Source organism: Ursus arctos, unplaced genomic scaffold (assembly GCF_023065955.2).
Source record: "Ursus arctos isolate Adak ecotype North America unplaced genomic scaffold, UrsArc2.0 scaffold_8, whole genome shotgun sequence".
In the NCBI taxonomy this organism is placed as follows: Eukaryota; Metazoa; Chordata; class Mammalia; order Carnivora; family Ursidae; genus Ursus; species Ursus arctos.
This window is the reverse complement of record NW_026623100.1, coordinates 30963651-31034820: the sequence shown is the minus strand read 5'-3', so window position 1 is coordinate 31034820 and position 71170 is coordinate 30963651. Positions and strand designations below refer to the sequence as shown.

Genomic DNA, 71170 nt, shown 5'->3' with positions numbered 1-71170 from the left:
CTCCAATAGGCCACCCTAACCCTGGGGTCCATCATTCTCATGCTCATCTTGGAGGATATATTTATGAATTCAACTTCTCCGGACTTTCTGGGTGGGGACTAAATAAGATTCTTCCAACTACAGTCTTTCCTGCAACACTGCAAACCCACCCTCCCATTGTCAGAAGCAACCATTTCAAAATTTTTCCACTCCTCATTCTTCCAACCCAATCACCTTTTGCCTCACTCCCTCAGATGCCAGATCTACTTCACAGCAGGCACAGAAGCCCTCAGTGAACTTCTTCAAGTTCTGATGACCCAACCTACAAACCCACCTGCTTCCACACCCACCTGCCTTTCTCCATCGCCTGCCATTTCACCAAAAGAGACGTTCGCCATACTATCTCCAACTGTACCCCTCACCCGTGCCTGGGATTTCCCTCCTGCTCCTGCCTCAGGGACCTCTACCTATCAATGAACCTCCCTCCTAGCAAACTTCTCCCTCTCTACTGGCATCTTGAGATATCTTTTCTTATCTTCAATCTAAAAACCATATTTCCTCAATACTACAGGCCCTTCGGTATCTACCTTGCCCTTCACAGTGAAACATCCTGAGAAAGTCATCTAACTCATTTCTTTCTTCACCTCCCACTGCACTATTCTTTTTCCATTTGATGTCTCTGAGCATTTAACACTATGAACCATACCACATTCTTCTTTCTTTTTTTTGGTTCACCCATTTAAAGTGTACGATTCAATGGTGTTTAGTACATGCACAATTTTGAGACATTTTCATCACCTCACAAAAACCTTGTACCCCTTAGCTGTCACTCCCCTTTCACCTCATTGTCCCCTACCATCCCTAAGCAACCATTAATCTACCTTCTGTCTCTATGGATTTGCCTGTTCTAGACTTTCATATGAATAAAATCACGTAAAATGTGGATTTTTGTGATTGGCTCCCTTCACTTAGCATAATGTTTTCAAGGTTCATCCAAGTTACACATGTATTGGTACTTCATTCCTTTTTATGTATGAATAACTTCCCATTGTATGGATATACCACAGTTTGTTTATCCATTCATCAGTTGATAAGCATTTGGGTTGTGTCTACCTTTTTTCACCATGATTAAAAAAAAAAAGATCTGTTTATTTATTTTAGAGAGAGAGGGAGAGAGAAAGCGAGAGCGAGTGTGGGGGAGGGGCAGAGGGCGAGAGAATCTCAAACAGACTCCCCACTGAGAGTGGAACTCTATCCTAGGACCCTGAGATCATGACCTGAGCTGTAACCAAGCAGTCACCCTCTTTGCCTTATTTCCAAGTTTTGGGCAATTTTTTTAAAAAGATTTTATTTATATATTTATTTATTTATTTAGAGAGAGCACAGGCTCACAAGCAGGGGAAGAGGCAGGGGGAGAGAGAGAGAGAATCTCAAGGAGACTCCCCACTGAGTGCAGAGCTGGATGTGGGGCTTGATCTCATGACCCTGAGATCATGACCTGAGCCAAAATCAAGAGTTGGACGCTTAACTGACTGAGCCACACAGGTGCCCCTGGACAATTTTTCTTAATACTAATTGTCCTCTCTAGCTCCTCCTTTTCAATCTTCTTTGTAGACTTCTTTTCCTTTACCTTCCCTTGAATAATGGTGTTCTCCAAGGTTTTACCATCAGGGCTTGTTCCAGTGTCTCTCCCTTTTCACTCCTCCCCATATTTTTCCTTTACTGCCTGATTAACTACTATTCATCCTTCAACCCGTCTCTCAGATAAGCGTTCCCAGACTCCCCGAGTAATGTCAGCTTTTCCTCTTTCAGAGCACTCACCACCATTCTAATAAACAACTCATTGTGTAGTTGTTTAACGTTTACCTCTTCCACTAGACCATAAGCTCCATGACAGCAGGGAACATGACTGTCTTTCTCATTTCTATAATTCTCAGGCCTAAATAATTATTTGTTGAATAAATGAATGCGTGAGTACATGAATGGAAAAGTGCGCAGATGGTTACATGATCTCATCAGCCGTTTCCGCGGTCTCGGTTTTCAGCGTATTTGTGAGTGAAAAATTGTATATTACCAATTCTCTTTCTCTTTTGAAACTCAATAGGAAAATGGTATTCAGGGGAAGTCTCTGGTGTATTCTAAACAAGTGCCAGAACATCAGAATTCCATGTAGATGTTTTGAAAATGCCAAATGTCAACAACTGGAACATACAATTCAGCTATTGCTCGATCTTGGATGTAGCCTTTACTGCCCACGAAGTGTTGGGTGACAATCCTCCATGTGTCTCTCGTGTTTCTTCAGGTCTTGTGAGCAGAGGCACCAACCGTCTTTTGTTCTGTACTATCTTTTCAGGACAGTATAGCCTGGGAAGATGGAGACAGTGTTTTTCTCCAGAGCAGAAGGTAGGTTTGTTTGCTATGCAGCGCAATAAAGATAATGTCTCCCTCTGGAGCAAAGGTTGAGCCATGGGTTTGCTTCCTGTCCATTATACAAAACTGAAGTTTCCTAATCTTGGGGTTCCTCTCCTGGAATCAATTAGCTGGCACCACCTGGCGCTCATTCAGTCACCTGTAGAAACTGGAGTCAGGGAACTAATGCAAGAAAATACTAGTTCTCTGGCTACTGCTATTGCTGTGAGTAATAAACTGTTCTTTGTCAGCAACCCAGATTTGTCTTTGGTCAGCATCCACAAAACTGTGGCAGACTAACCTGTTAGCTTGCAAGTGGGGGAAAGATGTCAAATCCTTCATGGTTCTTGACACGAAGCAGTGACTTATACACATTCATATTCATTGGTTGGTGATCAGGTCACAAATGTTTTAAGCATTTTGCAACCCAATATAGCTGATTATCACTTATATATAGGTGCTTTACAGTGTTTTAGTTAGGACTTAGAAACTTGATCGGGAGTCTGGGGTTGATATGTAACTGGTTATACTTTTCTCCCTTTAAATTACACAAAATAAGCTCCCAGTTGGGTTTTCACATTCAGAAGAGCTTTTCTGATGTTGCGTGGGAGGTGCCTGTGCATTTGTCCTTACTCACTGGTATGTGGTTTTGGAAGTGCCTTCACGTATTCCCTCACGTGTGAGTTTAGCATTGCCACGTACAAACTCAAAGACAAGAGTCATGCTTGTTACCCTTTTGTATCCTTCTCCTCCTTGTAAGACTTGGTACAAGTTTCTGGCCCAAATATTCTCACTATTCCAATATGATCGATGATATTTTCCAAACATTGCTGTGATATCTCCCCCCCCTCCCGCATTGCTCTTGTGCAAGGTTAACTTGTCACTCCCTCATCAAGAGGTGGCGTCTATTTTTGCATCCCCTTAAATCTGGGAAGGCCCTGTGACTGCTCTGACTAGTAGAATGTGGCAGAAGGAACACGGGAAGTCCTAGCTTCGTCCTCTACTGTCCCAGCAGCTTCTGCTCCTGCTTCTTGGAATACCTGGACTTCGGCTGCTTCCTATCATAACTCGGCCTTCATGTTGAGAGAAGCAGGGGCCACGTGGAGAAACCACATGCAGGTGTGCTGTGTGACAGCCTCAGCTGTGCTCCTGACCAACATTTAGCATCAACTGCCAGCCAGGTAAGCGAGCCATCTTGGATGTCTCTCCCCTCATTGAGCCTTCAGATGACCACAGTCCCAGGTAACTTCTGACTGCAATTGCATGAGACACATCAAGCAAAAACTGCTGAGTTGAACACAGTCAAGCCATGGCGGGTAACAGCAAATTGTTGTACGCAGCCATAGAGAAAAAGAGCAAAGTGGCCCTGAATAAAGAATTTCATTTGGTCATGTGGTTCTAAACCCATCCCCAACTGCTTAGAATCCTAAAAACCAGAAAGCAAGTTCCACTCAAGATTTAGTGTAGCGGCTTGTATCGCATAGACATTATTGAAGTATTCCTATGAATTAATGAAGGATTGTATATAAAACAAAAATCACTATAAAGCAGAAGTCTTAATCCCAGGGCTTTTTTTTTTTTTTTAACATTGATTTACTCACTTATAAATTAAATACTTGGAAAAAACTCTTCTTCCTTAATTTAAATTTATCTGACCTCCTGGGCATGGCCAAATCTCCAGACCAGAATCAAGATAACCTGGTTTTTTTTTTTTTTTTTAAAGATTTTATTTATTTATTCAACAGAGATAGAGACAGCCAGCGAGAGAGGGAACACAAGCAGGGGGAGTGGGAGAGGAAGAAGCAGGCTCATAGCGGAGGAGCCTGATGTGGGGCTCGATCCCATAACGCCAGGATCACGCCCTGAGCCGAAGGCAGACGCTTAACCGTTGTGCCACCCAGGCGCCCCAAGATAACCTGTTTGATCACAAGTCTGAGCCCAAGTAGGAGGATTATTTTAGAACTGGTTTTGCTGTTGTTGGGCAACAATTTGACTCTGACGTTGTTGTGGTAGACTACCATGGAGGCTCATTCATCACTCTTCTTAAAACTTTGAGAATGTTAGATTTTGATTCTGGGGATATTGTCTTCAGATCTCAGAGCATTAAGTGTTTTTTTGTCTCAAAAATAAAAAGTCACTCTGAAGCATAGCAGTGGACAGCAATCTCTTGCCCACTCCCAGCCAATTGGCCTACTCTGTGTGCCTCTTTCCTCTCATTCCTGTGTTCCAGCCTTGCTAATCTTTCATACTGCCTATTCCTTCCCACCACTGGACCTTTGCACAAGCTATCTTGTCCCCCTACCCCCTCCTCTACACTTCTTCATCTTGCTGAATTCATCATTTTGCCCCAGTTCAAGCACAAGTTTCTCAAAGATGCTTTTTCTGACCTCTGCAGAGTAGGTGAGGTATCCCGGTTATACGCTCCCATAATACCCTGTATTTATCCATCAGAGCACATTTTGCAATTATAATTACGTATTTTTAGTTGTGTAATTACTTTATTTCTTTGAAGGGGCATATTTTTCACATGTTGATGGCACCATCTAAGTAGCTTAGTCTCTACATCAACATGACTTTGCCATTCCAGGCAACTCTTTACCAGGAAGATAAAAGTTACAAGTGACTTTATTGTTGATTCCAGGACCTGCTTGAAAGACACATCTACTCTTCAAAACAAAGCATCAAATGATAATTTTTATTTCAAGACTCTCTGAGTCCCTCGCCTTGATTGCTGTGTCTATCAACCCTAAACTATTATATCGTGACCCTTATCCAATGCTAACCGAGACTTCCCTCTCCCCCCAATGAAATACCCACCTTAAACCAGACTTTTGAGTTGGTCCTTGGGAATATGTAGGATTCTGAGAGGAGAATATGTAGAAGATATCACTAGCTTCTGGCAACTTTCAGAGAGCACTGTTGGGAGTACCAGAGAGTAACTATTGAGCGGAGTAGAGTCTTATTTTGGTTTTCATTCATCTGTTGTGTTAAAAAGATGGTTGGATTTGATGAGGCAATTCTCTCTCTTTAGTGCTCTGTGACACTTCCTCTCCAGTGGTCTGAGCAAATAATCTTAAGGGCAATGGAAAGAGAACTAAACTGGGAGTCGGGAGACATGGGTTCTATTCCTGCTGTGTCATTAACTCACACACTGGCTGAGTTGGTTTGTTGTTGTTGCTGTTGTTATTGTTTTGTTTTGTCTAAAAAAGATCAAGGGTTCTTTAGTATGTTCCAGGTTTCTGTCCTGTCCCAGCGTTCTCCAAGGATGGTGCAGTCCAATGTCACCCAACTTAAAATCTTGCCCAGGGTAGAGAATGGAGTCGTGGCAGGTGGAGTGTGGGAGGTATAGGGAGGCAAGAGTCTACATCTTCTACACCCTCCTGTTTTGGAGGAAGAAAGGAGAGGTGAAGGAGTGGAAACCTCCCCTCTAAAGTATCTCTCACCCCTAAGGCAATAGGGGTCTTCCATAGGTTGGGAAAGGTGGGAAAAGGTGGAATCGAAGAAGGGAACACCTTAAACTGAAGTGGGGATGAGTTTAACGCGTATTGGGAGTATATATTTGAGGTAAGGTTGGGTATGGGGAGGGGGCGTCTGGAGGGAAAGGGTGGTGATAACTGGCAAGTACAAGTCCTGGAAACATTTTCCAACTTGACAATTTCCCTTAAGATTTTTCGCCATTCCTGCCTACCATTCCCACAGATCAAATGTGGTACTTTAGAGTCATTGACATAAAGGGCTATTTCTTACACAATCACTGGACATCTTAAATTCAGGGCTCTGTCTTGATGAAGACTCTCTTTGACCAAACTCTAGGCAGCCTCCTTTGAGGCCTCTTCTCAAGCAGGCCTCAACCTTGGCTTATAAATCTACAGACTCTCAGCATTAATGATTTTGTCCATCCACATACACTAAGAGATTTGAATAGACACCAGTATAGTTTCTAACCACTCAAGGCCTCATCCTTGGGACAACCCAGGCCCCCCTTCATGCCTGCCTGAGAAACCCCCTTCAGTGCTGCCTAGAGAATGTATTGTTTGTTCTAGCCAAAATATGGTGGCAGGCAGAGAGATCCTCAAACCCCCTCTTAGAGTAGTCACTTTAGAAAGCTTGCAATTGTAAATCCTTCCCGGCTTCCTCTCTCCTTGAAATGCAAACATTCGAGGAGTTAACTCTCATTCCCAGCCCAGTGGCACTGGGCACCTTGCTCTAATTTGCACTGCTGCTTCCTATCATAAAGATGCAAAAAGTCTGTTTTCTAGATAAGTGTCAGTGAACAAACCCAGATGGCCTAGACACATGGACCAACGTGGTTAACACCTCTAAATGCCTTTTCCTCAGCACATGCCAGTTCTAAAAAGTCTATCTTTCATTTCAGTGATGGTGAGTTCAGTTCACTCTGGGCCTTCCTCTCTATTGCCATGGTGGTTACTGAGTGGAGTCTATTCTTCTTACCACTTTAACTAGTGTCTGGTTTTGTCATTTCTTTTTTAAGTCTATACATTACTCCATGCTCATGATGATAAGTGTACTCTTTAATCCTTATCACCTATTTCACCTATCCCCTCACCTGCCTCCCCTCTGGTAGCCATCTGTTTGTTCTCTAGATTTAAGAGTCTGTTTCTTGGTTTCAATCTCTGTCTCTTCCCTTTGCTCATTTGTTTTGTTTCTTAAATTTCATATATGAGGGAAATCATATGGTATCTGTCTTTCTCTGACTGAGTGACTTTGCTTAGCATTATACTTTCTAGCTCCATCCATGTTGCGAATGGCAAGATTTCATTCTTTTTCACGGCTGAATAATATTCCATTGTATATTTGTTCCACCTCTTCTTTATCTATTCATCTATCAATGAACCACTTGGGCTGCTTCCATAGTTTGACTATTGTAAATGATGCTGCAATAAACATGGGGTGCATGTATTCCTTTGAATTAGTGTTTTTGTATTTTGGGGGTAAATACCCAGTAGTGGAATTACTGGATCATATGGTAGTTCTATTTTTACTTGTTTGAGGAACCTCCATACTGTTTTCCACAGTGACTACACCAGTTTGCTGTCCCACCAACAGTGCAAGAGGGTTCCTTTTTCTCCACATCCTTGCCAATACTTACTGTTTTTTGTGTTTTTGATTTTAGCCATTCTGACAGGTGTGAGGTGATATCTCATTGTGGTTTTGATTTGCATTTCCCTGATGCTGAGTGATGTTGAGCATCTTTTCATGTGTCTGTTGGCCATCTGGATGTCTTTCTGGAGAAACGTCTATTCATGTCTTCTATCCATTTTTTAATTGGATTATTTGTTCTTTTGGGTGTTGAGTTGTATCAGTTCTTTATATATTTTGGATACTAACACTTTATAGGATATATCATTTGCAAATGTCTTCTCCCATTCCGTAGGTTGTCTATTAGTTTTGTTGAGTGCTTCCCTTGCTGTGAAGAAGCTTTTTATTTTGATGTAGTCCCAAAAGTTTATTTTTGCTTTTGTTTCCCTTGCCTCAGGAGACCTATCTAGAAAAATGTTGCTTACAGCCAATGTCAGAGAAATTACTGCCTGTGCTCTCTTCTAAGATTTTTATAGTTTCAGTTCTCATTTAGGTCCTTAATCCGTTTTGAGTTTATTTTTGTGTATGGTGAAAGAGAGTGGTCCAGTTCCATTTTGTTTGCATGTAGCTGTCCAGTTTTCCCAACACCATTTTTGAAGAGACTGTCTTTTTCCCATTGTATATTCATTCCTCCTTTGTTGAAGATTAATTGACCATATAACTGTGGGTTTATTTCTGGATTTTCTATTCTTTTCCATTGATCTATGTGTTTCTGTTTATGCCAGAGCCATACTGTTTTAATTACTACCACTTTGCGGGGTACCTTGCTGGCTCAGTCAGAACAGTATGCAACTGTCGATCTCAGAGTTGTATGTTTGAGCCCTACATTGAGTATAAAGATTACTTAAGGGGCACCTGGGTGGCACAGCGGTTAAGCGTCTGCCTTCGGCTCAGGGCGTGATCCTGGCATTGTGGGATCGAGCCCCACATCAGGCTCCTCCGCTATGAGCCTGCTTCTTCCTCTCCCACTCCCCCTGCTTGTGTTCCCTCTCTCGCTGGCTGTCTCTCTCTCTCTGTCAAATAAATAAATAAAATCTTTAAAAAAAAGATTACTTAAAAATAAAGTCTTTAAAAAATTTACTACAGCTTTGTAATATAACTTGAAGTCTGAAATTTTTGTGATACCTCCAGCTTTGTCTTTCTTTTTCAAGATTGCTTTGGCTATTCGGGGTCTTCTGTGGTTTCATACAAATTTAGGACTGTTTTAGTTATGTGAAAAATGCTGTTGATATTTTAATAGGGATTGTATTAAATCCGAAGATAGCTTTGGTTAGTATAGACATTTTAACGATATTTGTTCTTCCAACCCACGAACATGGAATGTCTTTACCTTTCTTTGTGTCATCTTGAATTTCATTCATCAGTGTTTTATGGTTTTCAGAATATAGATCTTTCACCTCTTTGGTTAAGTTTATTCCTAGATATTTTACTGTTTTTGTTGCAATTGTAAAAGGGATTCTTTTCTTAATTTCACTTTCTGCTGCTTCATCATTGGTGTATAGGAATGCAACAGATTTCTGTAGGTTGATTTTGGGACCTGCCACTTCGCTGAATTCATTTCTTAGCTCAAAGAACTTTGGCGTTTTCTGGATTTGTCTTTGACAATCTTCTGTGTGTGTGTGTGTATGTGTGTGTGTGTGTGTATGTGTGTATGTGTGTGTGTGTGTGTGCCTGATTCAGAAAGGGGACAATTTCTGGTTGTTCTAGTACGTGCACACTAGGGCAACTTTAACTCTGCCCTCAGACTGCACGGTCTTCCACCTGTACCCCTCTCCAAGGCCTTTCTCCTCTGTTCTTTAACTTTAATTGGGGACTTGGTTTCCATGCTGGCAGGTAAACTGGATGCCTGTGGGTCACTTTCAGTTCCTTCCCCACCACCACCACCCTCCACACCTTCTGCTTCCACATCCTACTCTCTAGAATCTCCCCTCCTTTCCATTCTGGATGCAACTACCCTACATCAGGACATATTGTCTCCTGCCTAAGTGAATCTAATTACCTTTTAACTAATCTCCCTACCTCCAGTCTCCATAGAACTCCAAAGTGCTTCTTTTAAAACACTGACATGACATAAATTAAACACTGAGCTGATCACCTCACTTTCCTTCTCAGAACTTTTCTTGGCTCTCTCCATGACCTACTGAGCAAAGCTGAAACTCCTTAGAAGGCATTTGGGGCCCCCCTTACCTTACCTTAACCTAAGCATCTCCTACCTCATCTACCATGGAAACTGTGATCTCTGTTCCTTAAATATATGTGTATCCACAGTTCTAGGGATATGCTCACATTATTTTGTCATTCTGGGATATAAGTCTCCCTTTTCCCCATTTCTGTCAATGACCAATATTTTATTTTTTTTAAGGCCTAATTCAAATATTGCCTCCTTCATGACAGCATTCCTAATAGTTTGAATTAGAATTGTTTCCTTCCTCTGTATCAGCTCATATGATTTTTTGAAAGTCAGTTTCATAACTGAGGTATAATTTATACACAGCAAAATTCACCCCTTTCAGGTGGATAGTTCTGTGAGTTTTGACAAGCAAAATTATAGTTGAGTAACTAACCATCAGCACAATGAAGTTATAGAATATTTTAGTGAAACCAAAAAGTTCCCTTGTGTCTCTTTGTAGACAATTCCCTCCTCCCATTCCTAGTTCCTGGCAATCACCGATCTGATTTTTGTCCCTGTATACCTGCTATCATTTAAATGTATTTTTGCATTTTCCCCTACAGGGTTTGCAGACAGAGAGCTGTAATCACTCACCTTTGTATTGCTCATGGTTCCAAGCCCAAATTCCAAACACGCTTATTATGTACCAGGTCATAAATATTTGATAAACGAAAAAAGGAAGAAAAGGAAGAAAGGCAGACCAAAAGAAAGGAAAGAAGGAAAGAAAAAAGAAAGGAAGAAAAGAATGAGCCAAAGAATAACTGGACAAATAACCTGAGGAGAATTCTGATTTGGCAATGGGGCAGCTGAAGGAATGCATGCTAGTTTAATGAATTATTCTGAGTTAGTAGTCTGAACTACAAAAGCAGTTACTCTTAAACACCTAAACATAAAACATATTGAAGTTTCAATCAGCAAAACTGACACTCAAAGTTTGGGAAGGAAATCTTAATGTAAATGACATAAGTTGTACTAGCAGGTAGGAAAGGACCACTCACCACTCCCAGGCTAAGCTGCTTCTCATCTCCTCACATATCACACCACCATAACTAAGATATGAAATGTTCTGTTCTCGGTATATAGCTCATGCACGTAAAAGTCCCAGGGGAGTTAAGGGAAGGAGAAAGGTAATGTTAAGTGCCCCAAAGTCATGTTATATGCTTTGCACCGTTTTAATTCTTTTTTTTTTTTTAAGATTTTATTTATTTATTCGACAGAGATAGAGACAGCCAGCGAGAGAGGGAACACAAGCAGGGGGAGTGGGAGAGGAAGAAGCAGTCTCATAGCGGAGTAGCCTGATGTGGGGCTCGATCCCAGAACGCTGGGATCGAGCCTGATGTGGGGCTCGATCCCAGAACACTGGGATCACGCCCTGAGCCGAAGGCAGACGCTTAACCGCTGTGCCACCCAGGCGCCCCCGTTTTATTTAATTCTTAACCACTACTCTCTCACTGAAGTTAAAAGTAATTAGGAGGTAACTCTTTGTTGGGAAAGGAAATAGATAATTAAAGGAAGTTTAGGGGTGTACTTCCTAAGGGGAGAGACAAGTTACAAACTATTTTTTAGTTCTTTGGAGATTTTGAGTTTTTCTTCTGTGAAATCACAGTAAGCAAGAAGGGACAAGAGTCCAGAGTAATAAACTTGTTTTTTTTTTTTTTTTTTGGATGTCCATCATTGATCCATTCAGGGTACTTCTGGTGTGGTGACTGTGTTCATTTCAGAAGCCAATAGGATGTGAAGGAACTCTAGTGTGCTGTTTGATGAGGTTGTCAGCAAAGGCACATGGCACAATTTGGGGGTTAAGGAGTGTAGTTAGTAAGTGGGTAATAATAACTGCCTTCTTTCTATATTATGGTGTCATGGGAATTTAAAGTGATTTTGCAATCGCTCTTGGAAGATAATTTTCTTGGTTCTTAGAACAAGCTGGAAGATAAACTTTGGACAATGTATTATACTATGCCCTTTGCAATTAAATAACGCAAGATAATGTGTTAAAGTTTAGTGGAGATTTAAATTCCTGAGCTGATTAAAGAGAGTTAAGACTATTAGGTTTTAGAAATGTTGTTAATACTACTCCTGGAGTTTCTAGGCACTGTGTAGTGATGAATTGCATGTTTCCCTTATTATTTTTCGATCTTGCGGAAGAGCTCAGCGTTCAATAACGAAAATTGCAGTTCAACTTGAAGCCTGGGACCAGGGCAGGAAGACTTTGAATTTCTGGCTGACTTTGGGCTGCGTCGCGTCCACCAAAAGTGGAGCCATTGAAAACTGTGGGTTCATGATGGAAGTGCTTTTTCAGGAAGATAAATCTGGCTATGTGTGCAAATGGTCTGGGGCAGAGAAGAGAGAGGCAGCCTCCTTTCGGAGGCTCCCGTAATATCCAGGCTGAGGTGATCGGAGCCGAGCTCCGGAAAGGAAATGGTAAAAAATGGAAAAAAAAAAAAAAAAAGGTAGTGTCTGCGGCCAACACTGGACGATGACCAGATCCAGTGGAGTTGGATGAGTACGGAAGAGAACTGAAACAACGGGTTCGTGCTCTCCAGAGACCCGAAGTTCTCAACAGAGGCCCCTTGACTCCCCTTCCGTCGTTAGTGCGGACATCCCGGGATCAGCTGGAAAGCTCAAGCCTCAGACTGGTCAGGCCAGCAAAGAGCTTACAGGCGGAAGGATCGGCCAGGCGTATACTCCCGCCTGCCTTCCTTCCCCGCCTCCGCTCTCAGGCAGTCCCTCTAATTCCTACCCCTCTCTCCTCACCCGTCGGAGTCTCCAGATCACTTCCCCCCCGCCCCCAGCCATTCTCAGTCCGCGGCCGACACCGCCCTCTGTCCCTCCCCTCCCCCTCCCCCTTGGGGCACTGACTCGCCCGGCTGCCACGTCTCACTGATGACATCACCAGGGCCGCTCGGTTTTAGCCAATCCGCTAGGGGGAGTCCGAGCGAAGTCCTAGCCAGCGAGTCAGCGGGGCGGGGAGCAGGGAGGGGCAAGAGGGGGAGGTGAGAGAGTGGGGAATGGGGCGGGCGACAAGCTCTCAAATACGCATGCACCAGAGGCGCGGGGCTTGGCGGGAAGCTGAGTCCTGGCTGCCGCGCCGCACCGTAGGTCTTCAGCGCCCACTGCGGTGTTCGAACTCTCTTTCCCGGCGTGCCGCGCGGTGCGGCCGCCCTCTGGGCTGTGTAAAGACCCCTCGGTCTAAGGCTTTCCTATTTCCTGGTTCGCCGGCGGCCATTTTGGGTGGAAGCGATAGCTGAGTGGCGGCGGCTGCTGATTGTGTTCTAAGGGGACGGAGTGGGGGAAGACGTTTGCTCTGCCGGAACAGCCTGTCTCATTCCTCTCCCTCGATTACCCGTGGCGTGAAGAGTTTGGGCGGCGGCTGCAGCAGCAAGGGCGGCGGTGGCGGCGGCGGCAGCTGCAGTGACATGTCCAGCATGAATCCCGAATAGTGAGTGCAGGAGAGCACCGGTCGGCTGGGTCCGTGGGCCAGCTTGGAAAAGCTTAAGGGGGGCGAGGAGGGCTGGGGCAGGGGTGGGGGGCTCGGCCGCGGTGAGGTGAGGGTGGTGGGGCAGGAGATGCTGGCGGCCGGGAGTCGGGCCCCATTGTCTGACGGAGGAGGGGCGGCCGGGGGGAGGGGTCGGGCCGGAGGGGTGAGCCGCCCGGGCCTGGACAGGTCAGGGTAGAGGCCTTGCGTGCCGGGCCGGTGCGGAGAAACAGTCTTTTGAGGGGGTTGGGGCGTTTGGGAGTCGGTGGTGGGGCGGTGGGAAGGGGTAGCTTCACGCGGAGGCAGTGACTTTTGAAGGAAGACTTGTTTTTAAGGGGAGAGGCTAGGGTGGGAGAGCTGTCCTAGAGGGCACTGTCAGACCCTGCGCCCGCACTCTGCGGAGCTGTCAGAATCATCAGGGTGGAAATCAAGCTTTACTTGTGAATCTTGAGCTTGTTGGCTCTATTCTTTCACCCTCCCGGCTAGGTTGCAGGTAAATGGATGCTTTTCAGGACTACGTGGAATTGAGGGGAATGAGTAGATGGTGAGAAGAGATTTTAAATTTTTAGTGTTTTTTAAGTTATTTCCTGGAGTTCTTCAAGAACTCAGGGGGCCCATTGCCTTCCTGAAAACCTGGGCATTTGTGAGAATTGTTTTTGGAGGACACTAAAGTCATTTTGTCTCCTGTAGGTCGAGAAAAAAAAAAATAAACAGAACTAAGACGTAGGAACATTTTTCTGATATTATCAAATTAAAGGAAGACTGCTGTCAATTTGAAAGAGAAGCGAATGGGCTCTATGATCTGTAGGTTTTGGGTTACCTGCTTGAATGCTCGAAGATAGGGATTGAGGTTCCATGACGTGTCATGAAAAGTTAATGCATTTCTTTTTCTTGCTTACTCAAGAAGTCACCACAGCATATGTGACACACCTGACACCTTTCCTGGGAACTGGTGTTCACTTTCTTTGGAAGACTTCGTTGGGCTCTCCTTAATGACCCTTTAAAATCCTCCTTGAGTTTACGTATATAAATTAATGAATAATTGGAGGAGATTTAATTGGTGTTCCTCTTCAGAAGGCTTTGGGGGAGAGAGGGAATTGTGTGTGTGTGGTTTTTTGTTTGTTTGTTTTTTAAGCAAAAGTCAGTATTTTAAAAGCTGAGTATATTTTAAAAGCTGAGTATATTTGTTGCTTTGGTCAATTACTGCTAACCATTTCCCCTAAAAGGTCCACCCATCAGTTTAGCTGACTGTCATGTGTGTGTCACATGGCTCTTGCAAAATGCATTCTGACTTCAAGTTTTGTAATACGGTGGTTTGATGCTGAAATGTCCCCTTTTGCACTGAACAGAAGCCACTGTATTTCATTAAAATTTTATATACTTTAAGAAGTTGAGAATAGTGTTCTCATAGTGCCATATTTGCTATGTTGGCATTTTAAATTTCTTTATCAAGGACTCCGGGGACAAAGTTGGTTTTGCATAGTTAGGGAGAGTTGAACTCGAGGTTCCTAATATGGTGGTTTTCCTGGCAACAGTGAAGTCCATGAATTTGCCACTTATGGAGACCTGTAAACCTCCTCTTTTCAGGGAGTTTCTTATATTTGCTACATGTATTTAGTACTATAAATAGATCTTTACCATTAGTTGAACAGAACCATGACAAATTATTTAGCTTCTGAATTTGTTTCTCCTTTTGTAAAATAGTATCGTAGGAATCATTATTTCTATCAGAGTAGTTGTGAGATTCCAGTGTATGTAAAAGAAAACAGAAGAGCACTCTAGGTGGTGTATGTCATTATCATGTATGACATTCTAATGGTGCTAGGATTTAGGAATATGACCCTTACCCTCAAGGAGTTTATAATGGGATATAGAAAATAGATTGTTGTATATGTCAAATACCAGTAGATCTAATTTGTTCCACATGTGCAGGATGGATAAGAGCAACAAGATTCCAAAGGAGCGAGGAGGACTGTGGTTGGCTAGTTGGGTTCAGGAAAAATTTATAGAAAAGAAACTTCTAAGGGAATTATTAGCAGTAGATTTAGAGAAGTAGTAGGGAATGAGGACGATTTTTCAAGGGGGAAGAAGGAAGAATGGTTAGTAAATGGCAGTGATAGCAATTCTTAAGTAAATACAATGCCAAACCCTCAGATTAATGACCTTAGAATCAAACCCAGAAATCATTTTTATACTTTTCCTGCCATCGACTATGCCAGTACCAAGTCTACTATATTTATATTCTAGACCGTGTCTATAAAATAGGAGTTTGGGAAAACCTTTGGAAGAGGGTCACTGAAAATTACTTGGAGAGGAGGTGATGGATGTTTTATTAGGGAAGATCACAAGGGCAGACAGCAGGCAGATTTTTAACAATGTGACCAGCAGTTTTTTCGTTTTGTCTTTAATGAAGTTTGTTACCAAATTGGAAAATAGAGAAAAGAAGGGAAGAAATTCTTAGGGTTTTATTACCGAATACTTTGTTCTACTTTAATACCTTGTTCTAAGCTTTAAAATCTTACATTTTTTCTAAAATTAAAACTTTTAATGAGTGAGTGCCTTTCATGATTCCATGATGTTTCTTAATAGCATTTATAGCTGTGTGTGTGTGTGTGTGTGTTAGGTATATTATACATTATAATACATGTGTATTACAGCATACTCATGCTGATGTGAAAGGGGGGTAGTAGTATACTAGATAATGTTTAAAAGTGCAGTCTAAATGTTCCTTGATTTTGGTTTATCATCTACTAATTTATCTTTTTTTAGAAACATTTAAAACTGCTTAATGGATGCCACTGAATTTGGTAATGAAAATGGGCTCTTGACAAAAGAGGTCTGGTCCTCTCAGAAGGAACAGGATTTTAGATTATTGGTTGACGTAGGATTACCTGTTGGTAGCTTTTATATTGAATGCTTTTACTTTATTATCTTTAAATTGTAAGTTTGGTTTGGGAGTGAGGAGAATAAGAAATGTATCAGTCAAAGGTTAAATTTAAATTGTAAGCTGTCCCTTTGACTACTTTCTTTCTTACTTGGCTAATATGGGAGAAATGACAACCCTGGGTTATCTCTATGGTAGAAATTAAGGGTAATGACTGAGTTTTCTGAATTTCAAGTACAAACAAAAGGAAAAAACAACTGGAAGTGGAATCTGGATAGTGGAAAATGTAGATGGAAAAGATCAGAGCTTTCTTTTTTCTGGAGATCTGAAGAAAGATTTTGATTTTCTGAGCTAGGTGGTGAAGCAGGCAGTGATTATTTCAGCACACTGGTTAAGAAATGCTTAACATTATTCTCATACCAGAAACATTTTTTTCTAATCCATTAGCTTTTAGTGGATTTTTCAGTGTCAAGGAAATCATTTTGGCTACTTCATCTATAAGGAATGTGTTAATAAAGTATGTGTACCTATTATGGATATACTAGTTAACTGTAATAGGAAGGATTATAGTCTACTTGGATCAACTGTAGTTCTTCAATGCAGAAAAATTTTATAGTAAATGCCTGTTTTTGTTTTGTTTTGTTTTTTAATATGCCTCCGGAGTGATGTTTAAGATTATGGTTTAAGATTTAATCCGTCTTTTAAACTTTGCTCTTCTGTCACAGTAGACTTAAGGAACATTCGACTTTTTTTTTTTTTTTTTGCCAGCACTGTGCTTTGAATTAATCTGTCTTTTAATATAAGGGTTTGAATGTAAAAGCAACTTAGTCATTTTGTTATCTCTGTCAGTATAATTTCATTAATAAGTATGTCATAATTGGCTTTCATATAATTTTTATTTAGAATTTTTTTTATTAGAAAAGAAGCATAAATCAACTAAGAGTAAGTTGCCTTTTTGTTGTCTTGATGACTTTTTGGTGGTGTTGGTAGTGGTTTGAAAAATTCAGAAAATTTTAAAGCAGAGTAATAACCAGTATTCTCACCATTGGGTGTATGATTTCTTAATGTCTGTAGAGAATCAGCAGATGAGATTCTGTACCCAGTGTAAGTTTCTAGGAGCTGTATAGAATCTCCGCAGAATGAATGGTAAGAGTTTTGTGTGAATAGACGATCTTGTAAGATCATTTGAAGATAACTGAAATTTTGCATTTAAAATTTCTTTTTCATAATTAAGTTAAAACGAGAGTAATTGACAGTTTCTTATGTATTCCAAATAAAATTTTTAAAGTTTAAAAAATAGTGTTAAAGATGGAAGAGCTTCAGAATCAAATGTTCTCTTGACAACTCTTTAATTGACTTTTGAAGAGAATTTTGCTTTATAAGTAATTTTATTTCTTGGATAGTTCAGTCTTTTTTATTCTGGAAACAATCTTAGTAATTTGTGGTCTAACATTTTGTTATATTCACATCCTATTAGCAATCCCTTGTGTACATGTGTTTTCTTGGCCACTTTTGACTATACGTTTATGATAGTTTTACTATTTGCGGTTGTAGTAGTTTCGTTTTTAGTAATTAAGAATAGATTCCTTTTGCTAATGTTATCTACTTTTGTCTCTTCCTAATATACGAAAATATTTAAGGTTGAGTAAAATCCTTTTTAAAGTTTTTGAGATTTTTTTTTAAGGTTTTCTAAAAAAATACTTTGATTAAGGTGAAAATAAACCAAAAATGGGTACAGGATGCCAGTGCATGAGATATTTTAGATATGTCACTTATCGGTATTTTTTTTTTAATTTTTTTATTATGTTATGTTAGCACGTATCAGTTTTTTATCACTGAACTCAATTTTGGAATTTTAGTAAAAGAGTTAGGCAAAATGCCTTTTTTTGTTTTTTAATCTTAACAGGGAGAAGGGAGTGGTCAGACTATTCCACTGTTTTCCTGTAGAAGGTGGAGCTGATACAGCTCCTTTGATGTCTAGAATAGAATTCAGGGAAGAACACCTAGGTCTTGGCTTTTCTTTGGAACTGCTGTGTGAGTGTTTCAGATTATAAAAGGGTAATGGTGGGGTGATATTTGAAAAAAAAAAATAGTCTTGAACAAGAGAACAAGTGTTGGTTTGTTGACTGACTTTAATAATTAAAGAAACGGGGTACAAAAGAGAAGTAGGAAACGAAGCTTTCCTTGGTAGTTTTGTGGCTGGTTGGCTCAGGTGGCCAGAACACTCAGCTTTGTTAAATCCAAGGTTGTGATAGGTCCTGATTAAGTTTACTCTGTTCCCTGTTTGTAGATTCCTAATTCTGACAAGTAGTGTTACATGTAAGTGCGTTTGCTCACAAGAGGGACCATTCTTTGGAAACCTCATTTTTTAATAGTAGCTAGTATTTAATGAGTGCTTAGTCTGTGCTAGCTGCTTGGCATAAGGTCTTTACACAGGGCATTTTATCCAGTCTGCCCTTCAAACTAGTGAGCTTTACAAATGAAGTTGAATAAATTATGTAATTGAAGTTTCCCAAGAACAGTGATGGATTCAACTTGTCTGAATGTATTTCCTTTGAATAATAATAGTACCTAAATGGAATTATTCTTTGTCTTTTCCACTGTGCCTATAGATATTTTCCAACAACTTGATTGAGGGCAATTACTCTTTTTTTTTTTTTTAAAGATTTTATTTATTTATTTGACAGAGACAGCCAGCGAGAGAGGGAACACAAGCAGGGGGAGTGGGAGAGGAAGAAGAAGGCTCCCAGCGGAGGAGCCCGACGTGGGGCTCAATCCCAGAACACTGGGATCACGCCCTGAGCCTAAGGCAGCCGCTACCGACTGAGCCACCCAGGCGCCCCTCTTTTTTTTTTTTTTAAGTTTTTATTTTAATTCCGGTTAACAGTGTTATATTAGTTTCAGGCGTACAGTATGGTAATTCAGCACTTCCACACATCACCTGGTGCTCATCACAACAAATTCACTCCTTAATCCCCATCACCTGTCTCACCATTCCCCCACTCCCCTCCCCTCCCCTCCCCTCCCCTCCCCTCCCCTCCCCTCCCCTCCCCTCCCCTCCGGTAACCATCAGTTTGTTTTCTATATTTAAAAACCCATTTCTTGATTTGTCTTTCTTATTTTTTCCCCTTTGCTTGTTTGTTTTGTTTCTTACATTCCACATATGAGTGAAATCATATGGTATTTGTCGTTCTCTGATTGACTTATTTTGCTTAGCATTATACTCTAGCTCTATCCATGTTGTTGCAAATGGCAAGGTTTCATTCTTTTTTATGGCTGAATAATATTCCATCATATAAAAATATATATTATTTACATCTTTTGTCTATTCGTCAATCGATGGACACTTGGGCTGCTTCCATAACTTGGCTGTTGTAAATAATGCTGCTATAAGCATAGGGGTGCGTGTATCCCTTTGAATTAGTGTTCTTGTATTCTTTGGGTATATAGGGCAGTTATTCTTAACCCATTTATGGTCATGTACCCCTAGGAACATTTGATGAACTCTGTGGACCTGCTTCTTTTGTGCATACATGCTCATAACATTTTGTATAAAAGTGCATGCTTTTATACGACTTGAGCCTATTCATGAACTTTAAGAATGCCTGATATAGGAGATTGAAAACAGAAAAGAGAATGTTTACTACCATTCTTTCAAAATGTGAAAACCTGAAAATGACAGTTTAATTTAAAATCTGGTATCCTGAACTAATTAGTTTTAAAATGTGAGATGTGTTTGGGTATGCTTTATTTTCATGACCTGTTATCTTTCTTTTTTTAAAATGCTACCTTTCTGTTTCTCATTAAGTTTTTAATATATGAATTGTTTCCAAGAGCCTTGGAACAGGCATACTAAATTCACAGAACATTAGCGTTCCCATTAAGAGCGATAGGTCATCTCTGTAGTATCTTTACTACCTCAGAATCCATATGGATGTAGTTAGGATAAATGTCTAGCCAAGTTTAATATAGTCTTAAGAGTTTGGTGATACTTATAAAAATAGTTGAATAGCTAGGTTTACAAAAGGACATTGAAGCAGCTTTGTGAAATACACACTGTGGATAATTAGTGCTTTATTTGTAGATGGGTAACGAGCACCTGTCTTCTAAAGAGCAGTTGGGTTCATCACTTATTAAAAGCTAATGAAGTCTGAACTCTAAATGGTTTACCATGCTTTTTGACCTGAGCTAACTTATTCTTTACTAACGCAGACGTTCTAAGTTAATTTAAATAGTGAATCAGACTTTTCTTTATATTTGGTCAGGTCCTGTGTGCTACTTCATAGATGGTTTGATTCATTCTGATAGGTTTTATAAGGTTTTATGTGGATGACTTAAATTACTGATCTTTTTATCACGAGTATATAAAATATTATCATTGAAGGAATGTGGTGTGATAAAAAACAGCATTTGGGAGTTAACAAACCCTAGGTTTAAGTTTAGACTGCCACTTACCTCTGCAAGTTATTTATGAGTTTTGAGCCTGTTTCTGTATTCATAAAATTGATTAGTACCATCTCAGTTCTGAGTCTTCAGAGTAAACTGTACCATACTATGCAGATGTTATTTGACAGGTATGTTCTGGATGTTAGAATATATGTAAATGGTGAGTCCTTTCAATTTTAAAGCTTTTCTTACCCATGATTAATCATCACACAATTATATCTGTTTTTGTCTGCATTAACAATTTTTTAAATGCAGATTTTTAAAAAAATCTTCCAGTAAATGCATACATACATGTGTATGTATACACATGCACACACTCAGAGTTAATTTAACCTTAGAAGAAAGCTTGGTAAAGAAAACAGCCAGCCCTTTCTCTGTCACCAGTAAAGATTATGGTAGGGGTTGGGGAGGGGTTGTTGTTGTTGTTGTTGTTGTTGTTGTTTATTATGAAACATGGACTCTGCTCCCAGGTCCTTACCAGTTAGTTAAAGAAATGACTCATCCTCAAACAAGTGTAGTCAGTATCATAGTATTAGCAAAGATTAAATCTTGTGATACTTTCAAAGAGTAGAATGGCAAAATCGCACAAAAGATTTAGAGAAAAGGCCTGTGGTTTCTATCATTAAAAGAAAGTTACTTATGTTTGGTTTAGCTGGAGAGTAGCAGCACTGAGGAGGACTTTTCAGAATGCATGGTGTTAGTAGTGGGATGTGGTCAACAACTAACAGTTTGAGTTGTTACCACCAGCCAGAGATTTTGTGTATGTATGTTCTTTCTCTGAATTCTGTGAAGAAATAGTGTCTTAGTTTTACAGATGGGGAAACAGAGGCAGAGAAAAGTTTAGGCTTGCCTAAGAGAGTTCAGAGTAAGTAGCAGAATTGGATTTTTTTTTTAAAGATTTTATTTATTTATTCGACAGAGATAGAGACAGCCAGCGAGAGAGGGAACACAAGCAGGGGGAGTGGGAGAGGAAGAAGCAGGCTCATAGCGGAGGAGCCTGATGTGGGGCTCGATCTCATAACGCCGGGATCATGCCCTGAGCCGAAGGCAGACGCTTAACCTAACCGCTGTGCAGAATTGGAATTTTAACTCAAGGGCCTGTGATTTCACAGCCCTAGTATGCCATTTCTAATTTACTGTGTCTGGTTAACTCTAGGAATTTAAAATTTGAGCCAGTTAATTAAGTGACTAACATTTCTGTGATCAGTTTGTTTTAAAATTCATGTTTAGAGGGGTCTTTTTAGAAATGTTAAGGGTTTGTGAAGTGCATGTTATGAGGTACATATTATGGTCTTTGACTTTCTCCTTCACATCTTGTGTTGGGTTGATATTTAAAGCTTCTTTAGGCTTAAAGTTAATTATTGCATCCATTCTCAGTTTTTCTACCCTCCTGACTATTCTTGAATATTTATACTTGGGGCCTTAGGAGGTCATGAGAACTGTCTTTTTTTTGCTGGAGAGGGCACAGTTGCTGCAGACCATGTTAACTGTTTTGTGTTACTAGGCTTTAGGAGTTGTGACTAGTGTGATCATACTTACATTATGTGTGAAAATACTTAAAACTGTTAGTTGGGTAATTTTTAAACTTTTGCTTTAGATTACAATATAATAGTAAACTCCTGTGATATTTTGTCAGCTATCTTGAGCAGAAGCTTTGGATAAAGAGCTTCAAAGTTTTTGTCAAAGCTCTTGAAGGTCTTCATCAAGTTACAGTTTGGAGAGAGGAAGGAAGAATAATAGTAATAGCCACTTCTTGTGCTCCTGTCATGTGCCAGATACTGTGCTACAGGTTGTAGAGGCATTATTTCTAATCCTGACAAGAAGCTTAATTGGGTGATAGAGGGTGCTAATGGAATCTCTTACAGATGAGGAAATTGAGGCTCATGGTGGTGAGTGAGTACCTTGCCTCAAGATCTGACAGCTAGTATGTGATGGAGTCTGGATTACGATGCAGGTCTTTCCAGCTCAAAAACCCATACAAGGCTTTGAAAGGTAGAAGAGGTAGAGGGTAGGGGCACCTGGGTGGCTCAGTCGTTGAGCGTCTGCCTTCAGCTCAAGTCGTGATCCCAGCGTTCTAGGATCAAGCCCTGCATATGGCTCCCTGCTCAGCAGGAAGCCCGCTTCTCCCTCTCCCACTCCCCCGCCTTGTGTTCCCTCTTTCGCTGCCTCTCTGTCAAATTAAAAAAAAAAAAAATCTAAAAAAAAAAAGAAGAGGTAGAGGGTAACAAACCTTCTCCCTGGCGTAGTTTTCAGCAAATGCTTGTTATGTAGGTTGTGAGACCATCTATGTACTTTCTTGTCCTTTTGTATGACTTACCACTTCCTTTAGCACTACCAGACTTTCCTTCATTTTCAGAATTCCTGCTTTGAATTTTTGGAGCACTGTTCTAAACAAAGCTAAAATGGAACCTGAAAAAGTAATTAATTGTCTCTGAATATCAAAGAAAAATGTGTAGCCTTAGGAGTAGATTATGGGGAAAGTTTTTAAAAAATTGCTTGGCTATTTCCTTAAATTGGGAGGAATGACTCCCGTAATCTCAGATTCTTGATAATTGATTATTTTGACTTAACAGGCTGCTTTTGTCCATAGCCGAAGGTTTATTTTGTTTTTTATTTAGTTTAACCCTCAAAGTAATATGTGCTTTATAAAATTCAAACAATGTAGAAACGTGTGAAGGAACTAGAAGTTCTTACCTCTTTTCTCCAGCCCGATGGTCAATTTTGAATTGTTTTCTGTGGAGCATACTTAAAATGAGTGAAGAAAAGTTGGTGTCAGACACAATTAACTGCAGCCCAGATTTGAATTAATCATTCCATACCCCCAAGTCTAGTAGTGTATAATTTAATAGTGAATTAAACTTTGGCCAGTGTGTCATGATATCATAGCCATAATTTTGTTTTAAATGTTACATGTGAGCTTAGTTTTAAGCTATTTTCAAGTATTGACATTTATAAAAAGGTAAAGTAACATGATTCCTATCATGCAAGTGAATTTGTTCCAGATGAAAAACAAATTTACTTTCCACTGAACTTTTTAAAATAGTAGGCCTTCTAAGGTATATTTATATTGTAGGTGACATTATGAAATTTGTATTTTGGGGGTACTGTGTAGATAAAAACTTTGTTATAGTCCTCCATTGTTTTACTTTTGTCTTTTCTTCCTTCCAAAGGGTGGGATGTTGAAAGTTTTGTTAATGTCAACTTTCCCTTAAAATATTCACTGACATGTGAACTGTATCTGATAATTTAAATTTTATTTCATAAGGAAAAATATTTATTTTCATTTAATCCAAAAATTTGACTTCATATACTTGTGGCTATACTGGGAATGTGCCAATGCTACCTGCTGATAACCTCAATCCTACTCTACCTACTTAGAAATCATTTATGTTATGACAGTTATGCTGAACAAATTTGCAACAGTGTTAAGTCTTTGAAAAAAACCCTCTGATTAATACTTTTTCCTCCTCAACATTTTTTTTTTTTTTTTTGGTTATAAGAGTAATATGAGCTTACTGCAGACTTTGAAAAAAGTATAAAGAAGAAAATATCAGTTGTAATCCCCAAATTTAGAAGTGTCCATTTTCCCCCATATTTTTTATGTATGTGAATAATTTTTAAAAATAAACATGTGAAATGGGTTATACTAAACAAAATGTAATCTTTTCACATAAGAGTGTTTCATATAAACAGTCTTTTAAGAGATTTTAGAATTCCCAGTAGCATTTTAGATTCAGACATAAGCAGATTTCTCTCTTACTATATATTTTATGTATGTAGTTCCGTAACTTCATGAGAAGGAAACCATTTTACCTAAGTAGAATTTTGAACCAAAGTTTATTTTAGTAACTTTCTAAAAGTATAATGCTTCATACTCTGATAATAGTGTCTTTTTTAAAGGTACAGAAAATTTTCTGTTAGTGCTTGCATGCAAAAATGGTAGAGGTATCAGGATTATGTTCAGATCTTAAATGGAAATAAAGAATCTCCAGTATTGCTAAAGTAGCCCATGAATTGACTTACGGGAGACACTGATAGCAAAAAATTTTTCACTTGCTATTATCTTTGATGCCCCACTATCTAGTTGTTAAAGGCTGTTAATTTCCCCAAATCTACCCCTTTTTTGTCTAGCTTTAATCTGTGTCAGCCTTACCTTAACTTTCTTAGCTTTCTCACTGAATTATCACCTCTTTAAATTAAAATGTAATATCTGCTTGTGTTGTTATAAGTTTAAGCAGTTCAAAAGAATTTTCCCTGATAATAAAAATACTTGTGCCTCAAAAGCAGCTATTAAATTTTTATTTTATAGATTCCAGAATGATTTATGATTTGTTGATTTAACTTGAGAAAACACAAAATATGTCTCTCAGAATGTTTTAAAAATATCAGGAGATAGCTTTTCAAAAAGATTTTGTTTTGTATCCATTTCACTAATGTTCTCATACTTTGTTTTTTTAAACCTTTTTATTTTGAAATAAATTTAGATTTATAGAAGAGTTGTAATAATAGTACAGAGAATTCCTGTATTCCCTTCACCTGGCTTCCTCTAATATTAACATCTTTCATACCAAGGTACATTTATCAAAATTAAGAAATTAACATTGGTACATTATTAACTAAACGATAGACTTTTTTTTTTTTTTTTTTTTTTTTTTTTTTACAGTTTCTTCAGTTTTTCTGTTAATGTCTGTTTTCTTTTGCAGAGTCTAGTCCAGGATACCATGTTGTATTTAGTTGTTCTATGTTCTAGCCTCCTTCAGTCTTTGAGTTTCTCAGTCTCCTGTTTTTCATGATCTTGACACTTCTGAAGAGTACTATTAGGTATTTTGTAGAATGTCCTTCAATTTGGATTTTTCTGATGTTTTCTCATAATTGGACTGGGGTTATGGACTTTGGGGAAGATATTGTAAAGGTGAAGCGCTCTACTCTCCACATCATATCAGAGAGTACATGATATCAACATGACTTATTCCTGGTGATACCTTAATCACGCAGTTAAGGTGGTGTCTGTCAGGTTTTTCCATTGTAAAGGTACTATATTTCCCTTTCCATACTCTTAGAAAGCAGTCATTAAAAGCCCACACTCTACAAAGCAGAATTAAGTCCATCTCCTAGAGGGAGGAGTATTCAGAGAATTTGTGGACATATGTTAAAGTCACCACAGTGATAAATTTTGGCTGGGGGGGGCATACTTTGAGGCCATGTAAATATCCCGTTTTTCTTTAAAGTTTCATTCACAAATTTTAGCATTAACCGGTGGATTTTGCCTGTAGCAGTTCTTAACTGTGGTGATCTCTTGATGAGTTTCTATTTCTCTAATTCCTTCTACACATATTAGACTCCTGCAAGGAAGATTCGTCTCTTCTCCCGTTTATTTATTTAATAATTGTTACCAGTATGAACTCATGGATGTTTATTTTATTCTTTGGCTTATAACCCAGTATATGGTTGTTTATTCTGTGGCTCAAGTTACTCTGCCTTGACCAGTGACAGAACTTTCAGGTTGGCTCCTGTGTCCTTTTGACATGCCATGTCCCCATCCATTTTTTCCCCTAGTTTTTGCCCAGAATGTTAATCAAGGATGGCTGTAGGTCTTCTTTAGATGTATCTCACAATGAAAGAGACCTGATAAAAAATGCAAAATTAAAATATCCTGTGATCTTTTAGCACGTGCTTTGTAAAAGGCACAATGCTAGATTTTGGAAGAATAAGTCGGTTTATCTTCACGCTCACAGGCAGATACATCAGACATAAGAGTGGGGAAAAATAGATTCCAGACTACTTAGGGGGAGAAAATATTCAGTGTCATAGTAAATTAGACATGAAAAAAGACTAGAGGAGGTTCTGATTTGAGAACAGTGAATAGGATTTACTAGAAAATCTAAAGTAGAAGAGTGTTTATTACAGTTGTAACTATAGATTTCCGAACTAGAATAAACCAGTTCTTTCACTTAAGTCAAATTATATTGCAGACTGATCCAAGTTCTTGAGGAATAGAGGAAAAATACATTTAAAGTCTCACCATTTGCTAAATTATTCTTGACTCTATACCAGAATTCTCACCTTGTGCTCTCTAATAAGGTTTGCGTATTTCTGTCAACATTTTTGCTGTGTTGTTTTATAAATTATAGAGAAATATCTTTAAGCAGTCTCAAATCTCTGAATTCTCTTGAACATTTGGAATATTAATTTAGAAATAAGCTACTACAGTAGTGGGTAATTTTATTTTTATTATTATTTTTTTAGTGGTAGGTAATTTTAAATGTCCCAATGCAAGTAACATGCTGTTGATCACACTCTCCAGGTATGTGTATTCAACAAGAGGAAGAAGTTTGTGAGATTAATTTTGTTTGCCATTCTCCTCCATGTTTCTTGTCATGTTAGTAATGCTGATGGTTTGGGAGAGAACAAAGTAGTCTTTAGCAATGATGATCTCATTGCAGAGAAGAGTGCTTAACTGTTCATATTATTTGTAATAGCTGTGAACCTTAAATTATCAGAAACTCATAAAGTAAGTGTTTTAAAATAACACTGGAAAAGTTTAAAAGAATGATAATTTAAAAAATTGATTTTTAGATAATTGACTATTGATTTCATTTAACCGTAATGTAATTTGTAACACACTTATTAGGAAGCATTCCTGGTTGTTTTTTTTTTTTTTTTTCCAGCCTTGTGGTTACTCTGAAATAGAGAAGTTGATCTTTAAGGTAATGAATGATACCTGAGGCACATTTGTGAGTTACAGTACAGCCAATTCAGGGGGTGTTTATTGAGTGTTTACTGGATGCTTGGCACAGTGCTCTGGGAGATTGGTAAATTCAGGGCATTTGCTGTGTCTGATTTGCTGTTAAAAGCGAAGTACCTGTAGTAGTATTAATGGTGAGATGATTCTTGCTAACTGTAATGTAAGTTGTTAACATGCACCATGTACTCATTGCCGGTGTTCAGTGTTCATCATTTTTAAGAATTTATTTAGTCTAAGGAGGGTGTCAGTAGTACTAAAGTCAGTTAGCAGCTTTACTGGCTAATAAAAGTCGTTTGGTATTAGGTATTATTAAGGGTAAGTTTTACAATTATTATCCCCTTCCCCTCCTTTTTTCTTTAGGATCTCAAACTGGAAAGGATGTTGGTTATTTAGTTCATCCTGTGCTTCAGTCTCCTTCCTAATGACTTGTTCAAAAGCTTCTTATTTCCTTCTGTGATTTTTATTTTGTTGCTGACAAGGGCATTTTGGATTTTTTAATTCTTTTTTTTTTTCAGATATAATTAGAACAATAAGTGTATTATGATAACTTGGTAAAACTAGAAAAAAATTTTAAGTAATCTCTATCACTGTGTAAACCTTGGTAGCAGTTGATGAATATCCACAGAGATAATCACTTCTGAAAGTTTCATGTCTTGCTTACGTTTAAGTAATGATAATTGTTATCTAAATTTGAATTGTGAGTGATTTTTGGGTTTCATCTTAAGTTCAAGTATCATTTTTTTTAAATCACAAAGGACAAAACTGAAAATCATGAATAGGTTTCCTTTAAAAATCTGTAAATTCTGGATTTTTGGGTCCTTTTGAAATTACTTAAAAGAATACATAGCTGTGGTCCAAGTTGAAATGGATCTGTGAGGGACTCCTTGGGAGGCCGTGGGCAGTATGTTGTCTTCAGGTCCAGGAAGGAATCCTGCTCCTGGAAGGAATCCCTGGGGATGGTTTTTGAGTTAGGCCTGGCAGGTTAATGTACGTAAATAGAGCCTAGCTTTCAGTGTTTTCTGAAGAAAGCTATAATACAAACTTAAAAAGTTGGTAAAGTTGTATGTTTATATAAACAGCATTTGATTTGACCACATCTGTAGTCTAAAATATTTTTAATACAGGTATTCAGAAGTTAAATGATCTTTTTTTTTTTTTTTTTAAATAGGGAGAATTCCAGGTAGATGCTAGGAAAGGATCGTAAAAGCCCCTTCATTGGAGGATTGCTATGAAATAATGGTCTGGTCTTGGAATTTGAAGGAAAAATTTTTGTTTCATTGGCAAGAACAATGGAAAGTTAACCCCCTGTATTCTAATACTGCAGAGGAGTGGACTTTATCTAGCATAAGTCTCTTGGGCTCACCAAGAGTACACATCACTTATATTTTCTTTCATTCTTTCCTTGGAAGTAGAAGTTCATTAATCTCCAGAGATCATGGGTGGCATTGCTTATCTTACTTTTACTTAATTCTGTCATGTTCAATGATTTCATGAAAAGGGCTTCTGCTGTTGGTTGCAGTTTTGGCTTCTGAAGCCATTCATGGGCCTTTTAGAAGTCCTCAAGTGAACTGTTATTGGCTATATTTTTGTTGTAGAACTTAAAATGCAGTTTGCTTTTTATTAATGTGATCTTCTTTTTCTTTTTGCAGTGATTATTTATTCAAGTTGCTTCTGATTGGCGACTCTGGGGTTGGAAAATCTTGCCTCCTTCTTAGGTTTGCAGTAAGTTGAAATTGAAATGCCTTTAAAGAAATTAATGCTGTGTGTGTTAAGTAGGTAGACAAAGGATTAAATGATATTATTCAGAATAAAGTAGTTCTTCCAGAATTTATATATTTAAAAGCCTCCAGGTGTACATTCCCAGTGAGATCTTGGACTCTTAAGTAGAAGAAATGCTATTGCTTATTAAAACAGATTCAGCAAAGCATGATAATAAAGTTAGAATGTCTGATACTCTTAGTAGAGTTCAAATAGTTGGCCTGTGTTTAAATGACTTGATGAAAAATGAATCTTCAAGTAAAATTTTAGTAGAAGAAAAAGCAGGGCCTGGTACAAACTTTTTTTTTTGGACAATGGCATAGCATTTTATATGCTGCACTTCATGAACACGTATATAACTTTAAACCTACTGAATAGAATCCACAGTCTCCTTCATAGTCTTTATCTGCCTTCAAATTTAGCATGTTTTCCTTCTCACTGTCTAGGTCATTGGTTCTCAGAGTATGGACCAAAGACCCTTGGGGATCATCAAGACTTTCTCAGAGGGTCCATGAGATTAAAACTTTTATCCTAGTAATACTAAGCCATTAGTATTTACTAAGTAAGTACTTACTTAGTACTAAGAAGACAAAAGACATTTGCCTTTTTCACTGTGTTGACATCTGCTTGGTGATGCACGTGCAGTGGTGGGTAAAACTGCTGGTGCCTCACACCGCTTACGGCAGTGCCGCCCTGTACTCGTAGTCATGGTATTTACCTGTGTGGATTCCCGGGGCGGGGGAAGTTTTCACTTAAGAATGTCTGATGAGAACAGTAAAAATGATTAGTTTTTAAAAATCTTGATCCTTGAGTATTCTTTTTTAAGTGTTCTGTGTGAAAAAAAATGAGGAGTACACATAAAGCACTTGTACTGCAGACTGAAGTATGTTGATTGTCTTGAGGTAGATAAAAGCACTTATATAGTTGTTTGAGTTGTGAGCTGACCTAGCTGCTTTTTTCATTTTTTAAATTTGTTTCTTTTTCTTTTTCCTTGAAAGAACAACTGACAAACGGTAGTATGTAGAATTTGGTGGTATTGGGCAGACATTTTCTCAAATGAATTGAGACTGTCATTTCAAGGAAAATATCTGATAGCATTTGCTGTCTGTAATAAAATTCAAGCTTTCAAGGGAAAATTAGAAGTTTAGAAAACTTAAAATTCACCACTGTGAGCTTGATAGCATGTCGGATACTTACTATGACTTTCTGATGAGTGACCATATTAATATCATTTAAAAAATATATAATTTTTTCTTTTTTTTTTAAAGATTTTATTTATTTGACAGAGCACAAGCAGGGAGAGCAGCAGAGCGAGAGGAACAGGCTGTCATCTTTTTTTTTTTTCTTTTTAAAGATTTTATCTTTTATTCGACAGAGAGAGACAGCCAGCGAGAGAGGGAACACAAGCAGGGGGAGTGGGAGAGGAAGAAGCAGGCTTCCAGCGGAGGAGCCTGATGTGGGGCTCGATCCCATAACGCCGGGATCATGCCCTGAGCCGAAGGCAGATGCTTAACCGCTGTGCCACCCAGGCGCCCCTGGACAGGCTGTCATCTGAGCAGGGGGCCTGATGCAGGCTCGATCCCAGGACCATGGGATCATGACCTGAGCTGAAGGCAGACACTGAACTGGCTGAGCCACCCAGGCGCCCCTAAAAGATATATAACTTTATTATATGTAACAGCTAGCGAAAATAAAGGAGCTACTAGAATAAAACATAGGTGGCTCTTTAATCTTGTATGAAAATATTTTCTAACATGGAAACATACCAGGAAAGAAAGGAATGTTAAATTTGATTGCATTAACATTAACATCAAGCGTGTGAAAATGTTAGAAAACACAATACTAGCACAAAATAAATAGATATGAGGAAGGGATATTATCAGTATATAAAGCACACTACATACTAAGTAAGAAAAGGATGTTTGTCCTAATGGAAATATGGGCAAATACACGAACCGGCAGTTCACAAAAGAAAAAATACAAATGGACAATAAATATGAAAAGTTCAATTTTATTTGTAATTAAAGGACTTTAAAACTAGGTAGTACTTAATTTTTATTAAATTGGCAGATACTAAAATCAAGAATCATCCGTATATTAAATTAGCAATGCTAAGAATGTGGGAAGAATGTGGCTTCTCTTGATGAAAATGGTTACAGCCTGAGGTGTCTGTGTTTCAAAGAAAATCCTCCTTGGGATGCTTGTTGATCGAAGTCACAGGTTTTCAGTACTGCCTACCTACTCAGGAGAATTGCTGAGGAAGCATTTAAAAAATACTGATTCCCAGGCCCCTAGAATAGAGATGAGCTGCACAAGGTGTAATAAAGAAGTGTGAAAGCTTTGGGAGCACAGAGGGAAGAATCTCTAACTGTTGGCCAAGGAATTAAAGAATGTTTGGATAGTCAGTATTGCCTGAGCTCAGAATCCAAGAATGAATAAAAATTGTGACCTAGGGACCGAGGATTAGGAGGTATGCAGAAAGAAATGTTGAAAATTTGGACAGAAGGAAGAGAATGTGCAATGGCTCAGAGGCATGCAAGTAAGGAGTATTTAGGAACTTATAAGAATTCTGGCAAAGCATTTATAGTATTTCCAACAAAGTACCTGTCATGTGGGAGTGCTAAGTAAATGTTTATTGCACTCATTTTGCTCTCCCATCCACTTTCTGTCATACCTGTTACTTATTAGGCACTCATTTATAAATAAATAAATAAATAAAAAATAAATAAGATTTTAAAAAAATAAATGCCTAGTAATGGTGACCAGCATTTTGTCAAATTGCATGTAAAGCATTCGGTGCTTTAAAAAAATCCTTTTACCTAGTGATTCTGCATGTGCATAAATGTTAATATATGAGGAAGTCAGCATGGCTACCTCTAGCCACTTGGAACTCTTTGACACATTTTACAGTTTTCTTAGGAGATCTTTTTTGTTTTAATTCCATGTACACATTACATTCACATTATGGAGACTTGCCCACACTGTTTCATTTCTTCCCTTTCTCTTTTTTGGAGTGTGGTAATGTGAACCCCACATGTGTCATTTCACTCCCGTATATACTTCAGTGTGCATTTCTAAAAACGGGACATTTTGGGGGCGCCTGGCTGGCTCAGTTGGTGGAACACGTGACTCTTGATCTCTGGGTTGTGAGTTCAGGCCTCAAGCTGCCTGTGATTACTTAAAATCTTTAAAAAAATAAATAAAAACTGAACTTTTTCTAATAAAATAACAGTGCCATTGTCAGCTTACAAAATAAATTTTGCTGATTGTCTCAAGTGTGGTATCATGGTTGGAATCAGGATTCACACATGGTCTATACATTCCATTTGGTTGTTTGCTGCTTAATTTCTTTTTTTTTTTTTTTAAAGATTTTATTTATTTATTCGACAGAGATAGAGACAGCCAGTGAGAGAGGGAACACAAGCAGGGGGAGTGGGAGAGGAAGAAGCAGGCTCATAGCTGAAGAGCCTGATGTGGGGCTCGATCCCACAATGCCGGGATCACGCCCTGAGCCGAAGGCAGACGCCCAACCACTGTGCCACCCAGGCGCCCCTGCTGCTTAATTTCTTAATCTAGAGTTTTTCCAACTTCCTTTTTTATTTATCTATTTTTCATGTCTTTTACTTTTTGCAGAATCTGGGCAGTTGTCATATAGATCCAACATTTTAGATTTGTCACTTTGCTTCTTTGTGGTGACTTTAAACTTGTTCTTTTATCCTTTCTGTTACTGTAATTGGAAGCCCCAAAACTGTGCTGTTCTTAGGGTAGCTACTAGCCAGCCCCACATGGCTATTTAAATTTAAATTAATTAAATTTGAATAAAATTTAAAATTCAGTTCCTTATTTTCACTAGCTAGTGGTTACTGTATTGACTAGCACAGTTTATAGAACCTTTCCATCATCAAAGAAAGTTCTGTTTGATAGTTAATAGATTTAGGCCCATCTTTGTTGGCAGAGTACTTGCTAGGTGTTGCTTTGTGCTGGCTAAGATTATTCAGTGGGTTTAGGTGATGATAACCTGATCTCTCCATTTACATATCTTTTCTCAAACATTTTCACTTAAAAAAAAAGTTGTTCCATTCTGAATGTCATAACAGATACTTGAGGAAAACAAGTGTAATTTTAAAAGTTTATCATTGAGTTAAACATTGTTCACACAAAAACTTGTGCACAGATGTTCATAGCAGCATTATTCATAGCCAAAAAGTGAAAGCAACCCAATTGTCCATCAGCTGATGGATAACAAAATGTGGTCTATCCACACAATGAACTGTTATTCAGCCATAGGAAGGAACGAAGTACTGGTACGTGCTATAACATGAATGAGCCTTGAAAACTTTATGCTGAGTGAAAGAAGCCAGATGCAAAAGTCCACATCCATTCACATGTAATGCCCAGAATATGCAAAACCCTAGGGACAGAAATTGCATTAGTAGTGGTTTCTGGGGTCGAAGGGGAGATGAGGAAATGGAGAGTGACTGCTACTGGGAACCCCGTTTCCTTTCGGGGTGATAACAGTGTTCTGCAATTAAATAATGGTGACGGTTGCACAACCTTGGGAATATACTAAAAACTACTGAGTTGTGCACTTTAAAAAACTGAATTTGATGGTATGTGTATTATATCTCAATTTTTAAAAGTCATAGCTAGGAGGTAAAATTGATTTCTAAAAAACTGGAAGAGAATGACATGAGCATTCCTTTGCGGTGAATACATTGGATGGAGGGGTCAGGGGAGCAAGAGTTTTGCTGATTAGCAATTAGAAAAATCATTTGTAATCATTGAAAATATGAAGCCTTTTTTGATATGATGTACGTAAAGAATTTGCCTAGAGATATTTGGTAAAATTAAAGAACAGCTATTGAGAAAATCCTAAGAAGAAACTGCTATGAGCGTATTGTAATCAGAACATGAACTGAGTACTGGAGTGGGATGAAGTAGCTGTTCTCAACATGTTATGGCTTACAAACTTTATCAACTTTGTAGATAAAAGTTGACATTTTTTCTGTTGAACATTAATTTTATTTGTTGCCTTTTTTTCCCCTTCAGGATGACACATATACAGAAAGCTACATCAGCACAATTGGTGTGGATTTCAAAATAAGAACTATAGAGTTAGATGGGAAAACAATCAAGCTTCAAATAGTAAGTCATTTTTAGACTAGAATTTATTTTGGTAATTACTTTGGTAAATTTAAAATGTATTGTTACTTTTTAACATGCTAAAATTTAAAGGATCTTAAGAATCATGTACCTCTGATAGAATGGTAGAATAAGAATTGTTTAGATTAAAAGTGATTTCTCTAAGATGATCTTCCTCGTTGAATTTTCTGTTCATAAAGAAAGATATATTGTAAGTCATATTTGGTCCTAGTTCTTTTTCTTGTGCTTTTATCAGTGGTGGGGGGGGGAGGTCTCACTTGAAGTTTACCTTGTCTTAATAGTGAAAGTAGATTGAGCATTTCCTGATGTCTTTTACTGTGCTGAATACTGTGGAACATTAAAAGGAACATTAGGAGAGGGTTTTCATATGTGGTTAGTTGAAGAGTTTCATTTAGTTCTTTTGTATTTATTTGATTCTGTGTACCAACTCTGTAGAAACAGAATTTTATTGGAAAGGAACTTAGCTTCTCTAACATGTTTTACAGCTCAGAAAACTAATGCCAAGAGATTTAATGACTTGCCCACCGTTACTGGCAGAACCAAGTGACTTACAGCTTGCTTTCTTCAGTATTTTTGTGTCCCTGTGCCATCCTAGCCCCCTTATCCATTCCTTCCCTCCCCAACCCTGAATTAGAAACAGGCAATTGTAGTAGTTCAGTTGTATCACCTTTATGTGGGTTTGGGCATTACGAGTGCGGACGTATCATTGGTCTTTAAAAACATTAACTTCTGGGTATCTTTTGGTATTGACTCTTCATACAAGGTAACAGAAAACCAGCGACTGCTAGGAGTTCTGGACTTGGAGTCAGAAAATTTGGATTTGTTATCTTCACTCTAGTATTTACTAGTTAGAGAGTCATGTGTTTGACTTACTTGAGCCTTTTTCCTGGGACTCCATTTCTTATCTCTAAAATGACTGTGATGATACTTGATTTACTAACTTACAAGGTAGTTGTGAGAACCAAGCCAGTAGCTCTGTGTATGTGGATACGATGATGTATGTGAAAGCCTGTTGTAAATTTTTGGGCATTGTATAAATGTTCCTGGTGATGTGACATACCCAAATAAATGGATGTTTGACAGTTTTTTGTTTTTTTAGTTGCTCCCTTTTCTCACCTGTCATTGATAAGAAAAAAGAAGGTACATTACACAAGAACTGTGGATTTCAATACAAGTGAACATACTTGACACTACAAGTTAGGACTTGCAGGGATATAGTTATCAGAGATAGCTTACTACTTTCATCCAGTGAACAGATTACTTTCCATATTGATTTTTCCCATTATATGTAGAGTGTCAACTTTATATTTGGTACCACAAAGAATATTGCAAAAAAAGGTGTACCCAACTGTCTAACGTAATTACTGATGTGAAATGATTATATTATGTGTGATCATTGAGCTCATAAGATTTGAGTGTATATTTGTGAAACATCCATTTATTGTTACTTTCTTGTGGCTGGAAGGCATCTTACAGGTTAGTCACTCAGTCTTCCTTTCATCTTCAGTAGGAATTTCCTTTTGCTATCTGGTGCCCTTTTTTTTGAACACTTCTGGGAAGTTCATCATTTTTCAAAGCAGCTAATTCCATTTATAAATAACTTCTGATTGTTAATTCTTTATATTGAGCTGAAGCCAGTTTCCTTTAATTTCTCTTATTCCTCTCCTTTTCGGAGCCGCCTAAACACAATTAATTCATTTCAATTGGCAGCCTGCCCTTTAGATTGATCTTATCACAACCTTCTACCTCTGAAGTCAGTCATTCCTTTCTGGAAGCATGTTTCCAGAACCTTTTACAATTTGGGTCACTCTTGCACATTGTAGGAGTGCCTTTTATTAAAATGTGATTCCTAAAATCAAATACGAGATAGAGTCCAGCCAGTGCGGACTACATGGGGTAAATTTTCTCTTGATTTGGACTTTGAATTTTTTTTTCCTCCCCTGTACGTCAGGATTCATGCCCTTTTCTCATAATTAATCCATTCAAAGATAGATACTTTATAGAGATGAAGGAAAGAGAGCCCCCATAGGAAGAGAGTCCATTTCAGTGGGAGAGATGAAGATGGAAAAATCAGTTACCCTGTGATTACGAGGGGTAGTGAGAATTAGATACAAAGGGTGATCAGTTAGAGAGGAAAGTACTGTTAGGATGAAAAGTCAAAGGAGTTTTCAGAGCGGCAAAGAGACTTCAGAGATTTTACTCTTTGGATGCCTTTGCTTAGTCGTCTACAATTATTTGTTAGCGTTTATTCAGAAACAGTTTCTTCCTTTTCTTTGTGAAAGGGGTTGGTGGGTGGAGCGGCTTCTATAATCAGGGTAGGCATTTTACAAACATGAGTTCATTTAAACCCCTTTAGCAGTTCTGTAAGGGGAGTGATACCTCGATCTATAGTTGAGGAAACTGTTAGGTACTCTGCCTAGTGTTAAATAACCAGGAATGTAGGTTTGATGTTTTGAAGTCAGGTTGCTTCTCCACTGATAACCTGGAAGACTTTGAGGCTCCTCACTTTTATATACAGTAGATCTAAATTGTCCTCTGCGCTAACAGGTAGTGAAGCTTAGTGACTTGGTTGTTTGTTTGCTTTAGATTAACAATTGTTAACATTTTACCTTATTTGCTTCATTCTGTTTTTTCCTGCAGCATGCTAAATTACAGACATTATATTTTACTCCCAGAATACTTTAGCGTGCGGCTCTATTTTACTGTGTAACCACCATTTTCACATCTAACAAAATTGACACTAATGCCATAATATTCTCTTAATATCCAGTCTGTATTCAGATTTCCCCCAAATTGCAACTTGTGTTTAACACCCCTTTGTGGGCTGGGTCTTAAAAAAAAAAAAAGGGGGGGGGGAGTGGCTTCACTGGGTGTTCCTGAACCTTGAGTTTTGCCCTTTCAGGTGTTAGTGGGGATCAATGTCAAATTGATGGATATATTCCAAAACTTTACAATTCCTCCCTTTAAAGGCTGTTGGGATTGTTGGCTGGCTGGGTCCATGGACTCTTGGTCTCAGCATTGTGAGTTTGAGCCCTACGTTGGGTGTGGAGATCACTTGAAAATAAAATCTTTAATTTAAAAAAGGCTGTTGCTCTTTAATCTCTGTTTGTCTTAGGCATGGAGTCCATGCTTTGTTTTTTTAATGGTAACCATTAAGTAACTATTGTGCTATTTCCCCATCAGTGTTATGCTTTACCAGTCTCTTTTAGTGGGGTAGGTAGCTATTCTAATTACACAAATATTTTTAAGAAGTCATTGACTAGGAGTAATTTAAACAAAATTCTCATTCTCCTTAAAACCAAGGCTTTTTAAATCTAACAATTGAGTTTGCCTCTTGATGTTTTTAACAATATTTTTTTAAAAACCCATAATTTTAATGTAACAACATAAGCATTTGTTTTCATTGCTAGAGCCTGTATGGTTGAAGTCTGGTAAATGGCTCTTAAAATGAGTTTTATAAAAGTATATGGAATCATCTTTACATTTTTTTCCCTAGAACTGAGATAGTATCTCTTACTGAGATGGTTAAAGTGCTATCTTGACTAGTAGTTCTCTGAATTAGGTCCTTTCAGTGCCTGTGCTAGCAAGTGATTCTGTCTTAGTTGTCAAAGTACAGCAGCTTTCCTGGTCAAGTCAGCCTGTCTCTTCTGCGTTCATGCTGAATGCCTTGCACAATGCTAAGGGCTGTAGGGAATATGAAAAAGTATGATATAGTTTCTGACTCAAAGAGCTTATTGGGAGCATCACAGCAAGCTAAATTGTAGGCAGTACCTTCTCTGAATCTTCAGGAATTTGGCATTTATCATGCAATTTAGGAGTGTGAGCATTGAGGGTTAGTGTTTCCATGTCAAATCTTGTTAATCTCCAAAACTATATAAATTTTAAACTGTTCTCCTTTGTCCTGCCCTTTCCTCCAACTCTTATTTAATGGAATTGTTTGGGTTTCTTGATTGTTTTATAACAGTGGGACACAGCAGGCCAAGAAAGATTTCGAACAATCACCTCCAGTTATTACAGAGGAGCCCATGGCATCATAGTTGTGTATGATGTGACAGATCAGGTAAGTTCCAGGAGGAAATTGTGCTACTGTGACAAAGTAGGAAGTTACTATTTGGTAAATATCAGATTCTTTGACTTTGCATATATGGCATCAGTATGGCAGAATACTTTGTCCCCTCCCAAATATAAATGAGTCACGTTAAAAAACATTTAAAGCAGTACTCTTTTTAAAACCAGGTACGTTGATATTTTTCTTCCCTCCATCATTTGGATATCTAATAAATTGGCCAACCAAAATGTTAAATTATTTTCCTTTAGTAAATAGGAAATTTAGTAATTGGTTTTACATTTGCTTTCAAGAGACTCTGCTTATATTTATTGTCAGCCAAACTTTTTATCATTTTGGCAAGAGTTCTTAGGGAGCTGTGGATTGTTTAGTGTGTATACTGTGTTCTTGGTGGGAAGTATTAGCAGGAATTTGTTAGTAATTAGACCTCTTAGTTCCCAAAAGTGAGATTAGAGGTCTCTGCCTATGGAGGATGTGGTTCAGAGATAGGATGAGCTGTAGGAAGATTTTTAAGAGGACAATGAGGGGGCATCTGGGTGGCTCAGTCTGTTGAGTGACCGACTCTTGGTTTCGGCTCAGGCTCAGGTTGTGATGTTGGCATCCTGGGATCAAGCCCCCAAATGGGGCTCCATGCTCACCAGGGAGTCTGTGTCCTCTCCCCCTGTCCCTCCTCCCGCGTGAGCCCGCTTTCTCTAAAAAATCTTAAAAAAAAAAAAAAGACACTGAGTATCTTAAGATAAGCTGTTGAAAGAATGTAGGTGGAGTATAGAAATAGCGTGAAGATGGTGGTCCAGGGGCCATGAATGTTCTTTTGAGCAGAAGGAAAATTTCAGGGTCCTTTTTTTTCTATCAAAGAATGAAAGATAAACTTTGAATATTGGAATTTATTTTTCTTGTGGCAAATGTTAAATCTCACCTCAACTATGAAATCAAAGCCAATTAGGAGATGACTAGAATCATAGACTGTAGTCAGTGCCATTAGAAGTATTGGGTGAGTGATGTCGACAGGAGGAAAAAATGATGCTAATTTTAAAAATCTCAGGTCATTACCATGAGAATGACCTTAAGTATGAAAATTTTCCTTCCCTAAATACGTGTGTAGAAAAGGAAACAAGCATCTTTAACTTAATAATTTAATAATATCTTGTGATATCTCTAGTATTATAACATTTAGGTAGGCACTTTTGTTCATAAACCAACATTTTATCCGGTTTCAAAAACCAGGTTTTTAGAGGTGTGTTTAAATTGCATATTCCAGGGGCACCTGGGTGGCTCAGTCAGTGTGTCTTCAGCTCAGGTCATGGTCCTGGGGTCCTAGGGTCCTGGGATTGAGTCCTGCATCAGGCTCCCTGCTCAGCAGGGAGTCTCCTCCCTCGCCCTGCTGCTCTCCCTGCTTGTGCTCGCTCTTTCAAATAAATAAAATCTTTAATTTGAGCTGTAGTTTAATGATGAACTGTATTTCCTTCCCTTAAGCCTTCAAATTCTAATCTCTTTTCATGTAGGTATGGATAGTCATTTTAATACATCACTTCACTTCCTTCCCAGCACTGTAGTTACTATTTTGTAGCTAGAGTTGTCTCACTGGTCTTCTTAGGCTAAGACAGACCTTTGGTTTTTACTTGCTTCTTTAGAGCAGTTGTGTCCAGAACTATATGATCATTCTTAAAAATGTCTTCTTAGGAGTCCTTCAATAACGTTAAACAGTGGCTGCAAGAAATAGACCGTTACGCCAGTGAAAACGTCAACAAGTTGTTGGTAGGGAACAAATGTGATCTGACCACAAAGAAAGTAGTAGACTACACAACAGCAAAGGTACGTTTCAAGTTTGATTTTCAAACTGAATGTGAAGGTGTTCGGTTTGGATGATGTGTGGGTATGGAGTCACCCAACAGCCCCAACTAGCTTACAGCCTTTACAGTCCGTGCTGTGTCTGTTCGGATTCAGTAAACTCAGTCCGTCCTCACTCTCCATTTCAGATGATAGAAATGCACTAAGTGGGAAAAAATTTTCAGTGTTAATTAAGCCTTACTGTTCTCTTAGGAATTTGCTGATTCCCTTGGAATTCCATTTTTGGAAACCAGTGCTAAGAACGCAACGAATGTAGAACAGTCTTTCATGACGATGGCAGCTGAGATTAAAAAGCGAATGGGTCCTGGAGCAACAGCGGGTGGTGCAGAGAAGTCCAATGTGAAAATTCAGAGCACTCCAGTCAAGCAGTCAGGTGGAGGTTGCTGCTAAAATTTGCCTCCGTCCTTCTCTCACAGCAATGAATTTGCAATCTGAACCCAAGTGAAAAAACAAAATTGCCTGAATTGTACTGTATGTAGCTGCACTACAACAGATTCTTACCGTCTCCACAAAGGTCAGAGATTGTAAATGGTCAATACTGACTTTTTTTTTATTCCCTTGACTCAAGACAGCTAACTTCATTTTCAGAACTGTTTTAAACCTTTGTGTGCTGGTTTATAAAATAATGTGTGTAATCCTTGTTGCTTTCCTGATACCAGACTGTTTCCCGTGGTTGGTTAGAATATATTTTGTTTTGATGTTTATATTGGCATGTTTAGATGTCAGGTTTAGTCTTCTGAAGATGAAGTTCAGCCATTTTGTATCAAACAGCACAACCAGTGTCTGTCACTTTCCATGCATAAAGTTTAGTGAGATGTTATATGTAAGATCTGATTTGCTAGTTCTTCCTTGTAGAGTTATAAACGGAAAGATTACACTATCTGATTAATAGTTTCTTCATACTCTGCATATAATTTGTGGCTGCAGAATATTGTAATTTGTTGCACACTATGTAACAAAACAACTGAAGATATGTTTAATAAATATTGTACTTATTGGAAGTAATATCAAACTGTATGGTGATAAGTATTGTTTTAATTCTTATGGTTAAAGGGAAATAGAGCCTTGCATTATACTCAAAACAGCCATTTGTGTGTGCAACCAGGGCACTGTAGACCTATCTTAGAGCAGCATCCAATATGCTTTCCAGATAATATACCCAGTAAATGACCTAGGGAGGCTTCTGTGCTGTATAGGGATTTAACCAAGCTTAGTGGTTCAGGGAGACTAAGTTGTACGGAAAACAAGTTTAGATTGTATGCTATTTAGTCTATTATCTCTGGTCCTTCTCTAAAACCATTTGAAATGGCTTCGTCAATCAACATTTTGTTAATTCTTCTGTGGTAGAGGTGGAAAGCAGCACCCCTTTCCTAACTGGCAAGTGATCAGACTAATGCGTGTGCTGATATTGTTTCTTCCATGCTCTGAGTCACATGTCAACTGTTTTATCCTCCACCATTGTATAATTTAGGTTGGAGGAGAGTTAAAGCATTAAAGTAGAAGGCAGGAAATTTGCTATTGATTCCCCTAATTTTAGGAATTATATCCCTAAAAATTAACTGAAAACACAAATGCTAGGTGGGAATGATAAATGAGAAAAATGTATTTATTTCAGTGGAATTTTGCACATGTGAAAATTTTGTTAAATAGGACCTTAAAGAGCCTAAGGTTTGTTTTTATTGTGGGAAACAAAAATCTTTTGCTAACGATGACATTTTGAGGTGATAGAAGTCAGAGACTGTTTCCTTGGGGTTGAAATGGCAGCCAAAACATTCTCTACTTGGGCACTTGGGATGTGGCTGTTGGCAGCATGTTTTATGGTGGGATCTTTAATCCAGTGATAAAATTTAAACTAAAAACAAGCCAAAAATGATAGGTTTCTTTATTTTCACTAAACAGGCAATTGAAATACATGGTACAAAAATAAGTGGTAAGATTATTGTAAAATGAAATGGACAGAATAAATATTCAATTTAATTTTCCATCTATGAGAATTTCACAATAAAATCATAGTTTACTTTGTATTATAGATGTGCTTGTTGGATCTATTCATCCTCACATAAGGCAACTGAAAAACCCCTCAAGTTACCATGAGTTATTTGCGTGAAGATTTTTTTTTTTTTGATGCTTCAAAGGTTTGGTTTTTGCCTACAGTATATAGGGGGAAAGAATTAGAAACTATTTTCTAAAGTAGATGAATGCTACAGATACTAGCGTGATGCTGTGCACTTGGTTTTATACAGCAAGTTGTTCAACGGGCAGCTTATTGGTGAGTTAACAAGAACGAACATTACATGAATTTAAGATGTAAGCATATTTACACACTTAGTTTTGAAAATCTAGTGTTCTTTCCCCCATGGCAGTCAAGACTGGGGCTTACCACAGGATGTTTCAGCATGCTTCCCTATTTGCTTTTTTACATATGACAATAAATGCAGTTTTGAAAAAAATAAAATATATTCCCATTTCTACCCCCATTTTCAAGTACAAACACTTCAAGCTACTATGGGCTTTAATTTGTTCACTTAATAAGGGGAATTCCCACGTCATATTTTAATGTCTGTGGCTGCCATAAATTAGCTTACGTAAGTGAAGTGTTCTGAGCCTGGGTGGTCGCAGTCTCTGGGAAATCCTAGTAGAATGATAGCCACTCTGATCTGAGCAGGAACTTCCTGTTCTTTGACTTCTGAAATTTCCTTTAGCATACATGTTGTCATTGCAGCATATTTGACATCATCCCTTCTTTATGTTCCCTTTGAAGCCTCAAAACAGCCCTGTTTTGATACTGTCCCCTATTTGCAGATGAGCCTAGCCGTGGAGCTGCAACTTGAACCCAGGTCTTAGTACTACTACTTCCCTGTGGACTTCGATTCTATTTATTTACAGGGACTACTAGGAAATTTTACTACAGGTAAACTTGGGATCTCATAACTACTGTTACATCCATGTAAGCCACTGCTGTCCTTAAGGTGAATGTGCACCAGCTATGGTGCAGGGGCCCGCCGGGCTGTCTGCCTGTAACCTGGCTGTTCTGCTCATGGACACGCTGCTGGCAGCATTTTCCTAGGCTGAAACCATTTCAGCTGGTTTTAAGGGTGGTCTTGAACTCCTTACAGCACTACTAAAGATAGAATTAACTGTTGTGTTGAAAACCCAGTGGCATTCACAGCTAGGTCCAGAGTACTCTCAGTCACACCTCATTTCAAAGGAGATAAACAAAAATACCTTAGATCATCTCTGAGTAAAGTAATACCTTCTTGGGAAACAAGGTACTCCGAAATAAAATACTCTGAAAATCCTGTCCATTGAAGCTGGTAATTATCAGGCTGGATGGGAACAGAATGGCATATTCAGCATTCACTTGCTGTCACATTGGCCAAGTTTGTTTCCGTAGGGTTGCCGTCTTTGGGTTTTTTGTGAATAGAAACAGATCTATCAAATACTAGCAAATAAATGGGTTTAACGCCTCAAGGCTATCCTGTAACAGTAGAAAGGCATGTACCAATTTATAGCCACATCAAAGAGAAGGTGAAATAGATCAATTTAAGAACAGAGGCCATTAGACATTTTTAAAGCATTTGTAGGTTTTTAAGAATATTTTACGTACGTAATTACTTGCTCTGGAGGTGTTTTGTTTTGTCCTTTCTAAATCTCACAATGGAACCACGATTAATACGGAGATGGCAGAATCAAAATACATAGTTGAATTCTGATCATGCCCTTGCTTGTTGGTACATCATACCATAGCAGTAAGCACTTGAAAGAATGTATTTTATATAGTTTACTTTTGTAGTTAATCTTTAAATATTAGAATTTAACAGCTTCTTTTCCCAGTGATGATAAAGTCAGATTTTAAAGCAGAAAAGTCACATTTAATAATATGACGTCAAGTTCATATGGAGGTAAATGAGATGGTGTTATGATTATGTGGCCCCAAAACTAAAGTCCTAAACTTCTTTTAAAGAAGGTAATTTTGTATTAAATGTTTTATTCTGAGGGGATGTCAGAAGTCTGCTCATGAGAATAATTGTTCCCAGTGTCACCTCCTTTAGGTTCAAGATGACTTGTTCATTTCTCTTTATAAACATGAGATCTTCCTTTCTTAAGAACTCTCCTCAAATGAGAATCTGGAAGGAGTTTGAAAAAAGATCTCTTAAGTGCTTATCTCACATATATTTAAGTGTGAAGAATCCTTTTCTGAAGTCTTATTAGCCCACTGTAATACTAGAAACACATGCTTTCCTCCTTCCATGTTCACTCATGACACAAGAGATTTTTTAAAGGTCTTTTAAAGGTTTTGCTTTTTTGCAGAATCTGTGGTTCTCAGCAATAGCTAATAACATTTTGCTTTAGAAAGATCCACAGGCTCTATGTTTTTTTTTTTTTTCCTATCAAGGTATATGTGACTCCCAAGCAATGAAGAATTTCCCTTTCTTTTCTTCACTACTGACAGCCTTAGTTTCTGGAGTTAACCAGGCTGCATAACCCCATCAATGCCCTTCTCTTCCCTGATCTTGGACTAATCTTCCAAGGGAGAGTAGGAATGGACGAATGCGTCCTCCTAGAGGTCCCCTTAAGGTGTGGATAATCAGGCCATAGTCCTACGGAAGCTCAGTGGCAGTTCCCTTAGTCCCTAACACATTTTCCTTTACTGTATTACTTAGGCAGGCAGAGGGAGCCCTACTAAACCCTGAAGAGAACTTAAAAGGTTCCTAACAGCCAAAAATAATTTGTTCAGAACTCTCTGTTAATTTGGAGATTTAAAGACTCTAAAATCTTCAAGAGGGATTTATAAACCTAAGCTTAATTTTATAAAAAGACCCAAGTTCCTGGCCAATGATTCATGTTTTTCAGTCTCTTGGGTCTTCCGGTATGCCTTAGAATGCCAAGTTTCTGGTACCTTCTCTCTCATGTGAACCTTCTTCAAAGTATCTCAGCAGGTAGACTATTTTAGGAGCTCTGTTCTTCTTAACCGGATTTTGGGGTGTGTGTGTATGTAAAAGACCTGTAAGCCTTATTAGCATTATTTTATCAGAAACTGCAAAGCTATATGCTTTTGTAGAGAAGCACCAAAAGGAAAACCTCAGTTTGGAAGGATTCATTTTAAATAACGATAGTAACTCAACAGCCCTTACTTCAGGGAAGAGAAAGGCATTTTAAAGCTAATACATTACGGTTAAGTTTCCCCCTTGATTTCAGTGTTAAGTGGCTCTTAAAAGGGCTTCCTGAAAGTTTCCCACCAGCCAGGTTTTAGTCGACAGATTACATATCTGCTTGAGAAGATGCCTGAAAGAGAGAGAGAAACCTTTTTTTTACAGGCAGAAGGCTGCGGAGGAAGAAATGACAACAATCACTGTATTCATTTTAGAACTAAAACAACTATTGCTCAGATTTCTTTGAGGCAAGTACGGGGACTTCCTCCTCTTGACATACCTTGATTTCATTCTTTACATTCTCTTGGCTACAGTGAATTGTCACCTAGAACGTTTGTGAATTAAGCACCGCATTTTGGTTGTGGGAGAGGAAGTTTCAGAGAAAGTATGGTCCAGTTGTGGAATTGTACAGAATGTTGGGCAGTGGTGATCCCCCCATTGGGCACCATACCTCTGCTCTCTTAGCTCCTCTTCCCAATCATTCCCTGTTCGACTTTCCCAAAGATCAAAAGAAAGTTGTACTGTTAATTCTCTAAGGCATGTTACCCCCAAATATCCCCCTAGCCCTTTTTGGAAGGGAGTTTGCAGAGATCGTTGTTGGGAAGGCAGGGGTGGGGACCCATCAGTAACTGAGTCTCTGTGGGCACTTGGTGCTGTCGAGTTGCTTGAAGATGGAGCACCAAGGGAGCTGAGCAAGAAGAGCCTACAGAATAGGCAGCCTGACAGTGGCCCTATACTGGAGAAGCTTCCACTAGAGGAGTTTGGAGTTTTGCCACTTGTCTTGAAGGGGTGGGGGTGGAGGGACTGCCACAGAAGTGCGAGCACAGGGCACCCTAGTCCTTAAGCAGGCAGCAAGGGTGAAAGGAAGTCCTGGAAAGCACCGAAGCGAGCCAGCTCACCACAGGAAGACCCCCAACCTTCTTCCTGGCAATCGTAGCATGTTTTTCAGCATGTCTTCTCCTAGCATTTCATTTGTTCCAGTAACTGTTGGTTCAACAAGCATCTAAGTAGCAGCCAACTGTTAGAGCAGGAGCTCTGTACCCTAATCTGGCACTGGGGTCCAAGGACAGATTTTCTTCTCATGGGCTGCCTACTTACCAGGCTTATCCCCTTCACATCAGTGCTCTTGTGTGCCACTGGTGTGTTGTCAGGGATGAGGGTGCAGCCAGCCAGCATGTCCAGAGAAGCCAAGATAGCGTCATACAGGCGATCTGCATGGCTCTCCAGCTCACTGGGCTGCTTCGAGATCCTCCCGAGGACATCCTTTAACACTAACAAATGAGGTTCAAAGCAATTAGGCCAAAAAAAAACCCCCAAGACAAAAACACAACATGTACTTCTATTTTCTAAAGAATCATAGAAGGGTGTAGCGTTTTATACAAAATAGTAACATGGCATTAGTTTAAGGATGTCCACGCTTTTTAACAGTGACTCTCCAGGGACTGGAGGATCTCTTATTAACTTCTGACTAGAGCTGAAAGAATTTCACTGGCTCCACTTCGGATTTACATAATTCATAACGAGGCGCAGAAGCATGGTGCTCTGGTGACTGGTGTTACCTGGCTTTTAGAGTTAAGACAGCAGGCACACCCAGATCCTACGGGGCAGGCCTAGATGAAACAAAACAATATGCCAAGATTAGGACATGAGGTCCTGCTGTCAGGTCCCAACAGCTTGTTGGCTGGGGAGCTGGTACTCAGCGTGTGTACAGGTAGCCTGGTAATGTATTCGGGAATGCTTTGAACCCTTTTTTGTGGGTCCTCAAGGAACAGACTTCAAAAGAAAATGATCTGAAAGCAGGCTAAGATGAGCTTAGGCCAGGATTTCCTCCTGCAGGCCAAGTGGTCATTTGAGGAAGGGAAGGACTAGGTTCAGAGTGCATCACACACAGCAGGCTTGTTTTTCTCTTAAAAACCTTATTTCCTTTGTTAAACACAAAGGCTGTGTTAGCTTCCTGAGCCTCTATCAGCTGTGTTAACACTCCCTCCAGTTTCCTGCTACAGCTGCAACGCTGCCAGCGCAGAAGGGAAAGGGGAAGCTGCCTATCTGCAGAGGATGCGGATGGCGGGGCGGCTGCGGGGCGATCAGCTCTAGGGAGGCCGCAGCAGCGCGGTGCCATGTGGCCAGAGCCCCGCAGTGCAGCGGGGTGCGCGGGCAGTGCCCGGATTCTCCCCTCCGCGTTCACCGGCCCCGGCTCAGTCCTGTGTGTTTGTCAGTGGAATTCGGGGGACCTTTATTTTTTGTTTCTGAACTTCTATTTTAGGATGTTAGAATATTTAGTTGGGGCCAAGTAAAAGGAAAGCTGGGCGTGAGAAAGAAATCTTTCCCAGCCAGACTTTCACATTGTCCTTGAATACTACATACATACAGGAGCCTGGTTCAGCTTCATGCCAATAGGCTCCAGCCGTGTGATCCAGCTGAATTCGGAGTTTGGGTACGGGAGAGGACTGGCAACACGTGCACCAGAGCAGCTGGGCCAGCACCCAGTGAGAAAGCCAGCCCTCCACAGGGAGGCCTCTGGCAGGAGGCGGAGACAGAGACATTTTGGAGGGGGAATGACTTCGGTTCTTGTCCCTATGGTTCTGCTTACGACTGGGGAAGAAAGCGGGCTGCGAAGCTGGGTAGGGGTGTGTGCGCTCAGGCTCTAGCCACGCTGGCAGTGGGCCCTGGAGAGAGCTGAGACACTCGTGCATCTAGCTGGAGAAACCCTGTGAAGGTCAAGGGGAACGTGTCATCTTCACATAACACAGAGGAGGGGCAGAGGGTGGGAGGGGCAATGTGTCAGTCTCAAAGGGCCTGGGTACATACCTGAAAATCACGGGAACCCCATGTGCCTCATTTTGAGACAAGGGTAAAGGGGGATGTTCCTATTCCAGATTAAGCACTGAGAAATATTATTGGGTTGGTTGTTGAATGAGGGTCAAAGAACCTGTAGTTTTTAAGAGGCCCATTGTTACAAGTGGCCTCTGGGCAGAGTTTCCTGGTATGGAGCTCCTCCTTCCCTTCCTGTTCAGGCCCCTGCACCTCCAGACACAGCAGCAGGGCCATCAGCAGCAAGGGGCTGGACAGGCTGCCACCGCTTGTGTGGTCTAAGGCAAATTCACAACTCTGGGGGGAGAGTAATAATAGCATCCATCTCAAGACTGATTAAACGGGAGAAAAAATCCTGTATGTTAACTGCTGCTTGCAGTGCCTGGCTCACGGTGTTCAGTGTAACACGGATGTAATTCAAGTAGCAGAGGAGCTTGACGTACTGAATTTCTGCCCCAATAAAACCCAAAAAACCCTAGTGCAAGCCCCAAAACAAAGGCCTCCTGAGGGCAGGGGATTGCAAGGGCTCCCATAATTCGCACTGGATAATCACTGCCCTGCTAAAAGCCTTCAGTGGCTGGCTCCCTGTCCCATTGAAATCCCTCTGCCTGTTCACAGTTCTCAACCCTGGTTGTTTTTCATCCCAGGGGATATCTGGCAACGTCTGGAGAGATCTTGGGTTGTCACTACTGGAGAGGAGGTGAAGGTGCTACTGGCCTCTAATGGGTGAAGGCCAGGGGTGTTGCTCAACATCCTGCACCGCGTACGACAGCCCTCCTCACAGAGCGCTATGTGGCCCACAGTGTGGCGACTGCCCAGGCCGAGCAGCTCTGCTCTAGGCCACCTCGCTCGCTCGCACGCAGCACTTCTGGTCGCGACAGCGCCGCCTCACTGCCTCTTAAGCCCAGGGGTCCTGCCCAGCTTTGCTTCTGTGGTTTGTTTCCAGCAGAAGCCCCACCTCACTCCAAAACTGAGGCAGAACATAGACGGGATCTTCTAGCTCTTGCTTGTCTAGTCTTACAGGAAACCAGGAGCTGCTCTTGGCGATCCATCAGTTCTTTGCTTCAACCTAGCACCCTCCGAGCTCATCCTCCATTTCCCGTCTGCCCACAGCAAGGACAGCTCCGATCGTAAATCCCTGCACTCTGCATGCTTAGGTGTACTCTCGAAGTCTGTGATTTTCCATTTTCCTAAGTTGGGAACCCATCCTGCAAAATGAACTCGAGCCTTTCCCCTCTCATCAGCGCGCTTCTTCCTTCAGTCCATTCCCTGAGAATGGACTGCTCTCAAATACCCAAACGGATACTTCCTCAGAGCAGAACACCAAGCAGATAACCAGAGACGGGTTCAGCCTGTTCAGCTGGGAAAGGAGGGGAACCCCTGAGGGCTCCCTACTGTGAATATCCTATCAGAGAGCCAAGGACGACTGGATGAAAACCAGCATTCCTGCGCAGGTCAGTACCGGGGGAAGGCCAAAGAGTGTCCTCCTTGCAGGCTCGACTCTGCTTACCTTTCGGTGAGCAGCTCGCTGTGTGGCTGCAGGGGCAGGGACGAGGTGAGGGCTGGCGAGCAGCCATCAGAATCTAGGGCAGTGGGTGAGGCCGGGGGATGGGGGGGAGGCTCTTGCTCTACTGGATCCTTACCGGTGACCCTGTGGCCCCTGGACCTGCTGCTGAGAGGGACTGCGTGCCGGCTCGTTTCAAAACTTCAAGCATCTCACCTGGGGTGTTATCCAACAGGCACTGAAGAAGAATCTCCCCTTTCTGTAAGACGCTCTCCGTCAGGGACTGGTGTTCATCTATATCTTTCTTAAATTGCTTAAAGCATATCAGAAAAGAGAGAAAAAAGCTTTGTTACTATTGTTTTGTAAAACTTAAAATGATCCTTTGTGGAGTAGCTCAATTGCTCTGTAACCTGGAAGACAAAACCCACCCAATCTTCAGAATTCCCCAAGTAAGCAATACATTAGTTTAACTTTACTTAGTTTGAGCCCAAAGTAAATACAGACTCAATCCTTTTGTTTACAATTGGACAAAAGAAGAGTTTTCTTTTCCCTGGCAGAGCCTGGTTCATGAACAGCTTGGAGTCAGGGTTTCTTTCTGCCGTACCTCACAGGGCTTTCTTTAAACCCACAAGGCTATGGGATTCTCAGAACACAGTCTGCTATTCTAACAAACCTGTTAAGAACCGCAAGAAAGGGGCCCCCACCCACTTCTTCCCTCAGTGTCCTGCTCTGTGCAGACCTTGGGCCTTGGGAAGGCATCAGGGAAGCTGTGAGTCTCCTAAGTAGCGGATCTGGTTTCCCCTCGTGGGTGCCAAGCCTTGCAGTTGTTTTTGATGTTCCTTTAGCTGCTAAGATGTGTCAAGTCAAATCCATGATGGCCTTTAGTACAGGGTACAGAACTTGGTGGTTCACATTCTGGAGTCAGAATTTTACTCTTGGATTGAACTATATTCCTGTCTTTAGTTTTCCTTTGCCCTAATACCTGTACTTATTATTTTATTCTTTAGTATTTTCTGTAGCTCATACGCTGCCATAAACCCAGTGTTAAGACAAAATATGAGACAGAGTCACAGTTGACAATATGTGAACACACATACACACACACGCTTGTATGAGCTATCATCTAAGCAGGGGTCAAGGTAGCTCATACGTACGCATGAGGCATGTACCAGTCTGTGTGGGAAAGGGGCTGACAGCGGTCCCACTTCATGACACAACTGTGTGGGTGACACAAGAGGGCTAGTCTTCACTGACTTGCGAGGGTAACTCCCAGCCCAGATCTCAGTTCTACCCACAAAGCAAGAAAGCTGCTCTGACTAGCCTGCAACTTGAGGCAGAGAAGGACAGAGTGAGGGATAAAATGGAGGGAATGGACTTGTTCTATTTGGCACTTGCTTTGATGGGGATGAGGCTGAGGCACTCTGGAGACATCACCCAGATATTCTGAAGGAACTTCCAGATTATTTCCCCTCCCCACAGTGGTACTGCCCCTGAGCCCCCAAGGGGTGCTCAGCTCTGCACACGCACTCGGAAGCTACAGAGAGGACCCTGTCACACTCAGCCTTCTCCTCCCTCAAGCACATTCTGGGTGAGGCCCTCAGGGCAGCCTCTCTACACACAGCAGGGAACAGCACTCCCACTAAGGTCCAACAGCTGGCCCAGCCAGGCGAGGCCCTGCCCCTAAACTGTAGCTGGTGCCGTGCTGGAAAACAGGCCCTCTCCTGCCAGGGTGCGGGAGGCGCTGGGGGCGGGGGGTGCTCCGGCTTAGGCACAGGTAAATCCTAGCCTCCTCTAAAGACACTTGGCTAGGTTACAGAAATTCAAAGAACTGTCTCAGAAAACCCTTTCTAGACTAGCCTCACAGGCTCAGACCCCACAGACTACCTCTGCTCCTTCAAAAGAGGTTAGGAATGCTTGGCCAACCAGACATGCCAGAGGCCTGTGGGTAGTGCGGTCAAGGTTAATGTTAGACTTAGGGTAACCGTATAATTTATCATCCAGCTCAGAACACTTCTGAGGATGGAGGGGGACGTACTGATAACTATACCAGATCAGCAGGCACAGACTATCACTCCAAATACGCCTGATAGAAAGTCCAGTTAGCCAGAACTTGTAATTAAAGAGATCTTAAAAATAACAAAGCCTTAATAAAAAAGAGGCAAAAAAACAACAAACAAAACAAAAAACCAAACACACCAAGAAGCAAATTCCAGTCAGTACTATCCAACAACCTTCTGTGATGATGGAAATGTTCTCTCTGCACTGTTCAATATGGCAGCCGCTAGACAAATGTGATGCTGGGACACTTGGAATGTAGCTGGTGCAACTGGAAAATATGAACCTTTAACTGTACTTAATTTAAATAGCCGTATGTGACTAGTGACTCGTAACAGTGCTGTTCTGCACCTAACCCGAGACATCTGCAAAACTGCACTGCAAATTCCCTTAAGAATATCTGATTAAAGGTAAATCTTTTTTCTCCAAACTCTGCTTGGCCTGGGAAATAACTCCTACATTTTAGTTTTTCAGCATTAAGAATTTGAAAAGGGCCTCTGATTAGATTTCAGGTAAAATAGTCAATTGCGCCATAACATACCGAGTATCGGTTATTTGAGCTTTTACTTTGTAACCAAGTACTTAGCCACCACTCTGGTGGGTGAACAGCCAGAAGCCAGGACCACATATTACCCGGTAAAGCTGCAGGGAAGACTTGAGACCTGTAAGATTGGACTTGGACGGAATCAGGTGGTCGGTAGTGTCTGCTACGTTATGCAGCCAGCGAATTAGCTCTTCCAGCTGACAGCAGAACGTCTGTGTAGACAAAAGAACACACGGTGTTATTGACCGAACTGCGGTTGACATTTTCAATCCAGGGGATTCCGGGACACAGACTCTGCACCTTTTCCAAGCGTTCCCTCACTTGAGGGGGTCAGTCTCTTCCCTCCTCCCCTGCCTGTCCCCACCCCATGACTCCAGACCTCCGCGAGGGCAATATGATTTTGGTCGCCCCTCAGCCTTTGTGACACCAAAAATGACAGGCCGAGAGAAGTCCGCCCTGCACGTGGGGAGAGCGGCTGACGGGAGGACAGGGACCGGCCCGGAGGACGCCCGCCTACCATGGAAACCGATTCTTGGGTGAGCACCACTGCTAACTTTCTGTCCCCGAGGAAAACAAAATAAAGGCCTATAATGGTGACTAACTTTAACCTATGGCAGGAAACAACTGACTTAAAACTGCGTGTCCCCGTTCTGCATTTGCCTCCCAGGTATCTCGGTCTTTATCACAAAAGAGGCACATGCTAACAGCTGTCCTACCTGCTTCACCCGACAAAGAAAGTCATACACGGGACGTCCCAGGGCTGACTGAGGCCCTCAGATGCTAGGGAACACGTGGCACCCCGGCTCACGGTCTCTCGCCCCCTGGCCGGCTGCTGCGCGTGCAGCGTCCGTGCGCTCACCCAGGACACGAGGCCACGCGCGGACTCTGTGCGCGTGCAGAGCCATGAACATCCTTGCGTCGGGGACTGCAGAGCCCTCGGCACGAATTATCTCATGTCATCCGTACAACACCCCGAGGAGGCAAGGCTCCACGTTTTACAAATGCGCAAACTCGAAAGACTGAGCCGCAGTTCCAAGTGCGGCAGTGCTGGGGTTCAAACTCAGATCTGCCTGATGCTGGCCACCCTGCCCCGCGGTGTTAATCCTACCTCCAGACAGTCACGCGTCTACAAGAGGTCTGGTGACCCAGACGGCCAGGACACAGAGCATCTAAGGACTCCAACCCTAGCGCTCCACCACTTCGTCAACCTGAAGCTCTCAGAAGTCTTACAGTCCAGAAAACCATTCACCTCCGTGCAGTGCACTATTCCCCAAAGGCGGTGAGCGTGCACGCGGCTTGTGCAGGACACCTCTCCCTCCTCGAGGTCGAGAGCCCTCGCGGCAGCCTGGAGTGGTGGTGAAGCTCAGGCCCCAGGCTCGGGCGGGCAGCTTCCCCAGCCCCCCACTGCCTCTTTCCAACCGTGAACTGCCCACGGGAGTCCTTACCGGGCAGAGCCGTGAGACTCAAGTACGAGAAGGCACAGCGCGGTGCCCGGCACATACAAAGCGCTCAAGGCCACTACGTTGGAGTCCACGCACGCGCAGAAGACACACCTCTAGGCGAAGGCCCTCGAACGCAGAGCTTACCTTCACACACTGCACGAGCGATTCTTTTCCCTGCTCTCCCTTCCCGGGAGGCTGCCCTGTAGCGTCTGGGTCCAAGCACGCGCGCCGGTCCCACACGGCTGGCAAGGAAGAGCGTGCTCTCAGCGGTCCGGAGACCCCCAGGGCCTGGCTGCTCCCCAGACTGCCGTCCCCCGTAGAGCCCCTTGCCTGGACGAAGGAGTGCAGCAAACGGTGGTTCTGGCCCTTGGGGCCCCTGGGCGCTCTAAAGGCAGCCCCAGAAGGAAGCTGGCTTTGGCTCGAGTCCGACGGGAGGGAAGCTGGCCCGTCACTGTCTGACACGTCCAGGGAGGTCTGCCCCTCGGCAGCCCCGGTGGGCAGGGTCACCAAGGTGGGAATGGAACCTAGATATGAAACCAAACTAGAAACCTGCGTCAGCCGAGTGGGCAGGGTGAGATACTCGTCATCACTTTCTACCTCCTCTTCTGACTTCCATCCAGACTCTGTGCAGGCAGCGTGCCAGACACCCTGGCTGGCCCCCTTCTCTCTCTCTGCCCTGGGCAAGGGCCACCCTCTGTCCCATGTCCTCGGCTGGGGAGAACCCACCTCAAGGTGCGTGCCCACGGGGAACCAGTCCTTCACACCCCTCAGGGCTGGCTCTCTGCTCTCCCAAGGACCATCCCTACTGCCTGGGGCTCTGGGGGTAGATGCGAGCTGGTTACAAGATGCCAACCCCACGCTGCCCTGCTTCTGGGGTACTCCAGAGGGCCACTGCATAAGACTTGGCTCTCTGGGCCTAGCGAATGGCAGGGCAGAGGCCTCTGCTGATGGGCAATTCTGGGAGCCATTAGTGGGTGACTTCAGGGTACTTGCTGGGGAAACAGAAAAACTATCCAGGTCTACGCCCGAGTCCTGCAGGACAGGGTCAGCCAGTATGTGGCTGTCAAGGTGCTTTGGGAATTGAGGCTTGGGCCTAAGCGGATAAGTATAGTCCAGCAGATCTTCATACTCCTTATTCGGGTTCCAGAGCGGGGAGTGGCGGTCGGGGGAAGGAGGTAGGGAGTCTGGCAGCACACAGGCCCAGTACTCGGCCTGGAAGGAGAGGCGCCTCCCGCCCAGCCCAGGAGCATCAACCCCGGAGGACACAGGCCGGGGTGACCACTGGAGTCCCGGCCCCACCACAGAGGGGGCCGACTGGGGGCCAACCAGCTCCAGGGAGGAGGAGACCTTGGCTATGGAGCAACCTGGAGGCGCCGCCCTCTCTCGGCAACCCTGGAGACTGCTGCCCAGGGAGGAGGCAGAGACGCTGCGGCTGGAGAGCCGAGGAGCAGCGGTAGCTTGGCTCCCCAGCGGCCTCCACCTCGGCGGGAAAGGGAAACCTGAGTTGTGGGGCTGCTGGCTGAGGTCTAGCGCCCGCGGCGACTCAACCGGGGACGGGTCATCTTCGCTATCGGCATCGTGTCCCGAGCAAAGGCCTGTGGCTCTGGGAACGCTAAGAGTCTGAGGTAGATCTTCTGAGGCAGAAAGCCTGGTCTCCTCCATCTGCAATGAGAAGAGGGAAGAAAAAGCACTCGGGTGAAAATAAGCAAACCAAATTTCTTTCCTGGAGGACAACTATGGAATTTTCCCTGGGGACCCAGATGATATTCCGAAGAGCTCTTGCAGTGAGAGTCTGCATCTGATGCACGAACTAGGCAGCATGGCGGGTGGCCGGCATGGAAGCTCCGCGCGCTGCGGGAAGCAGACCGTCTTTCCCAAACCGTTCCCACGCTCCAGTCTTTGTGCAAGCAGACAGAGGGTGCAGCTCGCGCGGCTCTGTCATGCCGAGGCTGGAGCACACCACCTAACCTCGGAGAAGCACGTCCTGGGCAGAAGAAACCCCTGCCCCGAAACCCATCCCCACCCAAGAGGCAGGTGACCCATCGGGCCCGACCCGTTCAGCTCAGGCCGGCTGTGAATGAACGAAGCAAGTCCCTCATCTCAGCCTCTTCACACTGAGTTTTCAATCTGTTCGATGAAGAACTTGCCCCCGAGGAAGGTAGGATCAGACGCAATGGTTAAGGGCATGGGGTTTGGAACCACACAGACTTGATGCCAACCCAACTGCCACCTTCCAGATGGATGACTCTGGGCCTCCCTTCCCTCATCTGTAAAATGGGGATAGTAATAGTACCACTTCCTAGGGACATGAGGATTAAAGGAAACTCAGGCGTGAGAAGCACAGGGTGAGAGCTAAACGCACAACAGGTACCGCAGTACTAAGCTCATTTATAGTAAGCTCATGAAATAGCCTATTTCTGTGTTTGCTTATCTGCTTCCTGCTTCACTAAATCCCTGACTCACAGGTGCCCTGGGCTTCCCACCACCCCTGGCTCCCAGGCGGATGGGCCCAGCTGCTGTTTTCTCCCAGACAGTCATGCTCGGAGCATCCTCACAGGACAAAACTGCACGGGGGCAGCACGCAGCAGCCAAGGCCACAGTGGTACTGAAGACATCAAAGCCATTCCCATGGAAGGCCTTGGCAAGCAGAACATAAGATGATGTCAGAGCCAGGCAGGACAGATCATTCAGGTCACCTTCCCAGTTATACTGAGGACCTGAAAGACTTGGTGGTATGCTTGAGGTCACAGAGCCAAGCAGGACTGCTTGCTCCCTGTGACTTGACTAGGCAAGGCTCTCCTGCAGTCAGGGAGGCCCAAGAAAGTCTTCTTGCCCAGGGACAGTGCTCACCACAGAGGCTCCAAGGCTCTGCCAGGTTCCCTGGGTCCCCAGGGGATACAGACTCAGAGCCTGAAGGAATGCACAGCCCTGGACCCTCCCTCCCCAAGTCTCTTCAGGCCCCCCCCCGCCCCAAAGAGTTCAGATCACCAAGTCAGAAAAAGGACACGGCTCCCCCTGTCACAGCTCCCCCAGCCAGCCCTCTGGGCAACAGGTCTTGGCCACAGCATCCCTAGTCTTCAGAAGATCACCAATCATACTCGAGGACCAGGAGATGCTGTAGACAGAGTCCCCAATGGCCCCAAGGCCCAACACTCCAGGTGAGCCTGTAAAACAGAAATCATCACACCCAGACTCCCCCCAATTCCCCACCTTGTACAGGAGCTGAGAAAGCAGGTAAGATAGTAAGAAAATGGTAGAACATACTCCCAAAGGATCACATGAGTTAAATCTACAGTCCCATTGGCCTTATTACCTACCTGGTTTCCCACAGAGTGCAAAAGGTCTCTAGTCCCGGTGCCAGCAGGAGGAAGCAGGCAACCAAGAGCAAGTTTAGATCTACCAGCTACTGGCTCCCTGCTGGTGGTGTTGGCCTGTGGCTGGTAGGCTCCAGAGGGGCTGGGGCCAGGGGCACACAGCCCCTCTGTTCCCCACACAGGTGAGACAGGCCCTCTCTCAGCTTCCAGGCACGGTGGCTGCTCCTGCTCCCCGCTCGTGAGCCCCGGGGTGTCCACCTCCTGCTCCCTGCAGGTCCACTGCCCATAGGACAGGGTCTTTGTGTCCGCGGGTACCTCCACCTCTGCCTTTTCTTCTCCCAAGGCCATTGAGATGTTCCCAGGTCAGGGTTCCCTGAAGCCTTCAGCTCTCTACAAAATGGGAAAGGAAAAGAAAAAAGATATATTCTCTGCATCTGTGTCCAGGAGAACTTACTTTTTAATGATGAAGACAGACATCTGCAATGAAGGAAACCACCAACAAAAAGGTAACCTACTGAATGGGAGAAGATCCTTGCAAATCATATATCCAATAAGGGTTTAATACCCAAATATATAAAGAATTCATAAAACTCCACGCCAAAAAAACAAATAATCTGATTTTTAAAAATGGGCAGAGGACCTGAATAGACATTTTCCCAAAGAAGTCAGAGAGATGGTCAGCAGACACATGAACAGATGCTCAACATCACTCATCAGCAGGGAAATGCAAATCAAAGGCACAAAGAGAGATCACCTGACATCTGTCAGATGGCCAAAATCAAAAAGACAAGAAATAAGAAGTGTTGGCAAAAAGGTGAAGAAAAGGGAACCCCTTGTGCAGTGCTGGTGAATTACTGAAACTGGTGCAGCCACCGTGGAACACAGCACGGAGGCTCCCCCAACACCGAAAACGACAAGTACCACACGGTCCAGCTCTTCCACTTACGGACAGTTACCGGAGGAAAATGAAAACGTTCCTTTGAACAGATCTACGCAGCCTTACTTACTGCAGCATTACTGACCACGGCCAAGATATGAAAACAACTTAAGATTATGGAAACAAAGAACGAAATCTTGCCATTTCTGACAATATGGATGGACCTAGAGGGTATTATGCTAAATGAAATAAGTCAGAGAAAGACAAATACCAGATGTTTTCATTTATAGTTGGAGTCTAAAAACCAAAACAAAGAACAACAAGAAGAAACAGACTCAGAGAGAACAAAGCGGTGGTTGCCGGAGAGGAGGGGGCTGGGGGGAGGGGGCAACAGGTGACGGGGACTCAGAGGTATAAACTTCCAGTTATACAGTCAGGCAGTCACAGGGTGTATGGAGTAGGCCAGTGCAGTATGGGGAATACAACCTATAACGTTGTAGTGACGCCGTATGGGGACAGACGCTGTTGGCTAGCACTCTGTGATGCACACAATTGTGGAACCACTATGTCGTACATATGAAACTAACAAAAATAGGCCAACGATACTTCAAAAAAAAAAGGGACCACCTTTTTTTTTGGTCAAAGAAAAGAAAGAACGAATGGTGTCTATCTCCGCAGAGGAAAACACAGGTCTGGCTTTTCCCTGGCCCCGGAGTTTTCTGAAGCGGACGGAGTTGTAGACCACTTTGTTCTCTGCTTTTATGTGGCCAGTCCCAGCCCCAGCAGCTGGTGCCCAGGCAGGTGAATGCAGGTCCAAATCAGAGGCAAGGCTTAAAGCCACACTTTTGTCCTGGCCCCACTGGGTAAGGAGCCTGGTCGGGGCCCCCCCTGCACCAGCCCGGCCACAGTTCTTTTGCTGCAGTGCTCCCATTGGCAGGTGGCTCTGGCCTGGCTCTGACGGCTGTGCTCTAGGGAACAGCAAGTCAGGGCATGCTCAGGCCTTGGCTGAGCCCAGTGTTCCCCCAGTGCCCACTTTGCCTGGTGGAGGAGGCAGGATCCTTTCAAAACACAGAAACCCCACCTTGGGCTATGGACCAGGTGGCGCCTTCTCATTCCAAGGATGGCCGGCAACCAGAGACGGGGCGAGCAGCAACTCTTCTCCCACTAGCTTGCAACTGAGGGAAGCCGTGGAATTCTAGGCAGGTAACAATGTAATGGCCACATAGCATGCATGCCCGTGACAGGGAGAGAGCGTGAGCATGTGTGCTGGGTGCGTGGACAGGCAAGGGAGAAGCAGGGAGGGAAGAAAGAACAATGTGGGGGCTGGACCTGAAAATACAACCGTTCCTTTAAGAGTTTCAGGGGTAACAGAGAACCCTCCCCTCAGCCTAAGAGTACAGGCAACAAGTACTGGGAGCACTGGTGCTGGGAGCACTGATGCGTGGGAAAGGGGCTGGGGCTGAAAAGCTGGCAGAGGGGAACCACTCCCAGAGGTCTGGGAAGGGGAACAAGGGAAGCTTAAGGGCCTAGGATTTCGGAGGCCACCTGGAATGCACTGAGCCAACCTCAAAGCTAGAACCTGGACAAGAATAGCCTTGCTTCCACAGAGACCAGGAGCTGAAGTGATAGCAAGAGGAGGTGCTGGGGACAACGGGAAAGCCTGAGAGAGAGGGGCTGGTTGTGGAGAGGGGCTCATCCGGCTCAGCTCGCACACTGGGAAACAACTGGGTGTGCACAGATACACCCTGAGAGCGCCCGTCCTGGAAAGGGGTCCTGCTCTGTCTGCCCAGGCACACGAGGCTCCAGGCCCACTGGGAGGCGACCCCAGAAGAGCACACACACTTCACACGTACTCTCTTCTCGCAACCACCACACGGGGCAGAACAATAATTTTTTTGGACAGGTAACATGTGGTTGAAATACAAAAGGTGCTGCAGAGAGAAGTCTCCCTCCGCCCTCGTCTCCATCCCTCATGCAAACCAGCTACAGCATGCAGGGCTTGGACAGTGCCCGGAACACGGTGCCCACGGTCAGCAGACGCTGGGGCGTCGGGGGCACAGAACCAGTGTAACAAGCCACCTTGCAAGCCACAAAGGAACCCAACAGAGGGAGAAAAAGCAGCCAATGTTTCAGAGAACAAAGGCAAAATATTTACTGTTAGTTCCATAAAAATAGGTAAACAGTCTCAGTAATTTGTGTATATGTCTCTGACCTCTTGATGCATATGCAAACACAAAAATCTCTTTCATCCTTCTCCCTCTTTACGTAAAAGAGGCACACTGTACAGGACACCCTGTTCAGAAGGTTTTCTTTCCTTTAAAAAAAAAAAAGTATCTCGGAGACCTTTCCTCAGCAACACGCAGAGCGAGAGCGGGCTTCCCTTCTTTCCTATCACTGCCCAGCACTGCACTCCGCTGGAGGGGTGCCTTCGGGTTTATTTCTCTGGTCCCTTAAGGGCGGATGCTGGGGTTATTTCCAATCTTTCCTTATTTACAAGCAACGCAGCGAGGAGCCACCACCAACCAGCAGCAGAAGCACGCAGGCGCACAGCCCTCGCGCACCTGCTAGCACGTGCGCAGCGTCCCCACCCAGGACTGCGGCGGAGGGCAAGGCACCTGCACAGCCGCCTCTGCTGCCGAGTGGCCTTGAAGGGTGGCAGCGACTTACACCCCCACCAGCAGTCCGCGAGAGTGGGGTTCCCACGGGAGCAGGTCGCCTTGTCGCCCTTCGCAGGGGGAAACCAAGGCTGAGAGAGTCAAATCCAGGACGGTGTGACTCCAGAACCCAAGCTCTTTAGGCACTATCAAGGGAACAAGGTATAAAGCAGACGAGCACGTGAAGGAGAAGAGGGAAGAGAGTGACAGGACAGCGAGATGAGTGCTGCTGTCCTGCGGGGACAGGTTTCTATGGAGCCACAGCCTCACCTTGTGGCTGTTTAAAAAGCTACACACGAAGATGTTTTTAGCTGAGCCCATGAGCTGGAAAGTGTAGCCTGCAGCCCCCAACATCTACTTCTTGTTCCATTCCTAGAACTCTCTCAATGGCTAGAGTCAGACCATGATGGGTGGCTAAGTCCCCTTTTACCGGCTTTCCCGTTCCACTAAAGGGTGTGGGCTTGCGACAGGGGCAGGAATAAGATGATGCCGGGACAAGAAAACGGTGCAAACAAATGATCTCTCCGTTTTGATGATGTAATTTTTATGTCTTGTCTGGACTCATTATTCAAAAAAGAAGGTATCCATTTATCCTGGGGGGTGGGGAGTGGTGAGCTAGAACTTTAAGCTAGTTAGGAGACACCTCTAGGTCATTTTCAAGTGTGCATACAAACCTGAACTAGGTTAATACTGTCGCCAGAGGCCCTTCAGCAACCAGGTAAGATGGTCTGCAATAACGATTTTCATGGAAACAGTGCTTCGGAAAAGGCAGGTTTATTTTCTCAGTACGGATAAACAGTCTCTTTGCAATCTTACCTATTAATCTGCCTGACAAATCACGCCCCTCTCCAACTACACCAGTTATGAGAAGACAGACACATGTGAAAGAAAAGAATTAAAAGAAGTCCACGAGAACTAATTCCAAGTTGTATATAAGATGCTACGGAACACAAAGGGAGAAATCAACTGGGATAGAAATAATCAGGGAGAACTCCTTGAAGTAATGACTGTTGAAGGCAAAAGCATTTTTAAAAACATCAATCTTGATGAAGTGGCCTAGCAAATGCACAAGCTTTAGATTTCTGGGGTTCAATCCTGTCTGCACTTGCCAGGCGGGCATCTGCATGAAGGTCCAGCCCTCATTTCCATAGATTCTAGATTTTACACATCACTCCTTCTAACCTTCTGCGGTGAGGGTGGAGGTAGGGATTCTGCTTGGACATTTCCAATGAGAAGCAGCTTATTCCTTTTCCAATGGACTGCTCTGGATGATGAAAATGACTTGTGGTATTGGACCAACACTGCCTCCCAGGTCAGTAGCTTTACGGAACCTATTACTGTATGTGGGGCTTCCTGCTCAGAGATCACGTATCTTACAATGTTCCTACAGGCTAGCAGCTCTGGGATGGGCAGAGGCCTCAACCGGCCTCCTCCCCAACAGGGAAGTACCACAGGGTTGGAGTGAGGGCCTGGAGGTCTCGGAGCACACACAATGAACAGTGAATTCAACCCTCCATCTGGGAAAGGTCTATACACACCAGAACTGCTCTGTCCTTGGCCAAACCAAGAGACGAGCCACATAAGCTTCAGGATATTCTAGCGACCACCTGGACTTTGCTACTAAATTCTCCATTAGTCCCCCACAGAGGCCAGATGACCTATCAGATATATATAATTAGGAGTGATGTAGGCTTGGCATCCACTTGCCCTACAGTAAAAATATGCTCACACGTCACGTATGTGGCAACACTAACTCTGTAAGCCTGGACACCTGACCCTTCTTGGTGTGTGCTACACCCCCCACGTCCAGCCCCGTCACAGCTGCCAGCGCTTCCTCCCACGTGCTCCTATCCAGGATGGGGGGGGGGAGGAGGGCTGTATTAGGAGAGACAGAGGATACTCCTCTCCTAAACTAAACCATTCAGATAGAGGAATGATCAACCAGGGAGCAATCCTCCTCTGATCAAAAAAGGACTATCTCCAGGATTCACTGAATCACAACCTCCCTATGAAATAATTGGATTTATACCAACCTTGCCAGGGAAGCTGTGTTGGGGCAAGGCCCATCTCTGTCCGCAAGCACGCGGCCAGCCACCTGTACCGGCTGCACAGGCCAGGTACTACTGCACAGAGCAAGCCCGACCAGCTCAGGGGCCAAATGCTTCAAACTCCCTGTGTTTTCACAGGAGGCCACAGGTATAGGTGGTGAACGCACACATAGTGGCAGAATCTGACCAGAGAACCAGACAAAGCAGCTCTCAGTGCTGCTCCTTCTCTAAAAACATCAAACTGCCCACAAGGAAAGGGGGAGGGAGTGGGGTAGGACCCAACATTGTCAGGTTGTTGGAAAAGTTTCTGGGGGGAACTAGATTTATGGGAAAGAAGCTTAAAGGCAGAAGCCAATCCAGGCGTGGGAGGCAGCAATGATAGGGGGAAGTACATATGCGGGGGAGGCCAACAAAAGGGCCGGTCACAAGAGGCCAGGGCCTGCCTCAGAGTGGGGTGGGTGCCAGGAATGCTGGGGCTGGAGGTTTGAGACCAGGAGGTCAACAGCCAAGTGCAATCGCCGTTCTACCTGCCCCCTCCCTGGCTGTTGAAGCCCCCAAGTCCCTTAGTTTTCCCCACTGGTCCTGTCTTTCCCTGTGGGGCAGGTCACCCTGAGCGCTATGTCCACCTTTTTTTTTTTTTTTTTTTTTAAGGTCAAAGCCAAATAAAAGGAGCCAAGTAAAAAGGAAGAAGGGGTTCAAAGCTATGGAGGGTAGACATGTTTCTCCCGGCTTGGTAATGGGCCGATGCCATCCTCAGACTCCTCCAGCACCAGCAGCCCCTTTCCTTCTCCTCCTAGGGCTACTTCCCTATGTTTTGCTTAGAGTCGGAGGGAATCCTCCAGCACCCGAGGAGGAGCCACTGGCTCCCTCTAAATCAATACGGTGGGAAGGCTGCTTCTCTAGCTTTCTCACTTGCTCACTCACAGGCTGGCAACTGACTGGGGCCACCAGGTAGCCTCGCAGCAAGGCCAGTCTTCTAACTCATCACGCAGGTCTAAGGAAGGCCTTTAAAGAGATGCTGCTGCCGCATCTACAAGCTTGGCTGAGCTTCGAGCCCCCCGTCCACTCAACGGCGAGCTCTCTGGCCTCCTTAGCAGACCGTCCCCATCCAAAAAAACTCAAACCATGAGGGTGCTGAGGACTCAGTGTGTCTGTTCCCACCAGAAAGCAGGGCAGAAAAACAGCTTTCCTGTAACAAAAATCTCTGCTACTGTCTGAGCAAGCTGGCCCTGACCCAGGGTTGCAGTTCCACAAGCCACTGCTTATACTACTGTGCTGGGTGTCTTCTGTGAGGCAGTCAGATTACATGTATGAAGACTGATAAGACTCTTACTGATAAGAATGCTGCTCACTGTACCAAAGGATCCTCTTTTGGAGAACACACCGGAGAATTCTCTGGCCTCGGTAACAAAAACAAGTGTTTCATTCAACAGCCAGTTTGTTTTTACTTTAAAGGTATTGGCAAAACTGATAGAATTTTACTCTTTGCTTTGACTACTAGGAAGCTCAGCAACAAATGTGCAATCCTACCCAAGCTTAGCACAGAAAGACAGTCACCTTTTGTACTAATCTTACCCTTGACTTCATCTTACTTTTCCTTCAACCTATCTGCCTCAGTTACTTCTACTAAAAATCTTGTTATATGGGAAGTATCTTGGAATGATTTCTCAAATCATTTTTTGGAACAAAATATAAGAATTGTTAAAAATAGAATAACACGATGAATAGAAAAAAAGATCATAAATCCAAGACTTTATCCAAAAACCGGAAGGAAACGAAACCTATTTTTAGCAATACTTCTAAAAACCAAATTCAGGGACGCCTGGGTGGCTCAGTCAGTTAAGCGTCTACCTTCGGTTCAGGCCATGATCCCAGGGTCTGGGATCCAGCCCCACGTCAGGCTCTCTGATCAGAAGGGAGCCTGATCCTCCCTCTCCCTGCCGCCCTCCCTGCTTGCTTGCTCTCTCTCTCAAATAAAATCTTAAAACAAAACAAAACAAAACAAATGCAGATACTTATGTTAGTACCTTTCTACTCAAAGTGTGGTCTGAAGCCCAGGAGCACCGGCAGCACCTCAGAGCCTGTTGGGAATGTAGGTTCGCAGGCCCCACTGGAGTCTGGAATCAGAATTTGCGTTTGAGCAAGATCTCCAAGTGACTCGTAATGTTTCAGAAGCACCAGGTTAGTCAGTAAGCCTGTTTCAGCATACTGGAAAGAATTACTACGATGGCTTTACAACCATTCACTGAGTACCTTTTTTAAAACAGATTTTATCTTAAAAAAGTAATCCCTACAGCCAACGTGGGACTCAAACTTACAACCCCAAGATCAAGAGTTGCAGACTGTACAGACTGAGCCAACGAGGCACTCCACTGAGTGCCTATCCCATGCCAGGCACACTTGACAAGGAAATTTATGGTGCTTGTCCTTAAAGTCTTTGCAACAGGACACTAGAGAAAGTTCACACCTTACAGCAGGTTTTTAATACCTAATTATAGTATGCCACATTGGGAAAGGAGTTCCCAGAAAGAACCATATTCCCTAGAAAGGATTCAGGATTCATTATGGCTACATTAAAAACAGAACCAGAGACCAGAATTCTCCTGTGATAGCTACAAGTGAAAAGGAGAAGGTATTTGTTTTGGAGACTCCAAATAATTTAAGAAAAACTGACATATTAAGGGGACCTACAGCTGGAAGGAAATGTACAATTTAGCCTGCTTCCTGCCCCCAGAAAGTGGTACAGGAAAACCGGGAAGTGAGGCAACATCCCCCAGGGGTTCTATCTGCCACCTGTAGATCTGGCCAATAATAGGTCTAAAGCCAACGAGAAGACGTTTTCCACTTTTCACAATGTTTGTGAGTACCTTCAAAGACAGGAGACAGTTTCTTCATGAGAACAGAGCTAAGTTATAAGGAAAAAAGCTACTCCAAGTCCATCTCCACAAGCTCTGCCTCTCCGTCCGAACCAATCATGCTACAGATTTGTCAGCCACAACGGGCCCCATCTGCTCCTCTGCTCTGACAGGACGATTCTGAGTATCAGACCACATTAAGAGCGTATCAACCACACTACCTGTAATACTTGGCCAAGTTATTACCTGGTGCTTAATCAATCAGTCTCTAGTGGGTGGTGAGACTCTAAATGAATAACAGATAATCTGTGGAATAGTTTCACTGTGGGGGAAAGTCATGAAAGGCTTAAGGACTTTAAAGTCCAGCAACAGATAAGGACTAAAAGGCAGAGAGACCCTGAAGGGTCAAGTACTACACAGATACTTAATATTAGTAAATCTACTCAAGTATCTGTTTATTTTTATCCTAATAACTGCTAACGACTCCTGAACATTTTCTTTGAGCCACGAACTATGCTAAGCACTTTATATCAATATCTTATTTAATCCTCAGAACCCACGGAGTAGGTACTACTATAACTCCCATTTTACAGGTAAGGAAACTGAGGCACAGAGAAGTTAAATAACTTATCCAGAGTTAGTAACATGACAGATAAAAGCCTGATTTAGCTTAAGAGAGCCAGAAGTCAACTGCTTCCCTAACCTATAAAAATAACTGGTCCAACAAATTAAAGTAATGAAAATTTTTGTTTTGTCAACTTTTGGCTACACTGCTGGGTTTTTTGTTTTGTTTTGTTTTGGCTTAAGTCATTGAGTGTCTTCTACTTCCAAGTGCTAGGAGCTGGGGAAACCACTGGTTTCAATACAATGTGATGTGTTAAAGCAGAGGCAGAAGAAAGTAGCCTAAAGGAAGACGTGATTAAATAGCTGTGGGGTGGGGAAGAGCTTTAAATGTTTTTCAGAAGAGGTGAAACTGAGTTCTTTGCTCTTTTTAGTACTGACTGGCCTAGAATTGATCCAGGTGAGGCAAGGAACGCAAATGAGAAGTGTTGACCTCTACTTTTAACCAAACCCTAGGCAAACTGACCTAGTCATGCATCCCTAGATCTAGGAGCTGTTAGGGTACTTATGAATACTACCTATCTTCGTGCAGGCCCCACTCCCCCACTGAATTCCCAGTGAAGTCCAATCTGCTCTGGCACTGGCAGGTTTCCGCTCATTTTTATTACAAACAATATACCGAACCCAACCAAATAATTAAAAGGACCTGGGCATGTGTCCCTAGGCTGCTGAGAACAGTTCTAGTGATGACAGCTGGAAAGGGTGGCCCTTCTAAGCAAAAAAGCAAGACATTTTGCTTTTTTCCCTCCGCAGCTGCTGCATTCACAGAACCAAGAAAGCATCATCCGTCTCCATCTTTCCCGTGGGAATGACCCTGAGCTGGTGAGAGAGGGTCTCCGCGTCAGCACGGCCCGGGAGCCAGGCGCGAGCGCCTGACTCCCGGGGCCACTTGGCCCCCAGCGAGCGCGCAGGGTAAACAGCACACGCCCGGGGAGAGGCCGCGAGGGAAAGTGAGTTCGGCCGGGGCCGTACAGCCGCGCAGCTGCTCGGACGACAGGATACGTGGACACGCGCGCCCTCCTCGGCCCGGACTCCCCGCGCTCAGGCTCTTCCAACCCCGGCCTCCCGCCTCCGCGCCCCGCACCCGCCGTTCCGCCGGCAAAATGGAGTCGAAGGCACGAGGCGCCCCTGCCCCCAGGAGCCCTTTGTGCCCTTCCCGGCGGGGAACGCGGGGCCCGGAGACGCGCCCGGTCAGGCCTCGCAGACCCGGAGAGGCTGCTGGGCAGAGGCGCCGGACCGCGCGGGCGGCGGCTGCGGAGCCCCGACCCCCACGTCCCGGAAGCTACTTACCTCGCCTCAAGCGCTTCGGACGCCCCGACCCGGCCTGCGGCGAGAACAAGCCGACGCGGCAGCCCCTACGCGGGGGTCCCAGGTGCAGACCGCGGCGCTCACGCCCGTGTCCGCTACGCCAGGGGCGGGACCGAGCGCCGACCACGCCCTTCGGGCCCTCCCCTCCTCCGTGCGGAGGCGGCCTTTGGGGCGGCGCGGCCAATCCCAGCCCTAGGTCTGGAGGCTCGACCAATATACGACCGATCCCCCCAAAAGAGCCCACCCCTCGTGCCGTCCTGGCCTATGGGAGGCCGGGCCTTCTTCGGCCGTCCCTCCCTCGCCTTCCGCGCTCGCGGCTCACGTTAGTCTGTTTTGGGCGAACGGGGTCCGGCGAGGGCGTGTTGTACGGTACGGGAGCTGTGCTTAAGGGCGCTCTCTCCTAGCGTGTGGGTCGCACCCTGAGTCATGCGTTCATTCATTCATTTTGCGCATGGCACGCGGTAGCGTTCGAGGAGCGCAGCCACTGGGGAGGCGGTCCCGCGGTCTTTGCGTGTTCGCGTCCGCATTCGCATCTAAACACGCAGGCGTGTGACCGAGGCGCGAACTAGTGCCACCTGGCACAAGCGTAGGCGCGGAAGGTCTGCAGGCGGAGTGGTTGGGGAAACTTAAGGGGTAAGGTGGGACTTAAGCAGAGTCTCGTAAAGGGTGGGTGGGGTGTGGATCATTGAGCCGGGAGCCGCGTAGAGGATCTGTGAGCAGTCAGGTCTCATGGGAAATCCGTGATGGAGTCCGAGGGGAAGAGGGAACCAGCCATCACCCCCGCCAGCCGTGAGACCTAGGAGTCTAATGACCCAGCTCTTTAACGTTTACTGCCCAGCGGAATCCTGGGGCATAGAGGAACTACCACCAGGCTGGGGTGGGGAAGAGGGTCACACTGTAACCTGTGTTAGACCCGTCCCTCATTTCTGATCCTTTTGCGCGGCAGCACTTTTGGTATCTGGGTTACACTGGATGTCTCACTAGTTTATAAAACGGGTCTGTCAAGGTCTGAACCCCAGCTGTGGATAGCGTACAAATTCCTTCTCTTGGAGCTCCTGGGCCGCGCAGGCAGTTCAGGACACGGAATGGGGTTTTCCTGAACCTGTCCTGATAGCTACAGGTTTTGTCTAAACCAGGAGTCACAAACTTTTGACAGCAAAAACAGAAACTAGCCCACAGGTGGTTTTGTTTGGGCATCACATTGATTTTATTTGCTTTTGTTTTTTAATAAAAATTAAATCCCATGAGCACCACTTGTGTATTAATTAACAGCCAGCCTCTTCACACATTTGTTAACTGCCTGATATCAGAAGGTATTTGCATATCTGACCCTTGGTCTTCTCTGAATACCCCCAAAGACCTCTGGGGGAGTCACCTAACCCCAGGGGCTGAGACTTGGGTCTTTTCCAGCCAAGACACCCAGCTGGACAGAGAAACTGGCCAAGTCCAAATGGGCAGCCAGGTCAAATGGAGAATCAGGACACCAAATCAAAATGAAGGGAACTTGACAAAAAAAAAATTCAAGGCCCAATAAATAAGGTCTCAAAAAGCCAAGGAAGTTATGGGAGGTAGAATTTGAGTTAAGCAGACTATGAGCAAAAAAGTAATTCTGAGCTTAGCAAAAGACCAGTATAGTCCACCCACTGCGTGTCAGGTCCCTGGTTAAATCCCCCCACCTTCATCGAGCCCACCCTTATCTCAGCGGGGCCTGCACTGCCCCTCCTTTGAACTCTGCAGCACTTGGCGTGTGCCTTGTTCATGGCCTTTATCATTTTCTATCCCGTATGGTTTCCTCATCAATAAGGGGATAGGATGGATGATTCCCAAGGTTCTTTTCAGCTCTGACATTCTGTAATTTTCTGTTGAGCATCTTTTGTTTCTACCTTACAAGTAATTTTTCCCTTGAGGAACTGCCTGAAATCCCCCGAAAGTTAGGAGAAAAATGGACCATCACCCACAGATGTGGACTTGGGGGCAGATAAAATAATTCATGAGATGGAGCTGTCCTCTTCTGAGGAGGGGATGAGTGCATTTTTTGTTGTAGGAGTGATGGTTGCATTGGGCAGACTGAAGGGTAGACTATCATGGCGATCCTGTTGGCTACCCAGCGACTGAATATCCTTCTAATTTGAGGGAGCCTCCCCTACTCAGTCTTGGAAGGAGTCTGGGCCTTTTCTCCCACACTAGAAGCCAATGGGTCCAGTAGAAGCTGCAGTAGAAACCAGAACTCTCCTTGCCTACTGGTAGCTGGAACATGGGCACATGACCTGGAGTAGAACAAGTCAGTGGTCCTGCCCAAAACTGAATCTTGAGTGAATCCTGACACAAGAATTGAAAAACAATTCATGGCGGCATTAAAAGTACACACGTGTACCCTAACCAGAGCGCTGGAGCGGCACGGCTTTGACTCCTTGCCCTCAGGTCCACATCTGCAGGTGATGGTCTAGCCTTCCTCTAATTTTCATCATCATCCTATCTCAGTGTTGTAGTATGTAGGCTACAACTTAAAAGTAACCATCACCCATATTCTTTAAATACAAAATGAAGGAAGAAGAAAGGAAAGGACCATAGCTAAAGATTTACACTTATACATGACAGAGCAAGAAAAGAAACACCAGGAGAGGCTACAATCCTCATTTTTGCAATTGGTCATGAAGCTTTATTAGCATTTGTAATTTCCCTTCTCAACTACCCATTCCAGGTTCCCCTTACCTTCTAGCTGGCCAGAATTCTTTACCCATTGAGGTGAACCAAATCGTCATGCTCGAGGAGTCTGCCTTGGTGGCCCTGCCTACATATGGTGTGGTACCTTTCCATTAACTTGTGTCTCTGGCATGGTAGTGATGAGGTGCCCTAGGAGACCTCCGGGGCTCCAGTCATACTCCTCCTGCCATTCCCTCCAGTCTATCCCCTGGCTGGTCAGGACTGGTCACCAGCCAACATGGTGGCCTCCAGTAGCATGAGAGGACCATATCAATCTCAGTTTCCAGTCAATAGGAACTGTTAGAAGCTCTGGTGTGAGTACTTCACGTAAATATCTAAACCAACTGATGTGAGGAAAGGGAAGCATACATTTTGGAGGAGACTCATTAGGTGTAATTTGAGAGGTGCCACACCTACTTTCACCAGCTGGTTCCCTCACATCTGCCTCCTGTGGAGGAAACAAGTGGCCCTTGGCTCAGAGTGTGCCCTTCACCCAGAAGGACAGTACTACAAACTCTCAGAGTACTGTCTCCCAGCTGGCACTTCAACTAATCTTTTTTTAATTACATTTTTTATGTTATTAAATACACCTTTTCAAATCACGTAGTATTGCAAGACTCATAAGACAAAGGGGTCTACTGCCCATTCAACCCCTTAATCTCCTTTTGTAGAGGCTTTCATTTTCAAATTTTTAACTTTCTCTTCTGTTATTTCCATATTTTAAAATAATGTACTTGTGCTGTTATTTTTTGCTTTATGAGACCTGATCTGCTGACTTTTTATTGTGTTAGATGAGGACTTAGCCCTATTATAGCTCCTTCTCTGTTTTCTGTCACCCACCTTATATTTGCTATTTCACAATTTTCATAATTTAAGTCAGTAGACAGTTTTTATATCATTATGACCTGGTAAATATTATTTACTGATGAGTTCTATACAATGGTATGTCTCCTTTCTCTTACAGCTTTTTGTTTTTTCCTGGGCTAAGATTTTACTCATTTATTTGAGAGAGAGAGAGAGAGCGAGCAAGCAAGTACAAGTGGGGTGGGGGAGGGGCAGAGGGAGAAGCAGATTCCCCGATGAGCGAGGAGAGCAATGTGGGCTCGATCCTAGGACCCTGGGATCATGATCTGAGCTGAAGGCAGACGTTTAATGGACTGAGCCACCCAGGCAGCCCAGGGCTAATGTTTTTTTACCTCCATAGATTTCATGGGATCTGCCCTTATTTTTTCCATTAA

General features: G+C 43.0%; 2 protein-coding genes across 5 annotated transcripts; one reads left to right on the top strand and one right to left on the bottom strand.

The window, feature by feature from the left end:
• Window positions 1–12688: 12688 nt before the first annotated feature.
• On the top strand, window positions 12689–42070 carry RAB1A (RAB1A, member RAS oncogene family). Its single transcript, XM_026484541.4, has 6 exons — window positions 12689–13097; window positions 28858–28930; window positions 34016–34111; window positions 38094–38189; window positions 39876–40007; window positions 40236–42070. The coding sequence occupies exons 1-6, from the start codon at window positions 13075–13077 to the stop codon at window positions 40431–40433; spliced, it is 618 nt and encodes a 205-aa protein (XP_026340326.1). The 5' UTR covers window positions 12689–13074; the 3' UTR covers window positions 40434–42070.
• CEP68 (centrosomal protein 68) lies at window positions 41910–67360 on the bottom strand. Of its 4 annotated transcripts, XM_026484514.4 has the most exons (7): window positions 67212–67360; window positions 56870–57256; window positions 53697–55214; window positions 52200–52322; window positions 49728–49824; window positions 46295–46467; window positions 41910–45329 (listed from the first exon to the last, which is right to left on the bottom strand). In XM_026484514.4, exons 2-7 carry the CDS (start codon window positions 57212–57214, stop codon window positions 45306–45308), a joined length of 2280 nt encoding a protein of 759 aa, XP_026340299.2. In that variant the 5' UTR covers window positions 57215–57256; window positions 67212–67360; the 3' UTR covers window positions 41910–45305. The 4 variants fall into 4 exon arrangements, with proteins under 4 accessions (XP_026340299.2, XP_044233593.2, XP_044233601.2 ...); XM_044377658.3 differs by having other exon boundaries at window positions 41910–46467; window positions 67212–67299; XM_044377666.3 differs by lacking the exon at window positions 46295–46467 and having other exon boundaries at window positions 67212–67299.
• Between the last annotated feature and the right edge of the window lie 3810 nt (window positions 67361–71170).

What these genes read in the sequence shown, in the direction of transcription:
- RAB1A (XM_026484541.4), top strand. Translation starts at nt 13,075, where the DNA reads ATGTCCAGCATGAATCCCGAATA. An exon ending in TCCAGCATGAATCCCGAATA is followed by an intron (nt 13,098 to 28,857) that starts GTGAGTGCAGGA and finishes TTCTTTTTGCAG; the next exon opens with TGATTATTTATTCAAGTTGC. An exon ending in TGTATGATGTGACAGATCAG is followed by an intron (nt 38,190 to 39,875) that starts GTAAGTTCCAGG and finishes ATGTCTTCTTAG; the next exon opens with GAGTCCTTCAATAACGTTAA.
- CEP68 (XM_044377658.3), bottom strand. Translation starts at nt 57,214, where the DNA reads ATGGCCTTGGGAGAAGAAAAGGCAGAGGTGGAGGTACCCGCGGACACA. An exon ending in CGCTCGTGCAGTGTGTGAAG is followed by an intron (nt 52,323 to 53,696) that starts GTAAGCTCTGCG and finishes TTGTCTACACAG; the next exon opens with ACGTTCTGCTGTCAGCTGGA. An exon ending in CTTCCCTGCAGCTTTACCGG is followed by an intron (nt 49,825 to 52,199) that starts GTAATATGTGGT and finishes ATATGCTTTAAG; the next exon opens with CAATTTAAGAAAGATATAGA.